The 72,089-nt window shown below is 42.1% G+C and overlaps 1 protein-coding gene and 1 long non-coding RNA gene across 2 annotated transcripts in view; both read right to left on the minus strand.

The window, feature by feature from the left end:
• LOC134486371 (uncharacterized) overlaps positions 1-11,383 on the minus strand; it is a 35,585-nt gene extending 24,202 nt beyond the window's left edge. Inside the window, exon 1 of the long non-coding RNA XR_015683537.1 lies at positions 11,303-11,383. This is a non-coding gene — a long non-coding RNA (uncharacterized LOC134486371). The remainder of the gene's footprint in view (positions 1-11,302) is intronic.
• Positions 11,384-20,942: 9,559 nt separating this feature from the next.
• Positions 20,943-57,836, minus strand: Galnt3 (polypeptide N-acetylgalactosaminyltransferase 3). Its single transcript, NM_001015032.4, is given in 11 exon segments — positions 20,943-21,800; positions 22,675-22,827; positions 28,425-28,526; positions 28,672-28,803; positions 30,885-31,085; positions 32,522-32,639; positions 33,140-33,374; positions 35,106-35,255; positions 39,771-39,943; positions 44,086-44,709; positions 57,601-57,836. Coding segments are annotated over 10 exon segments (1,902 nt in total). The 5' UTR covers positions 44,601-44,709; positions 57,601-57,836; the 3' UTR covers positions 20,943-21,677.
• Positions 57,837-72,089: the final 14,253 nt, after the last annotated feature.

A 72,089-nucleotide genomic window follows, 5' to 3' on the forward strand; every position in this document is an offset into this window, starting at 1 on the left:
GCATAAATTTGTACAAAACCTAGTCTCTTGAAAAGCGAAATTTGAAAGGCTATGTGGTGAAATATGTGTTCTTGGTTCTCTGACTTTCTTAGGAGTGGAACATTCTGAATCTCTCTAGTGTAGAGTTGGTTCTTTGAATTCTCCCAGCATCCTCTGTGCTTATGGGCCACCTGCACACCTCAAAGCAGTTCAGTTCCTGTGTCTTCCACAATCCAGGAGACCCTTACAACAGTAGTGCATAGAAAACAAATGGCAAGTGGAATTTTTCACTTTTAACAAATTCAAATACATTTTTATAATTTCTTCTACTCTTTATCATAAAACTAGAAATTATTTTTACCTTCATAACCAGGAAATGAATAGCCAATAAACTAAGAACTGACAGAAAAAGCTAATATATTTCAATTAAACTTTTCCAGTCTTAACTTTCAAAAAAAAAAACCCCAATCAAACAAACAAAAACCACCTGGGGTTGAAGAGATGGCTCAGTGGTTAAAACTGTAAGTTCAAGTACCAGAAAGGACACAATAACTCACGATCATCTGTAATAGGATCCAATGCCCTCTTCTGGTGTGTCTGAAGACAGTGACAGTGTACTCACATAAATTAAGTAAGTAAATAAATCTTTTTTTTTAAAAAATGCCTTTACTGATTTAAGCAACCTTAAGGTAAGTGCTAATAAAATATATTAAAATATCAGGCATTATCCCACCATACAGATGGATATTACCCTGTCATATGTTTTCTTGCTGATGGATGGAATCATTGTGGATGTGGTGGATTTGGGTGTGGGTTTGGGTTTGGGCTTTGACCCAGGGACTTGGACTCCAGACCTTGAGAATAGCTATGTGTTCTATTGCTGGACAACAGCCCTAGCCTCGTGTTGCTTCTTTTCATCGATTCATATATGTATGTGTTTGGATGTTTTGACTATAGCTTTGTGTGTGTGCCTAGTGTCTGGAGAGGCCAGGAAGAAGGCATTCGATGCCCTGGAAATGGTATTACAGATGATCGTGAGCCACTATGTGGGTGCCAAGAATTAAACCTGGATTCTCTGAGAGAGTAGCCAGTGTCCTTAGCTACTGAGCCATATCTCTACTAAACGCCCCACCCCCCACCCCTCACCCCCCACCGTCGGCCATATTAATTCTTAACAAGATGTTCTCAGGTGTTATTTCCCAAGTCTCTTCCCATCTTGGTAAAACAGAAACAAAAAAGAAAAAATAAGAAAAATCCGACCAAAATTTAGAAGTAGATTTTAATGGAGAGAATTAGGTTTGTCAAGTCTAGCCACACTTTCTAAACTATCACACTTCTCTACATATATATTTTATAAACAAAGAAATTCAGTGCATATTATTTTTATAATATATCAATGCACAGTAAAACAATTCCATTCCAGCAAGCATTTCAGTTATTCTAATTTTTAACTCATAAATATTTTTATTGTTTCATTGTTAGGGCTGGGCACAGTGGTCCTGGCAGAGGCACACAGATCCCTGTGAGGTTGATGTCAGCCTGCACTAGATAATGAGACCCTGTCTCAAAAAAATGTAAGGAAGGTTTTGTTTTCACATGTGATGTATGTGCATCACCTGTGTGCAGTGCCTACAGAGGGCAGAAGACTATTCTCTGGAACTGGAGTTACAGTTGGTTGTGAACTGCCATGGGGGTGTTGGGAATACACTTGTCTCCTGTATTGTCTCTAGTTGGAATATTAATTGATAGACTGAGAAGTCTTTGAAATGCTTTTAGCCATGAGCTGCTCTCTCCTTCATTTACTGGGGATGATCTTTGTCCACTTTTCTGATAAGATGGTGATCTTCACGGATTTGTAAGTTACTCATGCACTCACTCATTCCGTCTTTTGTCTCCGGGAGAAGCAGAATCACTGCTTCTACAGATGTCTGCATCCTACTGCCCTGCCAACCTCTGAACGTGTTTTACTCCACAGCAAGGGAGAGTTAAGGTTGCTAATAAGTTGACCTTTAAAACAGGGAGGTTGTCCTAGAACAGACGTAGGAATGGATGTCATGAGAGCTTTGGAAGCTGAAGAGAGAACAAAATTTAGAATCAGAGAGACATTGGGAAATGCCGCCTTGCTGGTTTTGAAGACAGAAGGGGAGAAGGAACAAAGCGAGAGATGCTGGTGGCTGAAAGCTGGAAAATGCAAAGAAACAGATTTTCCGTTGGCATTTTGAGAAGGAACAGAGCTTTGCCAGAACTTTGCTACTTGCCCAGTGAAAAACATCCAGACCTCTGACCTTCTACAGTGCATTGTAACAGGTATGCATGACTCCAAGCTGGTAGTTACATGATGGTTACAACTGTGATAGAAAACTGGTACGCATGTTGCAAAGGGTTTTTTTTTCCAAATTTATATACATGTAATTCCTTTAAAAATTGGTTTTATTTTTTAATTATTCATTTTACATCACTGACCCCCTTTCTGGCCACCCCCTCCCACAATCCTTCCTGTACCCCCCTCCATTTCTCCTCTGAGCAGGATTTAAAATGCATAGAATCTTTACAAAGCATTTTTGCTCCTAACTACAGAGCTACAGAAAGGTTGATACAAAATAATTTCAAACTTGCTTTCAAGTATCTTTTTTTTGGACATATTTATTTAGGGAGGAACAGAAGGACATTATTTTGTTTTCTACTCTCTGTCTTTTAACTTCTCTTTTCTTGGACATGGCTGGTAGATGCAGCTAAAAAGATGAGAAAAGGGATTTGGAGAGAAACTCAGTGGTTAAGAGCACCTGCAGAGATCGGGGTTTGGTTTGCAGTACACAGGTCAGGAAGGCTCACAACTACCTGTAACTCCAATTCTTGTGGATCTAGTGTCCTTTTCTGGCCTCTGTGAGCACCCGTACTAACGTACACATTGCACACTCAGGCAACTTATGAAAAACAAAATAACATAAAGAACATGGTATGGCTTTCCCTGGGGGAGATGTAAAGAAATGTCTAATTTGTTGAATTGAAAGACCGCTGGAGTGGGGAGACCCTCATTCAAGTCTCGGGATGACTCGACCCCCTAGAACTCACGAGAGATCGTCCTTGCTGCAATCACACGAGGTTTATTGATAGGGATGACAGAAACCAGTGCACTGGGGTCGAGACTTGTATCCCACGAAGGGGTAGAGGAGTTCGGCCTCGAATGGCTGGGAGAAGGGATATTTAAAGGAAAAACCATACCAAATCACAAGGAAGAACCTCCTGTTTCTCATGATTGTTCTTTAAGATTTTAATCTAATTTATGGTTAACCAGTTCCTTCTATTATGGTCAGCTGTTATTATGTTAGCTAGTTCCTGGAACAAAGTGGCTGAACCAGCTGGTGCAATTATTCTTTCTGTGATCAGCTAGTTCCTGGAACAGGCAGTTCCAGGGCCCAACTATTTTTCTTTCTTTTGGCTTCAACTTTTGTCTAGGGGGCAATTTTAAACTTTTACCTTTCAGAACCAATGAGTTAACTGTAGCTATTGACAATAGCATTGGGTGAGTCTTCAACCCAGTCAAAGGTTTGTGGCTAATGGTGTCACGGTTAGACCCTCAGGAAGAGGAGTATCTCATGAGAACCTTGCAAAAGGACTCATCTTGTGAGTCTCCTGATTCTCACAGCCCTCACCTCCCTCCAACAAGAAAGCTAACAGGCCTGATCTCTGGAGGGTCATATGTCATCACAGCCACTCTGATGAAAGATGGGGATAGATATGGCAAAATCCAGAGAAGAGAGAACATCTAGCAGGTCCAAGACTGCTGGTTGGACAGTCAAAAGATTGGCTATATGCAGGATTGTTAATAGAACAAGTCAGTAAACCAAAGATGGGGAGCCAGGTTCCCCCCGCCCCATACAGAAAAGATATTTGTAAATAGAAACATAGAGGTTAAAGCATTCAATTATGAAAGAGGGGGGTATGACAAGAAGTCCGGGTGTGTGTATAGGTCCATAGTTAAAACATGTGTTACTGATAATAACGGTGCCAGCACAGTTCTGTCATACGAGAGGTAGACGTTATGATACCTTTGAGACAAGGAGCATGCTGGGCTTTCTGATCTTGATTCCTAGATGGCTCTACATAAAACAGGCAGGCTCTGAGGACAACCAGATGACTTCAAAGATGGAAAAGAGTCACTAAAAAATGAGCCACGATACAGAATTACCTGAAAAGTGATGGACACGTAGGAAGTAAATCTACATGGGGCTGAGTTGGCCCAAACTGAGTAAGCAATAGTAGTAGCCAGGTTATAACCCATTGAACGGAAGTAGAAATTCATCAGGCCACAGTGAGCTCATGAACGAAAAAATAATACTCTTGAAGTATAATGCCAATGAGTCACCATGGTTGGAATGAGAACACAGGTGACTATGGCAGCTAAACCAGGTAGGAGCCATCTGTTGGTACCAGACTTCTTGGTAGGTATTTGATGATGAAAAAATTTTCATGTTTTTGGAGCATCTCTTCAGAAAATGCTTTCAACTACAAAGGGTAGGTGCAGGAACCTGAGAGGTGTCAAACCCTAGCAAGTTCCTGAAGTTAGCACTTCCACTGGGGGGGGGGGTGTACATTGACGTTGAACTGTTCTGACCTCTGTGACAAGAAAGCATTGCCTGAATCTGAACACAAGGAAAATTAGATAGCCCCACATTTACATTAAACAAGGTCACATTGGCATTATTAACACTCGGAAAACACAAACTTGACTACAGCGAAGGACCACCCAACCACTCCAGGTTGTAAGGAACTGAAGAATCATGACCACCAAGCACAAAGAACAATTCTCAACTGAGTCCTGGACTGAGAGGGAAAACATGCCATCACTGGGACAGGTAAGAGATTTTAGCAATATTTTGGAGTGGTTTCACAAGCCATTATATGGGAATGTAGGTAAGAGGGTAATTTTTAGAAATTGGTTCTCTATTTTTAACACCATGAACCCTGAGGATGGAACTCAGGTCTTTAGACTTGGTGACAGGAGGCTTTACTTTCGGATCCATCTCCTAAGCTACTTAGAGATGTTTTAATGAGGTGGTTGGGATGGATTAGATGCTACTGTTAAAGCAAATTTGACCATCTCATTTTTATGTGGTTGAATCTTTACTATGTGTGTGAGGATGCCTTTGTGTGAGATTTATCACAGATTAGTTAGAACTTATAGGATATCGTGTCTGTAATAGGATCTCAAAGTGATGCAAAAAAATGATTTTAAGACCAATCAATAGGCATTTATTTCTATAGTGCAGTCTTTTGGCATTAGCTGTTTATGGGTAGATAGGATATTCTGGTCTGCAAGTTGTTAGCCAAAAGTAGTTTAAATAGAGATAAGTCATTAGTCAAAAGTTGATTACAGAAGCTTTCAAATAAAACATGTTCCATTAAATAATCTGTCACTTTACAAAGCCGATGTGAGTAACCTGGAAAGATCTTCATACTCAGTCAGCATCTGCAGTAATCAAAGAGAGCGATGTCACAGAAGTTTAAAACTCATGCTGTTTTGAAAAGTGGTAAACAAGCCTGCAGCTTGTACCACAAAACCACTAAGGAATTAATTTGTGCCTTTTATTTGACAGAAGACACAATTTTTTTCCTCAAAGTGCAGTTGTTTCTGACTAGAAGACATTGTCAGAGGAGAATGAATGACAGGAACAGGAAGTGAAGAATTTGATCCAGTTGTTCACAGAAGCAAAATCAGTACTTGGCATTGTCTAACAACTGATAGTGTGTGCTCTAATAGAGAGCAGCTGAGAAATACCCCTCCTATTCTGTGCGGTAGGATGCTTCCCTAAGTACCTTTCAGCAATGTGCTGTACCCACGATTAGAAGTTGGGGCCAAAAGTCTGAATGAGATTCCCCATCAGACAAGTTTGAGTGGAGAAGCTGGAAATGTTCCTTGGAGTACAATAGACTTTCAGTGGCTGCCCACTGAACTCACAAGTAGACCAAAGAGGCATTCTGTGCTTCTAAAATAGGGAATGGGGGTGGGGGGATAAATGCCAGGGAAATAGAACTCTGAAGTAACCCAAGAGTTGGACAGACAGAGTGTGCATCAGAAATAGCTCTGTGGATGATCTGAAAAGCACATATTGATATCATACAACCTGAAGAAACCTCAGTGATGCTTAAACTTGAGGCTCTGCTGAAGAAAAGATACAAGTTCTGCCCTCAGAATGTTTTCAGAAAGTCAATAATTTAATTTCAGTGACACTAGTTATCAACATTCAGGTGCAGCTTGATGACTGACTAGATTGATGCAAGCCTCATCTCTAGCAGCTTGGTAAGAGAGCAAGCATGTTCCCTATGGGAAATACTGAGTGTGCCAATATTCTTATATAATATAGATTCAGTGCTCTGTGGACAAAACATGAAAATAATAAGAAATAGCATAAAAGAAGCAGAACAAATATTATCCATCGGATATGAAAGCAGATGCAGCATGATGGACTCACATTGGAAATGATGGGTGGGGACTCAAAAAGAACAAGAACAAAAATGCGTTGGACAACTGAAATTTTGAGCAGAAAAACAGAAATCTTGTTCAGATACAAGTGGAAACCCTAGACATGAAAACATCACCATCCAAAATGGAGAACTGATTTCACTAACGACAGATGTGCACATGGAAACACACCCACATGCACTGTAAGCGTTCATGACTCACCGAATGATGCCCCAGACTCAAGTAGTGTGCAAAAGCAAGGAGTGTTTTATTCTGCAGAAGTCCGAATGCTGGGGTCTACCATCTACCAACATGGAGGTGCCCTGGTGAGCTCACAGTCCTGATTTAAAGCACATTAGGGGAATTCTGGGGAGGGGTAGGTGACCTCTATCTTAATCTGCTGGCTCAATCTCAAGGAACATTCCAGAATCATTGCTGGGGCACAGCGGGCTGGAAATTGTTGCTGTGAAAGTCTGGAAACTGTTGCATACCCATTGCCCTTGCCTCAGGCCAGGTGGCAGGGGCAACTTCTGATGGCAGGGCAGTTTCTAACGGGTGCCCGAGGCCTGGGTTGGTTTGTTTGTTTCAGTGATTGACTTGCCTGGATGTGCCCAGAGATTTAGGCTTAGTCTCTTTAACTGCTGATTTGAAGCCTGTCATGGAGTCAGCCTAGCCTGACACACACACACACACACACACACACACACACACACACACACACACACACACACACCACAACCTAACTAGCATTGTAGAACTCTGCTCAGTGTCTTCAGGAAACATTGAACAAAACAGATAACATGCTAGGCTGTGAGATGCCATGGTAAATCTCATAATGTTAAAATCATGAGAAATATGGCACTAACTGTTGGCATTTTGTCTAAGTTATGCCCCACAGTTACCTGGCAACAGTCAGGTGTGCCTGACTCTAAAAGCGGCTCCTTGCCCCCTCCTCTCTCTCTTGCTCTCTTGTCCTTGCTCCTGCTCCTTACCTCCCTCTCCATGTGCTCATGGTCAACCTCTTCTCTCTCTCCCTCTCTCTCTCTCTTTCTTTCTCTCTCTCTCTCCCCCTTTCTCTGTCTCTACTCCCTCAACTCCCCTCCCAAATAAACTCTATCCTATACTATATGTCTTTGTAGTGTGGCTGGTCCCTCATGGGGAAGGGATGCCTCAGAATGGGCTGGCAAAGGCACTTCCTCCCCCACTCCTGACTAAACAGCCAATAAACATATTCCTTCTCTCTTTATTTTTGTAAAACAAAACACTAACCACAACGGAGCTGAACTGGAGACTTCAGGTACTGAGGAGTCAGAAATACTTGTTTTTCTGGCAAGCGTAGGAACCAGCAACAACATATTGAAAAGAGACTAGAATAGATCTAACCAAGGAAACTAGGCAAGGAGGAAAATAGCATCCTGTTACAAGAACTAAAGATGTTTCAGTTCAACAAAGCCACGAACTTTTGTAAGAGAAATTCAAAAGCTTCAACTAATAAAGGCTCAGGACTAATAAGTTCAGCAAGGTTGGAGAAGTTTGGTTAGCCAGTAAAAATTTTGACTTCACTATATTGTGGGTAAAAACTCCAAAAATGAAAGTAAGAACATTTCATTTATATTATTGACATAAAGTATTAAAGACAATCATAAAGAACTCAAGAAATTAGACTCCAGAGAATCAAATAACCCTTTAAAAATGGACTACAGAGCTAAACAAAGAATTCTCAACTTAGGAACATCGAATGGCCAAGAAGCACCTAAAGAAATATTCAACATCCTTAGTCATCAGGGAAATGAAAATCAATACAACCCTGAGATTCCACCTCACACCAGTCAGAATGGCTAAGATCAAAAACTCAGTTGACAGCAGGTGCTGGTGAGGATGTAGAGAAAGAGGAACACTCCTCCATTGTTGGTGGGATTGCAAGCTGGTACAACCACTCTGGAAATCAGTCTGGCAGTCCCTCAGAAAATTGAACATTGAACTACCTGAGGACCCTGGGCATATACCTAAAAGATGCTCCAACATGTAACAAGGACACATGCTCCACTATGTTCATAGCAGCCTTATTTAGAGTAGCCAGAAGCTAGAAAGAACCCAGATGTCCTTCAACAGAGGAATGGATACAAAAAAAGTGTGGTACATTTACACAATGGAATACTACTCAGCTATTAAAAACAGTGACTTCATGAAATTCTTAGGCAAATGGACAGAACTAGAAAATATCATCCTCAGTGAGGTAACCCAATCACAGAAAAACACTGGTATGCACTCACTGGTAAGCAGATATTAGCCCAATAGCTTGGAATACCCAAGATACAGTTCACAAACCACATGGAGCTCAAGAAGAAGGAAGACCAAAGTGTGGATGCTTCAGACCTTTTAAGAATGGGGGAACAAAAATACTCACAGGAAATATGAAGACAACGTTTGGAGCAGAGACTGAAAGGCCATCCAGAGACTGCCCCACATGAGGATGCATCCCATATACAGCCACCAAACTCAGACAATATTGTGGATACCAAGAAGTACTTGCTGACAGGAGCCTGATATAGCTGCCTGCTGAGAGGCTCTGCCAGAGCCTTGCAAATACAGAGGCGGATGCTTGCAGCCAACCATTGAACTGAGAACAGGGTCCCCAATGGAGGAGTTAGAGAAAAGACGAGGTTTGCCATCCCATAAGAAGAACACAATATCAACAAACCAGATGCCTCAGAGCTCCCACTGATAACCACCATCCCAAGAGATACAGGGAAGGACCTTTGGCTCCATCCACGTATGTAGCAGAGGATGGCCTTATTGGGCATCAATGGGAGGAGAAGTGCTTGGTCCTGTGAAGGTTTGATGTCTCATTGCAGGGGAATGTCAGGATGGGAAGGTGGGAGGGAGTCGGTGGGTGGGTGAGGGAGGACCCTCATAGAAGCAGGGGGCAGGGTAGGACAGCGGGTTTCTGGAGGGGAAATGGAAAAATGGAATAACATTTAAAATGTAAATTAAAAATGCAATTAAAAAAATAAAGCTTGGGGGTTGGGGATTTAGCTCAGTGGTAGAGCGCTTGCCTAGCAAGCACAAGGCCCCGGGTTCAGTCCTCAGCTCCAGAAAGAAAAAAAAAAAGTACATTGAAAAAAATAAAGCTTTACCACAAATAAAAAAAGAAAAGAAGTGCAAAATGTATGCTCTGTAAACTCTGAACCATTGTTGAAAGGCATCAGATACCACAGTAAGTGGCAGGTATTGTCATGTACCAGAAGCTTTCTTGTGGCACTGTGGAAATCACGACAATGTGACAATGAATAATGAGATCTTCTCAGTGACAGAACAGAGTCCACTGACTCTCAGAGATGACCCTTCTGGGGAAATTCACAAATAGTGTTGTTGGGAAATGAGATACATTTATGAAAAATGAACTAAGGAAATCTCAACACCCTTTGTTGCACCATGTAAATGTCATTTCATCAATGTATGGCTTACCCCAATGAAGGTAAGAAGAGTAAAGCATCTGAAGGCGACAGAGGGGTGGATCTCGAGTGCTACGTAAAGACAAAGGTCCCCTAGGAAGAGCAGGTGAGCACCCAACATTAGAGGAAAGTTATAGCAGTTCAGATGTGGATGGGCCCTGTGACATACAGATTCCAGGCCATCGTGCAAGATCTATACCAACCCACGAGGGATTTGTATTTAGGATATATAAACATCTACAATAATAAAGCAAATTTTCCAATAAGTACTAGCAGAATACTTAGAGACTGATAAAAGAGTTAAAAAATTAATCCAACTTGAACATGAAATAATTTATTCAAAAGCATTCCACACTCACTAGAATGTCTAAAAACAACACCAGAAAACAGGGACTGAGGCACCTTCAAAGTCCTCCCAGCATCTCTTAGTCTTGTAGGTTGATGTCTATATGCAGGTGAGGGCTGGCACAAGTTAAGGGGAGGCCTGCAACTGGACAGTAAAAAGCAAAGCGGGGACAAAGATTTTGTAAGGAGGAGAGAAAAGGAAAAGAAGAGAAGAACCAAGATGGAGGCAGAGAAGGACGACCCAGATCTGTGTGGCCTTAAATCGCCACAAGTAGTTTTGAATATTTCTTAAGGGATGGATTTTTGTAGGTCAATTTATCTTATTCAGGCGGGCAGTTTATATCATCTATTGGCTCTGAGTTTATTGTGTGGGCATATTGTGGACTGAGAATTTAACATACAAGCCTGATTGCTAAATTACAAGCTTTTTGAGTCTTCATTTTTACGGGTTGCTGGGAGTTTATACTATAACTGATTGGGGGCGGACGCTGGGGATGCAAACAGCAGGGCAGAGAGTTCCAAGAGGGTAGCCGCTGCTGGGACAAGGGGGCGGTTGCTGGGAGTGTGGGCAGAGTCAGTGGAAGGCCAGCCACTGCTGGGGCCTCTAGAGTCGTGATTGCTGGGACTGAGATTGCCAGAGTTCCCGGCTGGCAGAGAGACAGCTGGGAAAGGATGGCTAGCAATGGGGGTGGAGAGACCGCCTAGGCCAGAGAATAGCTGGGGGTAGTATGGTGTCCTTGAACTGGTGGCCACTGAGATGAATGTACCCGCTAATGCCATGTGGCCCTAAGGTGCCGGCCCTAGTGTGGGATGTTAGATTCTTTTTTGAATAATTACTGCAACAGTCTGGCATACCCTGCCCCCGCCACCACCCCTGGGCTGGGCTGTTCTTCCCCCAGAGGCTCTTCCAGACATTCTACTCTCTCTCTCTCTCTCTCTCTCTCTCTCTCTCTCTCTCTCTCTCTCTCTCTCTCTCTCTCTCCCTCCCTCCCTCCCTCTCTCCCTCCCTCCCTCCCTCCCTCCCTCTCCTTCCCCCAATCTCCCTGCCATGTTGACTCACCCACAGGGATCGGGTGGTGATCTATAACGTTTAGCCTCCAAAACTATCGAGCTTTTATATTCATCTGGAACCTACTGAGAAAACAAGGAGGCTGGACAGAACACATTCTGGGAGCAGTTTAACCCCAGAATCCAATCACAGCTGAAGTGGGTGGAGAGACAACACCCAGGAGCCAGTGACAACAATGAGGCGGGCACAGAACATTCCTCTGGTATTTGTTTGTTGGCGGGAAGCCTTGTCCTCACCATTTAAGATTGAAAGCTGAATACTCTGCTTTATCTCGCCTGCCCTTTCTTTCTGTTCTTCCCTCCTCCGGGGTTCCTAACTATTCTATGAACAGCTAATATCCTTTCAGCAGACTCCTTTTCCACATAAATCTTCCAGAGTTAATTTTGATGCTGGCGGTAAGAACTCCGATGGAAAAATAAAAATAACAAGTGCTCTAACAGAGAATTAGGCATGGAGTCCGGCCTCGTTAACCAGACTTTAGGAGTAAGTAGAAGGTTCTGGATTTCCTGGACGGGGAAAAAAAGTGATTCTTTCGTAATATCCTGGATTCCATTTGTGCTTTCAGAGAACGATATTTTTGTGATTTAATATCACATTTTAAAGAGAAGGTATTTTTGAAAGCATGGAAAAATTGGACTCAATATTAATTTACATAATAGATGGCAAAGATTTTGAAGGGACACCTTAAACGCATTACTAAGTATAGACATGCATTCACGACTAACCGTCTAAGCGTACCGTGACTGACAAAGTAGTTAAGGAAATGCTCGAAATCACTCGAAAAGTGTGAGGACATGCCTAATGTCCCCTTTTTTCCTCTTGAGAACTATTCTCATTACATGTCTATTTTGTCTGTGGGGGAATGTGCATGACATGATACTGGTGTCAGGGTCAGAAGAAAACTTTGAGTCAGTCTTCTCTTTCTATCATGTGGGTCTCGGGGAGCAAACTCAAGTGTTCAGAGTTGGTGCTAGGTGCCTGCACTGGCTCAGCCGTCTTTCGAGGTGATCCCACATCTTTGCCTACCTCATCTTCATGGAGATGAAAGAAAGGCAAGCCCACACATCAAGTAAGGTGATGGCAGTCAGGTTAACGTAGGCCTAAGCATGGTAGCCAAATGCACCACAGAACGACCTGTCCTGACCTGTGTTGCTTTAGAACTGAAAGATGTAAAGAATGCTGTTATGAAGACAATCTGGGGGAAGGGAGTACAGGTTCAAACACATGATAAAGGTCGTCACAGAGAGCCTGGTGCACCATAAGCTGAGAAACTTGGCTGGAGCAGAAATAGGGGTAGACCTAGCACTGATTGGCCACACACAGACCAGGTAGATTACAGCCCGGGCAGGAAAATGTCTCTTAGAACATGGGGAGCTGTTGGGAGGTTACAACAAACAGCAGGCCAACAAGATCGAATTTAAAAAGTAACTCAAGTTTTTGTGAAAAAAAAAATCAACTAGAGAATGCACAAAAGGCAGGGAATTACACAACCACCAGATTGCATCTCCGTTCATGTTTTGAAGCAGGGTAGCAGGGATACACCGAGAATCTCACGATGCTGTAGACACCCAAAAATGAGTCTCACGGTGAGGTTGTGTCAGTTGTTTTAAGTAAACGAGGGAGGACCTGGGTTTTCAATCTGGCAAGTGGTCATAGAAGAACGAGTGTTTTCATCGAGAATATCAAATTCTTTTACTTCCTTCTGATTTATTCCAACCATTCCCGCCCCCCCCCAAGAAAATAACAGTGAAGATTTATAGAAATCAAATCTGTAGCAAGTAAGAGTAAGGGAGGAGTGCCTAGGGAAACTAGAAGGCAACGCAGGAGCACCAAGGGATCTAGATCAGCCCAGAGCCACTGAAAGACTTCACAAGATGCCAAGTGCCTATGGAAGACATTTGGAGGGGGAGATGATGAACGGCCGGTACAGTTAGAACCCTGGATCTTCAGCCACACCTAAGCACCCACTCAGAGATCTGAGGTAAGCAGAGGGTGTCGGGAAACAGACAGGAGCCATCAGATCTCTTAGGTAAAGGCATGTATATAATCTATAAAATACTGGAAGATTCTTGGGAAATTCACTAGTGAACAAGCTCCATTCACATTGCAGAACTTTCCAGTGCTCTCTATGGAGACTGACAACTCAGACATCAAGGAACCTTTGACAAAAGCCACTACTCTGAAGTGTAGGGAGTAAAACTAACAGGGATAAAGGCAGCACCGAGAACAGAGGTAGGCTAGGTAGATGAAAACGTTAAAAATCTGTCACTGTTAATATCCTTACAAAGGGAAAAATGCCGGGGATGTGACGTTTGCCTAGCATGTCTAAGGAGCTAGGTTTGATCTCCAGTACAAAGAAAATATTGAAGTCACATTCCTAAAGATGGCTGAGTCATAAACAAGCAGCATTCAAAATGGTAAGATGGAAAACAGTAGTCAGTAGAAGGCGTACTGGAAAATAAATGAAAATACTCTATATTCTATTTTGTAATGATGTGGGTTGCCAGTGAACAGGCTATGCAAATAGAATAGTGAATCAGCAAATGAAGGCTCTCAAAAGATGTTTCCAGGAAGAAGCCAGGAGTACAGAGAAGAATATAATTAAGAAATATTTTGAAAAATTTCCAGAAGGTATGTATTTAAAGGGAATAGCAAACTGTATAGTCATATGAGACTTCCTTCAGGACACTGGGGCAATTAAAAAGAAAAATCAGTATGTATTCAAAAAATAAGACCACCAAAAAATGATCACGTATCAAAACACAAATATCTTTAATATCAGAATTTAAAAGATGAAAACATTCAATATGATATAAAAGATTTCCAACCAAGAAATCTAACAAATAAACTATATTTCAAACATCAGGTATCCAACAATATATGTATTCTAGTCTCTTCTCCCAAACTCACTATAAGCTGTGTTCTCCACTCGTAGCAATGGGTATTATGGGGCCTGAACCAGAAATCTTCTGTAACCAGGCAAGGTTTTCAGTAGAAGAATTGGGACACCAAGCCAGCCACAAAACTTTTGTCCTACTATTTGTCCTGGCTACAAAATGTGCTGGAGAAAAGGTGGTACAGAACTTGCAGGAGAGGCCAAACAATGACTGGTTCAACTTGAGATCTACTCCATGAGGGAGCCCAGGGCTGATACTGCCTAGAGGGCCAGGAACCAGAGATTGGATAGCCTAGACTCCTGGAATAGAAACAAATACAACTGGAACAATAACAACAGCAGCAAAGCTAATGAAAAGATCCCTAATGAAATTCTGCTATATTCATAGACCAGAGCAGCCAAAGATAATCATCATCAGAGTGGCCTCATCCAGCAGCTGATAAGAGCAGTTGCTTAGACCTACCTCTAAACATTAGGTGGAGCTTGGGGAATCTTGTGGAAGAGAAGGACGAATTGTAGGAGATAGAGGGGTCAAGGAAACCACAAGAACGGGGCCCACAGAATCAACTAACCAGGACTCCTAGAGACTAACCCAACAATCAGGAAGCCTGTGTGGGTCTGACTTAGATCTTCTGTTTGCTATGGTCATATAGCTTGATGTCCTTGTGGCACTCTTAACAGTGGGGCATGGGCTTTCTCTGACGTTTTGTCTGCTTTTGGAACCCTTTTCCTCCTACTGGGTTGTCTAATCCAGCTTTGATATGAAGGTATGTGCCTAGTCTTATTGAAGCTAACAATGCCATGTTTGATAGCTCTGGAAGGCCTGCTCTTTTCTGAAGGAAAATGGAGGAGTGGATCTCTGAGAAAGAGGAGCAGTGGGCAAGAGGGAAGAGCTGGGGTGGGGGACGAGGGAAGAGAAATTGTGTTCAGCATATATGAGAGAATAAATTAAAAAATGTAATCTCAAATGAGGAAGTAAACCAAAGGGCAAAGAGGTAAAACCCATGAAATAAGAGAGAAAAGGAAACACACAACGCCAAGACCTTTGTAGGTATCACCAAAGGGAAGTGACTGCTTGGGTGCAGGGGCAGGGAGTGCATGTATATTTGATAGGGTTTAGGATTTCTGAATTAAATGTGATGGGAAAACTGGCATGGAAGTTGAGGGAAGAGAATTATTTCAATGAAATACTGAAACTATTCTGTATAAGACTGAAAAAAATCCAGCCAGCCATAATTGTGTGTACATGTTATCCCAGCACTTGGAGGATAAAGAATCAGTATGTCAAGGCTTGCCTCAACCGCATGGCAAGTTCGAAGCTTGACTGTGATAATTGAGACCCTGCCTCATAAAAAATAATAAAGTGAATTAATGTAAATAATCAGACTAAAATGTAGACTGGAGGAGAGATGGGCAGTAGGTTGTAAGATCAATGATGTAGAGGTCTTGACAGAGGAAGGTGTTATGGAAGAACAAATTATGTAAGCGAACTAGGAGAGAGCCTGTGATCAGAATCTATGTTTTTCTACCTCACAGGGCCCCAGACCTCAGGGCACAACTGACTCCATGACGGAGGTGCCATTTTAGTCCATACAACTCAGCACATACACACCACCCACTAAAATAAAATAAGGCCCTAACCATCAAAGCCCATGGTTCTTTGAAAGCCTCTAAATGTATTAACCTTGCTTTTTAGCTTCTGTAGTTCTGCTCTGGCTGTTTTGTTAACTGAAGTATGTCAACCAGAACATGGTTGCATGCTTTAAAAACCCACAAGATAGAGGGGGGGGCTTACTCTTTCACCCCGAGAAAGGTTCGGGGCTACACTAGGATCTTGTACATCCAGTATAGTCACCAGCCAGCTAATGAAGACTTTTACTTGCCTTAAACCCATGTCCAAGCCATCTTCTCTGGTTGATACTCCACAACATCCAAGAGATAGAGAATGGTCACTAGCATTAAGGAAGTGTGTGGCTACGGGAAAGGAATGTGGTAGTCTAGCATTGAGAATTCATGATATTGGAGCCATGAAAATTGGTTATGAAATTGCCTATAGAGAAGAAGAAATAGGGGTGAAGCAAAGTAAAAACAAACAAACAGAAACAAAGCAAACAAACAGGAACCAGAATACTCAGCTAATGGATAGCACAAGTTAAGTGAATGACCACAGATTCATAACTAATAGTAGCCCAAAGACGGAAAAGGATGAAGTATCCAGATGGCATGGATTCAAATAAAGAATGCAGTTATTCCAAAGCCTGTAGGAAAAGCAAAAGGAATGGCAGAAAGCAAGAACAAAATACTCTTTTCTTTCTAGAGGATGGAGCTATACCCTTAGCAGATGTTCAAGGCAAGGAATATAGTTTTCATATAAATTAGTTTCCTGAATAAGAAACAAGAGTAAGAGTTGGCAGAGTAAAGAGTCCCTGGAGGGAATGAGTTTATAAAATCAGTAACAGAAAAAGGAGGTAGTGATTGTCAGGAAACCATGGTGGTAGACAGAGATTAACTTCTGGTAATGTCTTAAGTAATAAGTATGATGAAGCCATGAGGGGAGTCTCAAAGATCCATGGACACAGAGTCCACGAGGAGACATTTATTCAGTGTTGTTTCAGTAGTAGCCCTGACGTCACCTGTGAATGCTGGAAATGCAGAATTACAGGCTCAAACCCAGGTTTTATGAACCACAGACTACATTTAAATGGCAGCCAAGGGGAGAGGGGTTAAATGTAAGTAGTCCTATACCACTTTTCTATTTTATTTCTATTGCTGTGAAAACATACCCTTACAAAAGCAATTTAGGGGAGAGAAGGGTGTACTTTAGTTTATAATCCCAGATTATAGTCCATCATTGTCCATCAAGATAGGAACTTCAAACAGGTAAATCACATCACACCCACAGTCAACAGCCGAGAAATGAAAGCATATATATGCTCACTTGCTCCATTTCTCCAATCTTCTACAGTTCAGGACTCTGTCTAGAGAATGGTGCCACCAATGGTGGGCTATGTTTTTCTACATCAATGAACTTAAGCCGATGCACCAGATATATGCTGTCCTATTTAGCTTCAAGTGTCACTTTGACTCAGCCTACCATCATCTCAGGGAGTCTCAACTGAAGTATTACCCAGATCAGACTGGTCTGAGACCATTACTGTAAGAGATTATCTTCATGGATAATTGACAGGGGAAGGAAGAGTCCACTGAAGGAAGCACATCCCTAGGCAGAGGGCCTGGACTATATCAATACAGTAGCTGAGCAAGGCAGTGAGTGGGCCAGCAAACAGAGTTCCTCTGGGGTTTCTCCCCAAATTCCTGCCCACTCTTCCCTCAATGATGGATTATAATCTGGAAGGATAAGCCAAATAAACCCTTTTCTACCCTTATTGCTTTTGTTCAGAATGATTAATTACGGCAACAAAGAAAAGTTATTAGAGCAAAAGTCTACAGCTCAACCCAGTGTAGACAATCCCTCATTGAGACTCTCCTCCTTGACAACTAAACTAATGCCATTTAATTATCATTAAAATTTGGAGCCTGTTTTCTGTCTTTGGCTGAGGGAGCTACCAGCTTCTCATGGAACTTTGCTCTGAAGCATCATTGCGCTGTGATGCCATTATGATGGGATAGCCACATTATTAAATTATGATCTTCATGAGACAGCGACAATGACTGTACATTACTAGTACCTAATGCCTAACACGGCCAACAAAGCAGAGAAGATATTTCCTAAGTATTGTTGAAACTCAAGAGCAAACTGACGATGTGTTTTCCCTGTGGCAAAATCTTGAGAGGACCAAGGGTGTTGGCTTCATTGCTTTGGGTGTGTAGCAAGCACATGTTGGAACACCGATGCTCACTTCAGGACACAAGGGCTGAGGGAAAGAATAACCCTTCGAAGGGCACACGCAACCCTAGTAAGATCACTTCCTCTCCTCGGACGCCAGCTCTGAACAATTCTCCCACCCTCTTATAATGCCACAGCTCAACACATGACCCTTGAGGGCTTCCAATTTAAACCTAGTACTCTATGTACAAGAGAAGAGAAATCATTTCTTCAGTGCAACGGTGCTGAGGGTGGATTGTAGGTTGATGTCATTATGCAGGTGAAGGCAGACAAGATAAAACAAGGCCTGTCATTGGACGAGAAGGAAGGGAGGCAGGGACAGAGGTTTTAGAAGGGAGTGAGGAGAGAGCGAGCTGGAGCGAGGAGAGGAGCTGGGAGAACATGGCGGCAGATGTTAAGATTCTCCTCTGCACATAGATGCAGGTTGTTATGACTATTTTTAGGGGATGGGTGTGTATAGGATTTTTCACTGTCTAGATTGGCAAATTATGTCTTATCAATTGGATCACAGGTTATTGTGTGGTGTGTTGTTTCAATTGGCAACTTAATTGAGTTCAAGAGAGTGTGTGGTGGTAGGATGCTCTGGGCCTGCCACAGAATTGGGATGTATATGCCTGGCATGGTGGAAACCAGCCAAGAGAGCTGTGAGCGAACGGCTCTTGGGATCATCAGGGTCAGAGTTAGCCCCGTGGAGCAGTACACATGGGAACCGGTCGTAATTCACATCTTTTTTATTATTTACCATAACAGTGGATGACTAGAGAAAAGTAGTCACTACAGAAATTCATCTTAAAAACTATCTGAAATATTTTAATTGAAAACATGCATGCATATATGCATACATATACCTTTCTGTGTTCAGTATACTAATTCCCTCACACATATGCTGCATTTATCACATTATAAGCAAGTTTCCCAAAGCTCTGGGTAACTTTCTTCACACCAGTCACAGTATGATCATTTTTACGGTATTCATGTCTGTTGTCATTAAAATAAATTGTAAGTTCACAGCTTACTTTAAAGACAACAAAATTGAATTTCTCCTAAGAATTCAACATTGTTTTCCCAGAAATAATGTTCTGTTCCCATTCATGTTTCATTTTGTTTTATTGAGGAAGGTCTCCTTTGACACAGGCTGTCTTTAAATTCTCTATGTAAAGCTGAGAATGACTTTGAACTTGCGATTGTCCTACCGTTATCTCCCAAATGCAAGGATTATGGGCAGGTGATCATATTGCGATGCAAAATTCGTCATAATCAACAGATAGTTTTAATGCTAATGCATTGCTAATTTTTTCCCTATGGCTAATTCAAGTAGGCACTTCTTGACTTCTGATGAGCCTGTTCATGGAATTGACGTTGAGCGTTGCAGAATACTGGCCTCAGTTCTGGTAGCCTCTGGAATGGTCCTCTGGAATGAAGGCAGCATGCCAGGTCTCCAGTAGGAACCAGACCGTTTGCCTTGGCAGCTTCAAATTGAGCAAGAGTCCTACAATTTCACACTCAAGTGCAGGCAAATCATGTAGGTGGATGAGAGCCAAGCTCCATGAATTACTGCTAAGTCTGTTCCAAGATAGTTAAGAGGGAATCCCCTGCACACACCCCAAAAAGCCAGTCCTAAACCAAATCTCTGCTATAACAGTTGAGTAACAGCCGATCGCTCTGCATCAGATAAGAACCTTTCTGAAGGATGCGCTTAACATGGTCACAACATACTCAGTCCAACCCGAGACTTTACTCAGCACACAAGGCATCGGTATGACTCTGTGAGGATCTGCAGATTGGTTCCATTTAAAAAAAAAAAAACAAAACATGTTTTACTCGGGTTTGCTTTATAAAAATATCATTGGGGAATTGCTTAGTTTTGTACTGATTTTAGAGGTGAAACAAGCATTGAGGGTAGCTTTTGCTTATAATCATTCACGTCTGGTGGAACAAACTGAGGAGCAGAAATTGCACATCTGAGTGGCCAACTATAGTATGCTTACTGGTACATATCACTGTTAGCTACAATCATAGAGAAACATTTATCATTAATAAAGTGTCAAAGTTAAAATGTTGGAAGTCATCTTAGTCATAAAAATATAACATAGCAGCATACTGTTTCAAAAGGGTGTGCTTTTCTCTCTACCCTAAAGAGACAGATGAACGGAAGCTTTACATCCTCTGTAATCTATGATACGAAGTTAGAAACACGGTTCATGTTCCTTAAACTAGAATAAGAATCCCCAAAGTGACTGGCTAGAGGATGTGGAATTTTCAGTTCAACTTTTAAAATTGAATAGATGCCTTATTTTTTTAATTGAAGCTGTAATACTAGGAAATGCTTTCCTTTGTATAACTGAGAACCACTAGCTTTAAAGGTTCGTGCACGTTCTATTTTGCTTCTGGAATAATACTCTCCATGCAAAATGGTGACCATATCAAATGTTCACATATCCATCGGCATCTTCACTTCTGCTCTGTCCTGTGTAAACTGTCACACTGCTGTCACGGTTTACATTTTCCTTAAAGGAACCTGGGGCTCCATAAACAGCAGAGGAGTGAAACCTAGAATAAAAAAATAAAAAAAGGGCACTTCCCTCCCACCACCACCAATCATACACCTTACTCCAACTGGACAAAACTGAAACAAAGGTTTGTAATAGTGTTTAGGGTTCTTTTTTTTTCCTTTAATTTGCATTTTCCATGTAAATAAAAGGCTCTTTTTTAATTTGATGAGATAACCCTATTGCGAAGACAGTCTGTATAATGAATCAATAATGACATTTAGAGTTCAGCCAAGTTTCTCCATTTGACATCCAGTGTCATAAATATTCAGGATTAGTGAATTTCGCTAAGAAAATAAGACTACTAGAAAGGAAAAAGGAACCATTATTAACAGCTAATAATTTATAAAGTTTATTTATTTTTTAAAAAGTTTACTCTGGGAAAACACACAGTGTAGTCACTTCAGAAAAGCCATTTGGGGAAGACTCGTGTGCATCGAGTGGCATGGGCTTCAGACTAAAAAATATTTGTAAATTTTCCAAAAATTTAAGTGTTAAAAATAGTCCTCTCCTTATTTGACTTCATATTTAAGGAAATATTTGACAGACAAGTAAACAAAAGACAACGAAAGTTTACCTGGATTTTAAAACAATAAATTCTAGATCTATAAAAATTTCCTGGTTTGTACTGAAAGGCCAATGGCTTGACCTTCATTGATCCATTTTTATATAGTTATAAAAATACAGTATCAAATCTTTTCCTATTCTCCCTAAAACCAGGGGAAACATTTTAAGCTGTGAGTGTGTGGATGGAGGTGTGCATGTCCCCAAGGATACAAGCACACATCACTTTACTAGGAAAGTTATTTTCTCCATACTGTAAACATCTCTCTTCTGCATCTGGACATTTCAGAATCGTCTTTGGTATTCTAGATGCTGTGCTTTTAGACGGAAACCCCTAGGGTTTCTGCAGCGGCACCACATAGACATCTTAAGATATAAATAAGGAAAATGCACTTGGAATAAGTTACAATTAGCTGCTTTTGCATAATTTTCAACAACTACAGTGTACGCCTAGTCACAGTTTTATGAGGAAGAGTATGTCCTTTTCAACTCCTTAATTTTAAGGAACACTTAATCATTTTGGCTAAAGATCCATTTTTGGAGTAGATCTGTTGTGTCGCATGGCACTAAGCTCGGATGCTCTCCATTTGATGAAAGGCACATTCTAAATAATGGATTATAGAGAAGTTGGTCCTAGGAAAGAAAGAAAGCACACGTCAAACATTAAGTTTCAAGAGTCACAGTGAAGAGATAAATACAAAAGACCAACCTGATGGTTTCACTAAAGGTGGAGAGAGATTTGCATAACAAATGTATCTGATTCCTAACTTTCAATCTTAGATCAACTGAGGCGGAAACATATTGATGAACTTCGTTTATAATGCTATAATTCATGGTACCGATATTCAGTCCATGTAAGGCATTTCAAAATAAAGAGGGAAACAGAGAGCAAAACCTGAACCACATTCACAAGCAGGAAACATTCTACTCAGACAACTGACTACAAAATCAGAAAAGCCACTCGAGGCAGGCTAGTATCCCACAAAACTAGTTTTAGGTAAGAACTAACATGATCAAGTCAAATAGCAAAGGTGTTTAAGAACAGGCAACCTGTTCTATATTCTTTCAATTCTAGATTAATTAAAAAATGTACTAAAACAGAGGAAGACGTAAAGAGCAATTTTATATGAAAAACACTCTCTTTGGCCCATTAAGGAAATAAACATGATTTTCAAAATCCTTTGTAAAAAACAAAAAACCTCAAGGGCCGGACTGAGGGAGATGAAGACTGGACTGTAAAAAGGGATTAAAGACAATTAAAAAAAAAAGTCAAGAATGAACGGTGTATTAATATATTATAGAAGGTTTCCCCTGTATAAGCCAGGCTTTAGCTTCATGATTAGCTGTTCCCATGGCTACTTAATACCTAGATACGTTCTCTTATCACACAGGGGGACATGCAATAATTGTGGCGTTGGTGAAGGTGAAGAAACTCTGATATAGCATGGTGAAGCAATTAGAGCCCTTCAAAGTAAGCTATCGAATGGATGGATGAACCGCGGCTCACCTTCCGAATCTCCCATATCTGTTCTCCAGGGGCGATTGTCCTGTGACCTTTATAGACACATGCCTTCAGCTGGACAACACCCTGAGTAGCATGAAGACATAACTCCTTCTGGATGTTGTGTCGGATTTCTCGCTGAGCAGAATACTCAAAGTACTGTGGAAAGGAGAGAGTTGTGAGTGATGAAGGAACCCCGTGTGCCCAGTTGCAAAATAAAAACAAGATAAAAAAAAAAAAAAAACCAACCCACTACCCCTTACACAGTAAACTCATGAGTTCTTCAACAAATGCAATAAACATAACAGCAATGTAAGCTGAGGCGTTAATTATGACAGGTGACGTGGAGGTCTTGCCTCTCTCCGTTGCCAGCAGTGGTTACTTTCTACAGTGTTCTTTCCCTTCCCGACTAGAAACTGGAAATTACAAGGTGGGGGGGGGGGGTGTATCAGAAGTGTACTGTAGCAACCAGCCTGGGAAGTTCAGTTCAGTTCAGTTCACTGGCTTCTTCTCTCGTCCTCTTATTCATCTCGGCCAAAGCATTTTCACCAACGTACAAACTGCGATGCATATTCTGAGTCTGTTTTTGCCCCCCCCCAACCCCCGATTCCCCACATCCCAAATGACACGGGTACCAACAATCCCTGCCCACCAAATTACTAAAAGCACCAAATGAATGGGTTGATAAGTGTAAATACTTTCAGCAAAGATCAACACAGGGTACATCATAGCTCCTTGCTAATCTCTCTCGCTCTTTGTGTCCGATTAACAAGTCTCTAAGTTCTGCTGAGTTTCCTCTGTGATGTTATTTCATTCATTCTTACTCTAGCCTCATTTCTGACTCAATTACCTCTTAATTTGTACCAACTTCTGACCCTGGGAAGGAGCAATTCTGGCCCCTTAAAGCTCTGGTTTGATGTGCTAATTGACTGGCTTACTGTGGCTGTCCCCCTGACTTGCAATGCTCAGGACTCAGCCACTGCCTCAGCTGTAGTAGGACCATCGGGTGGTAGATTTATTCGAGTCTACCTCTATGGAGTTTGCTCCATTGCCAGTAGTATTTTACCTGTTTATCTCTCCTCGATTCTCCCCTTTGGTGGAAAACTATAACTTTCAAGGCTTCCACAAGGACAGCAGAGGTAACCTACTCTATACTACCAGAACTGTACGTGTAGCTGATGGATTCTCTGTGAGCTAAAGCTAAGCCCTGTATCAACTAATAATAGTCGTATTCACTGTCATGGCAGGCAATTTACTGACTGAACTATCTCCTCAGTCCCACAGTAACATCCGTTATAAATCAAATATTTAATAATGCTGGCAGTCTGAGGGTAAAATGAGCTAACATGAGTGATTTTCAATAATGCAACAATTCCTGTTCGCACTAATATTTATTGAGCCCTTATTATGTGCCAGAGTAAACACTCCATAACCATGAGCAGAATTCTGAGCCTTGGTCCCTAGAGCCTCAGCGAGGGCTCAGGCTCAATTTCCCTTCCCCTGCAAGTAAAACAATTGGTTCTGTAACCTGATTTTCAGGTGGAAGCGGCTTCAGAAGGAGAAAGAAACAGCATTCTTAACTGTAACTAAGTTATGACTTAGATATATTAACTTTTGCCTTAAGTTAAACTAAAATAAACCTTAAAAGCTAAAAGATGGTGAGAAAGGCTAGCTGGTATTTTACACCACTGTCATTAAGAGGTCACTAAGAAGAAGTGTGGGAGGAAAGAAGAGTAGAAAACACCTTGGGAACTGTGACAGCAGGGTGTATGATTAAGCAGCTGTGGTGTGTGAGAGACGTGTCAGTCAGAACCTGGACACACCTTCTGGAGGAGAATGCATAGACTATTAGCTGTCACGAGGCTGCAGTTGAAGCCACTGCACTGGACCAGAATAGTCTCCAATCCAGCCCCATCCCGGAAAATAGCTACTTTGCTTTGTCTTCGGAAATAGGCTTAGATGCCGTAAATCACCACTAAATAATCCAAAGGGAAGAAAGTGAGAAAATGCTCAAGATGCCCAAGTTTGAGTTCTCACAGAACTAAAAATTTGCAATGTGGTGGAGGGAAAGAATTGATTAGAAAGAATATGACTCCCCTCTCACCTCCTGCAGCGGGCATGAGAGCTGGCCCATGGGTTAGAATAGCTGGTCTAGCCGCTTGTCCTGCAGCACTCAAGACAGCAGGCCCCACACCTTGACTGGGAAACTCAGTAGAGCTGGCCCTGGTGGCATGGGTGCAGATGAGCTGGGGCCCAAGGGAATGAGAGCAGGACAGCGGCCCTGTCAGCTGCTGGTTGCAGCAAGGGGTGAACTAACCAGGGCAGTGCTAGAGATCATACCCTAGCGGTGCAAGGGCAGGAAAGGTGGTGGCCGACCAACTCTGCTACTATTCATGCCCAGGTCCAGGGCTTTGAGTTGGCTCCCCCAACATCTACCCCATCTCCGTGAACCGCTGGAGCCCGTGAAAAGGCCATGCCTGTAGATCCAAAGCTGCAGGACCTCCATGACACAGGGGTTACAACATGATATCCGAGAGGAGTCCCACTGAGGATCCAGTACAGATGATGTAGCCAGAGGCCTCGGACCAGACCCATGACTCATTGCAATGATCATCTGCAAGTAAAGCTGTGTGGACAAAAGGGTGTGCCGTGGGACACACTGTGACATGCTGTAACTTTCACAGCAAGATTTTTTTTTTTAATGATCTGTTTTGCTTTTTTTATTTATTTGTTTTTTTATTTTCTTTCGGGTGGAGAGTGGATACAAAGGATCAGGGAGATGAGTGGGATTGGGGTGCATGATGTGAAATTCACAAAGAATCAATAAAAATAAAATCAATAAAAAGTTAATTTAAAAAAATAATAATTTGGCTGCTCAAATGTTAGTTGAACAAGAATGACACCAACAGACAGGCCAAAGTGGACAAAAGCCCTCCAGGCCTCAACCCTACAGACTGAGAATTACAGAAGGACAGACAACTGCTGGGAGTGGGATAGGCGGTCTATCCCAAGAAAGAGCATACCAATTGTTTGTCAAGCCAAACACTCATACAAGTAACATTATACAGACTAAAAATATTGTATTTAGTTTTGTGTGTGTGTGTGTGTGTGTGTGTGTGTGTGTGTGTACATACATATATACATGCCATAATTAGTGAAAATTGAGGCCATAAATTTGAAGGAAAGTAGGGAGGGGTTTATAGGAGGGAAGAAAGGGAAGGGAAAAATAAAAGTCTAACAATTAACAGATATAATCAGTAACTGTGTTAGACTGACAAAAGCCAGAGTCATCTGAAAATATAAACCAGACATTATTCTCCTGCTTAAAAACCTCTCAGTGGCTTCTGTTGAATTCAGAATTAAATCCATCTTCCTTCACAGGTCTGCAGGGCTCTGTACAACCAGGTTCCTTATCACAATCTCTGACCTCATTTCCTTCGCTCCTTGCCTAGAGCCCTCCGCACTGGCCTTCTGTGTGCTCTGTGGAACTCTGCTGTGCGGTCCTTCCCCGCCCCCATCTTCCTTCTGACGCTCTCCTCCATCTGAGAGGGCTGTGCCCAAAGATCTTCCTTACCCGGTCTCACCTCTGAACCCAACACTCACATTATCTCAGCCCACTCTGTCTTCCCTAGCGTCCAAAAGTCATGCTTGTGTTTGGCTTCTTATGAAAAAGAAAATGCTTCTGTGACTTAAGTTTCCCAAAGTCAGTGACTGTCAATTCCCGTAGCAGCACAGGTTGGGTCACACAGTTAAAATAACTCTTAATGAGTTATTTCCCCCTAAACTTCTTAAAGGTAGCCTAGTCCATTGATAGTTTTAAAATAATTTCTAATTCTCTATGACAGCATCTCCTTGGAAAAAGATACTAAAAGAGCACTAAAATAATACATACACTATATTTTAAGGCAGTATCTACTCTAAATTGTAACAAAAAGAGTAGTGATAATATACTTAAGATAAATGTAATTCTGGAAAGAGCTTGAGACAAATGTCTAAGTATTAACAACTGCTGGTAATTTATTTATAAATGAGGAAATAAGCATATTGTTATTATAAAACAATGTAATATTATATAACCAAAAGGAAAACTAAAAGACTATATATATATATATATATATGTGTGTGTGTGTGTGTGTGTGTGTGTGTGTGTGTGTGTACCCTCTCTCTTTCCCACACACACTAAAACAGGTATATATATGTACATAAATATCTATGTATATGTATGACTATATGCACACCCATCCATTTCAGAATTCCTTGTCTGTTTGAAGATCCTTCACCATATCCGGCTTCGGCTTCTGCTACATATCCCATGCATTCTGATTACTTTATGCAAATACAGACTGAAACTGGATTAAGCTGAGTTTAATGAATAGGTAGATGTGTAGAAGTAGACTGACTGCCCAGGAAATAAATCGACCCTTTCTTCCTGATATAGATACTTACAAAGTCCCATCAAGGTATGTGCAAAGTAGTACAGTGAAAATCCAAAATACAGGCAATTCCTCAACAGGAAAAGGTTCTGAATAAAGTTCTTTGCATATCCTTCCTCACGGTTTCTCATCCCACCAAGCACTCCTCTAGGTCTTAACTCACCTCTCAATGTACAGACTAAAATGCTCTCTCTCTTGGGAGAACCCATGGGCACCTCATCTAATTCTGATGTGGTTTTATATAGCCGTGTAGCACCCCGGACTCCTCACTCCAGCCAGACCTATGCTACTGACTGTAATGCTGATTCTGCAATACTGGTGTTTCCTAAGGGAGCTGGGAGACAGATGGATTGAGCCCATCAGAGCTAGCACCCAGAGGTCCGTCAGGGAACTTGCTGGACTAACTGTGGAGAAAGTTTAATCCTTCTGAGAGCAACTTGCAAATGCTAAGGTAAAGATACGCTAAACCCAAGAAATTTAGTATTTTCTCTGTCTTGTATGCCATGTCGAATTTTCCCCTAATTGGGAAAACAGTGAAAACAAAGATGTCAATAACAAGGGGGGGGTGCACTTGGATGATTCTAGTAATGGGGGGAGGAGTGGAGAAAAGCATTTGGATGATGCCAGTAATGAGGGGGGAAGCATTTGGATGATGTCAGTAATGAGGGGGGAAGCATTTGGATGATGTCAGTAATGGGGGGGGAAGCATTTGGATGATGTCAGTAATGGGTGGGGAGAAGCATTTGGATGATGTCAGTAATGAGGGGGAAAAGAATTTGGATGATGTCAGTAATGGGGGATGGGGAGAAAAGCATTTGGATGATGTCAGTAATGGGGGGAAGAAAAGCATTTGGATGCAGGGTACTGAAATGATCTCTTCCCCAAAAAGAACTTACAATGCAGCTGTGTCAGCATTAACATTAGATGCAACTTGCCATTAGATTTATACGGTCTTCACCTGACAGCTCACAAACCCTCCATACAACAGTCACACAAATATAAAAAAATTTACACTAAACATACACACACACACACACACACACACACACACACACACACACACACAATCCAATGACATTACTCTGGGTTTCTTTATCAACCTTTCTATTGATCAAGTGGGTAACCAGATTATTTTCAGAGCCGAAGTAAAAACTATAGTAAAGTACTCCATGCCTTTAATATTGCCATGCGTCGTAGCTTAAAGGCATCTCCACATCAGTTCACCTGACATCAGTTTCCCTCGGCTGTTACTTTTGAAAACACACAGCACTTGGCTGTGCCTGCAAGCACTGGAGAAAAATGGCCTTCCCACCCGACGCTTACCTGATTTCCCCCTAGGCCGTGGCACGTGTACAGAATCAATGGTTTGTCTCCCTGGTTATTCTCACCGACATCCAGACATAAAGGCTGACCAACACTCTTAATCTGCGTGAAAGATTAAAATCATAAAAAAAAATCAAACTTGATAGTTTAGGGAGGTGGTATTTACAATGGAAAACTTCAAACGCAATAAATTAAGAGGTATGGGAGGGAGTTTGTCAAGGAAGAGGAGGAACATAAAAATACTCACATATCCGGATATAACAGGATTAAGGTCTGGTACATACACTTCTGGGTAAATAGTGTTCAGGTACCATGTAAAATTTTTACACTGAAGGCGTTTCTTTATTTCAAATCTTTTTGAAAGATCACCAAATGATTTCTAGAAACAGACAATAGACGGGGTGGGGGTGAGGGGGTTGCTCAGTCAAACAGGCTCTGAATCACACTTCAAGGGGTGCTACTGGTGTATTTACATTTAGTTATAGAGCAAAGTTCTGGATGCAAATGCAAGATGGGCTTTAAGTGCCTGCCGTTCATCTAAGCAACAGGCAAGCTGCCCGCCTGGTCACTGGTAGTTTAAAGAGAATCAAGTCACACTGCAGTGCTGGCCGGAGGCTGTAATACACTTTATTACTGTAAGCTTTGAGCACTCTGGCTGTTTGTGGGAGCGCGTTCTGAATTCATGCCGGCTCTTTACTTTAAAGTGACCCACAGAGTGACGTGTGAGGAGACACGGTGCAGATAGGCATTGCTTCGACCCAATGAAATCAATATCTCTCTGCAGTCAAATTACCAACCGCACAGTTGGGTGTTTTCCAATTTAAGTGTTTTAATCTTAACAAAATTCCCACCTGGACGCTGGGTTGGAAGAGACAATTTTCAGTTAATTGTATTTTATTTTCCTTTATTCAAAGGGGCAAGAAGACGATTAAAAATAAGCTAAACCGAAAAATACTCGGCTTATAGGAAACATTTAGAGGAAAATTGCATTTGATATTTAAACGGAGAAGAGTGGAAATAAGGGAGCTAATTAGTTCAACCAAGGAAAATACTTTTTTATGCCAATTCCAGTATCTTGAACTTGGGTGTTTTAGCAAAAGAGAATGACTGTTAGGGACACAAGCTTATGTGTCCTGTCATGGGGACAGGTACTGGCTGGCTTGCTTCGCAGCCCTTCTATGGGTGAGAAGCAGAGCAGAAGCTTTATTCAGAGCCTACTTTCTGCTCAGGCATGTAGTACCCATTGAGAAGTGCACCCTAACGATGTGTAGGGAGATACTGTGGACCAAACAAAGGGTAAAAGGGCTCTAATGCATTAAGGTCTCATGATTTTGCCAACTGGAATCTATGAATGGTCACTAGAGAGAGGATCTTATGTTTAGGAGCCGAATATGGTAGCTTAGCCCCCAGAACCCGCATTATAAAAAAGCCACACCTGTCAGTAAGGGCTTTAAACCCCCATGCTGGAGATGCTGAGGCAGCATGAGCCCTGGGTCTCTCCCTGGTCTGACAGCCTGGATTTACTCCCTGAGCAAGAGGAGATCCTGTCTCCAGCACCTGAGGACCTGAGAGCAAGCACTGCACTGGCATGTGCATTTGCACGTTTCACAAGTGCATATGTGCACACGTGTGTGATATGTATGCACAGAGCATCCTGAGCTTGTTAGTCCTTACACACTCATCGTTGCCTGTTTGACAGCTCCTCTGGGAAATGGGCAGAATGCATATGGCCTCTCTCAAGATAGGGAAGGAGAAAGAAAGAACAGGCACCACAGAACCCAGCCCAGACACCAGGCCATCCTGTTATGAAGAACAACCCCCCCCCTTTTGCAATTTTAAAGGGGTGGGGGTTGCCTTATGCATCTCCAGCAGGGAGTTGGGATTTGAGGAATAAGAGCTTTGTTACTTCCAGTTCATTGTTAAGCCACAGTAAGACGCCATCTGCATATCCGACTCAAATGCTACTTTGAATCTCTAGTTAAGAGCTATTGTGTCAATCGAGAATGGTTAAAGGAAGTTCTACTTAATCAAATAGTATTTTGGAGGGAGTCCCAAAAATATCTTTCATATTAAAAGTATCTGAATTTCATAAGGCTGCTTCAATTTTCCTCTTAGAGCAAACTAGTATACTATTATTATTATTATTATTATTATTATTATTATTATTATTGGTAGGTTGTGTGTGTGTGTGTGTGTGTGTGTGTGTGTGTGTGTGTGTGTACACACGAGCCAAGGTATAGGCCCCAGGGATAGACCTTTGGCTTGGTGACAAACACCTTTACCCACTACACCGTCTTGACAGCCCAAAGTTATTTATTTGAAGGCTTAAAATTTAAAAGCTGACTTTCAAAAATACTTTCTAAACTTCTTTTTTTTTTTTAACCTGAGGCGATTCAAGCAGAAAAGGCTTATGAGATTGGAATAGTTTAACTGCCGTTTCGTTAACTAGCCCTCACTTACTTGCTTAACGATTTTTGCTGCATCTGTGTTTCTCCTGTAAAATATTTCCTTGTACTCGTCCATCCAGACTTCTGCGAGGCGAACTTGGTTACGAGCAATCACCTGAGTGCCTTTTGGAAAGGTATGAGGGCTTTTGCTGCGAAAAACATGTCCAACAACAGAGCAAGGCATAATCTCCAACTGCCCACCACATTGCCATACCTGATAATTAATGATATTTGTTTAAATTTACAGTATTTTGGGAAAAAGAAACTGTTGCTTTTAAGTTTACCTTTAAGATATCAATAAGTACAAAATATAGAGATTTACTGGTATGTCAGATACTCTCTATGCCAGTTCAATTTATGCTCTACAAATGCAAACAATACTTTTATTAAATGCACTGAGAAACAGAACAAATACACATCTTCGGAAAGTAGGTTTACAAAACCACGAGTTCTGAGCCCTTCATAAAACCTAATTCCAAGTTTCCTTTCTGGCCAATAATTATGCAAGTGTTCTAATATGCGGAGAAAAACAAAGCCCCAGTGAGGCTGACTTCTACCTTACACACATGGTCGCTTGCTGAAATTACACATTTTTCTTCTAAGGAATGAAGCGGCCATCCTGGTACAAAAGGACCCAGACTCTACTGGTATCAAAGAAAACCATTCAAGCAAGCAATTATCACCAAAATATAACCCATCGTAGGTTCAAAGGAGTGGCTCATCTTACTAGAAAAGTCTGTGCCTATCTAGAATGGGTCTACCAGTTCCAGTAGTTCTACGGCGTTTGCCTTAGCAATTGGTTCTCTGGTCAACGACCAAAGACCCAAAACAAAGCCATGCTTAAGGATAGATGCTACAAGGGAGAGAGGTGGTCGGTCAGACGTCTTCCTTTCCTCATTTAAACACATCAGATGATTCACAAGCTCACCTCGGTCAACTGCACGGAGATGCAGCATTTGCTAGGGGCTGGAAACACCGACACAAGTTTATAAAGGCCCTGTCCCTCCGCAGTTCAGAAGAGGCCACTACTGCCTGTATGTAATGGAGCCAGAGCCAATGCTCAACCCTTCTCATTCCTAGTTCTTTCCCCCACTACATTCCAATCTAAATGACTGCAAGTGAGTGACATGGCTGCCACAGAAACGAACTTATGAAACGGAATATTAAGCATACCTCATGATTACTAAAAGCCTTGTTTTGTTTCTATTAACTTAGAACGTGCACTACGAAAAAAAAAAAAAAAGAGGAGCAGCTCATACGATGCAAAGAATTTCGTCCAGTGTCCTTTACAGTTATAAATAAATGTTTTCCATACGGACTCCCCTGACAATCAGCTCATTTCCTGAAGCACTAGGCTTAATTATATTTATCTTGGCTGGAATTCAGGGGCTACAAGTGCATTAATTGGTGTTATTGCCTGGACACAGGAGTTTAACTGATTCCTCTTGTTACACTGGCAACCATGAAAAAACATATCAAGTTACAACTTAAACGGACATAGCCTCGTTGCCAGTTTTCCAGCAATTACATTATAGAAAGCACTAAATGCATAAAGGCAGCATACATCTGCAGGCGTCTGTATGCGCTGCTCGGAACACAACACTGCACACTGTTTGACATGCATGCGGCGCTTAATCTCCGTAAACTTACTCGGAATGACATTTCTATGTTTTCACCTCCCCAGATTTCCATTTCTTCATCGTAACTTCCAATATGCTCAAAATAGTCTCTAGATATAGAAAAGAGGCCTCCTGCAAAGGTGGGGGTCCTGAAAAGAAATAGATCAACGGAGTTTGTTATAGGGACTCAACAAAATAAAAGAGGCCATTTAAAGAACCACATTGACATTACAGGTGAGTGTAGTTAAAGCCTCATGTAGATAATGAATAACTGGAGAGTCTTCAAAGGTAAGGTTTTGGGGGAAAGTTAGTGCTTTAAAAAATGTTATATTCCATATCATTGTGTCTCTCCTTAACCTGCTTTATTTACTTTAAAACTGTGATTTATGAAGACATGAGAATTCACCTAATTCCACTGGCTGCTCAACAATATCATGCAGAAGAACTTAGTACATATATATATATACATATATATATGTATATTAGAGAGAGAGGGTTTTTTTTCCATTATTAAGACTTATCACATAAGCAGTTGCTGTGAAAATGCATATACATATGGTATATGCTGTGCAAATGCATGTACATAGCATTTGGCGCTATGGCGTGGGTGTTAGGTGTTAAGTCACGGGGCGGGGGGCAAGCGTCTTACTTAATTGGGTAGGTTTCATCTTTCCTTCTTTGCTTCTCATGATCAGGAAGTGACTCCCAGCCAAAGGAAAGGCTCCAGTCAAAATTCCCACGGTTGTGGTTGCTTCCGTACGGAGAAGGCTTGTTGAACTCAAATGTGTTTAGATCTATGGATGCAATGTCTGGACTCACCACGGCAGTGTAGTTCTCAGCTATTCTGGCCAGCAAAGGTTCCAACCAACCATAGAAGCACTCACCTGCACAAAGCAGAAGCTCCTGTCAATTTAATGGAAATGCTCAAAGACTCCCCTCTGTCCCCCTACTTTGGTATTACATGAAAGTTTATGGAGAAACTAGAGGGAAAAGATCATCTGTGTTTTGAATATATATACATGGGTAATTGGCAAAAATGGTGCATTTACAGTACACAGCTTGTTTTGATGACCACGCACACACACAAACTCATGCAAACATTTACTATGATCAAGCTCAATGAAACCTCCAATCATCACCTCGTGTGTGTGTGTGGGGGGGGCAGGGGAGATGAGAGACATGAGATCTATTTCTAGCCATCTTAATGTATACAATACATTATTAACTATAGCCACCATACTGTACAACAGGCCTCTGAGAGAAGGGACAACTGCAGGACTCTTGTGATGAGAGTAGGATTAAAAGGAAATAATAAAATAAGGAAAATTCCTCTAAACGACAGTGACTTTTTTTCTCCTAGAACAGGAGGTGGACACAAATATCCTTGCCATCCTTGAAGTGGAACCCCCTTTCCTTTAAGAGAGGGCTATGCACTTAACCCTAAAATTATTATAAGGTATCTTAATAAGTTTTCCTCCCCACAACTAAGGCACAGTAATTGAAATCTTAATTTCTCTTCCTGAGTCTTGGGAGAGAGGAAGTTGGAAAGTTAGAATATTCTGGATTTAGTGGCTGGAGGAAAATCATCCAAAGCGCTACAGTCCCGTTGGAAGTGGTCCTGGGGCAGTGAGTCCCGAGAAGGTCAGAGTCACGGTCTTGAGACAGACTACACATCACAAAGGTGAGAGCCTCACTGAATTAAACTTGGCAGTCACGGAGCACAACGACCATTGTCCAGCACGGGAAGAATTCCAAACTGGATCTTACTGCAGTGTTGGGTCAGTGAAAAACACCTCCAGATCTCCGTTCATTTTCCTAATACTGGACTAAGAATATCAGATGTGATGGCTCTCAATAACAACAACAGAAAATACAAAAGCCTTTCTGTAGTAATTAGTGTGTGCTTCAACCAGATTTTGGGTGAAGTGTAACCTAAGAGCTGGGCAGGACAAAGTCAAGCATTCATATGAAGATTAAAACTCCCAAAGCTTATAGTTCAGGGGACTAGGGGAACTTTTGTTAATGCCTAGCATATCCATTGCAGGCTGACTCCAAAGGGCTTTCTAAAACTATCAACACTGCCACCGAAAACAATGGAAACACAGGGAAAACACCCGACTGCAACAAAAGTAGCAAAACCACAATACTCATGGAGAGATAGCAAGATACCCCTTACTGGGCAGAACGGACTCAACTCGTCTTTAGCAGGGGGCCAAAAAAAAAAAAAAAAACTGCTAAAGTTAAAAGTGGGAGTATTGAAAAAAGTTGAATGATGGCGCTGATCATACCCAGATAAAAGTTTAACCTCATAGTGTAGGAATGAGAAACAGCAAGGAATCAGTGCTCCAGCTCTTCTGTTTCCTTAGAGAAGAACAAACATCTGGGGCAGGGGGTTCATAAGCAAGAATCGCCCACAGGGAAAGCTGGGCACTGCAAACACTGGGGAGCCAGGAGCTCAGTATGGGAGGCTGATGCTGAGCTGCTTGGCCTGTCATGGCTGTCATCAGTTAAAGATGCTATTCAGGAGGATTGCAATTAGACATTTAAAGAAAAGTAACTTTCAGAGGAAGGGGAGTGGGAGGAAAGTTACAAGCCATCTGTAAACTGGCACTTACAGTGAGCGTCTAAGAACGTGAGCGTCTCGGCAGTTGCTACAGCTGCCCCTAGCAACCGCGCCGTGATCAGGCCTTTCCTCTCTTGCTGCCTGACTATTTTCACGATAGAAAACTGTTTTATGTATTCCTCTAGTTTCTCATGCAAGTAGTCTGTAAAGGAGAAAAAAAATTAGAATTAACTTTAGTGAAATTTGTTTCCACATGTAACACATGAAAGCTCATGGAATCACCAGCCACTGACCCTTCTAAATTCTGCTCAATTCATTTGCTCGTTCAGATAGTGCAAGAGGCATTCCATCACCCTTAATTCTTCCAGAAAGCAAGTGTACAAATTATCACTCCTGCATTACGTAATGCTACAGCTTGGGCTTATTCCGTCCACTGAGTAACATAACATGCAGTATGTTATGTTAGGGGCATATATACAGACACATGCAATATGTCAGGGGCATGCAAAAGCTCACATGGAGTGGACCCCAAGAGTTTAGAAAGCTCTCAGGAGTGACTATGGGAGTCCGATAAATAGATTTTAATTAAAAAAAAAATTCAACAAATGTTGAATTTGAACTGGTACTAGCATTTGAGAACCATGACATGAAGTGACAGGCTGTCAATACATTTCAGTTTCACTAGCTGTTAGGCAGTGATCAAAACAGCTTAATGTCCAAACATCAAGGGAAAGGCAAGTGGGGGATGTTCGGTGTTGTGGTAGGGGGGGCATTTCTACCATCATCAGAAAACTTTAGGCTTCTCTTGATTTCTTTCTCAATACAATACAGAAATAAAAAGGAGCATGTAAATCAGGTAGTTAAATGCACACACAGAGCCATAGTAACATACGGCACTTAGGATACTAAACATCTGAGTTCGGATGAGATAGATAAGCAAAAGTTGAGAATACTGATGAAAGAAAACAGATCAATCAAGTGCTGCTCATAGTTTTAAACATCTTCAGTCTACTCTGTGCCACTAAATTATTTTTGGTGTGGTGGGCATTTTGTTCTGTTGTTTGTTTCAGACACAGTCTTGCTACAAAGCCCAGAACAGAATGTGTGATCCTCATGCCTCATACTTCAGAGCTGCTGGGATTACAGGCTTATACCAATGCACCTAGCTTAGCTTGAATTCTCGTTGCAACATAATTGAGTTTAAGTGGCCTTGTAAGGCCCAGAACTCCCATACATGAAGTATGGAGAAAGTAACACCTTGTGGTGAACGTTGGCTCCTGCCACACTTCAAAGGCAAGTGCAGAGGAGTTTGGCTTTGCCTTGGATGGCATAGGTGTCTTCAGGGATGCCAAGGGGAATGCCGCTGTGGTAAAGGTTAAATATTCATCAGGGGACTGGTACCCCAGGAAGAGCGCCCAGGCAAAGGAAGTCTGAGCACTACCATCTTGCTGCTGCCGCCACTGACTTAGTGTCTAACTCCTTGTATGTATGTCTGGTAGTCTCCTCGACACTCGTGGGGCTGCACTGTACCCACACGCAAAACCACAACGTTCTTTTAGTGACCTGAATATTTCAAAAGTGTCCGAGTGGCTTTATTCACTGCAGCTACTACCTGTCTTTCCAATACACCTTGTCCCCACCTCCTAAAGGGGTGGAGAGATGGCTCAGAGGTTAAAGGAATTGGCTGCTCTTCCAGAGGACCAAAGTTCCATTCCCAGCATCCACATTCTGGTTTATAAGTGTTCATAACTCCAGTCTCTGGGGGAATCTGACACCCTCTCTTGGTGTACAAACATACATTTAGGTAAAACACCCACACTCAAAATATAGGGACATGATTAACAAACAAAGAGACAAACAAAAAATTAAACATCTAAAGTGTGTTCGCATTCTTATCTGTCCCCTGGATTTTATCCAACCTAGATTTTATCATTTTGGGAAGGTTAAGTACAAAAATTACATCAGATCCGAGATCTTGGGTTGGAGCAGCATTCCTTCTAACTGTCTGACCTTAGACAAGTTTTTTAACCTTCCTGTACTTTAGATCCCTTATTTGTAGGAGGACATGACAGAATTAGCTGCACAGGTTGTCGGTTGGGAAAATGAGATGGGACACTCCTGGATGGCAGAACGCAGGGCCTACCAGATGGTACTACTCTTAAAATGTTATCTTCTGTCATAGCATTTAACTAGCTTCTCTCTCTCTCTCTCTCTCTCTCTGTGTGTGTGTGTGTGTGTGTGTGTGTGTGTGTGTGTGTGTGTGTGTGTGTGTGTGTGTGTGTCTGACTTTCTAGACAAGTGTGCGCCCTAGGCTACCTTGGAGCTCCTGAGCAGACCCTTGCCTCAGCCTCTGAGTACTGAGATCACAGGCACACACAGCCACTCGTGGCTTTTCACGGGCTCCTTACAGCCATAGTTCCCAGTAGGTGGGACACGAGACAAATTACACTAACATTCAAGCATGAATTTTGTTAAGAAACTAGTTCAGCTTTGTGGTCAAGTGCTTCTAATGACCGAGAAAGGAGAGCCTGTCATTGCTCTAACCAGGTCTCCTTCTCTACCCTTAGGTAGAGGTGGAAGGGCAGAGTAAATCCAGTGACTCAAGTTCCTGGGCAGCACCCACTGCAACCTGTGTGGCACGGAACGATGTTCTGAGGAGAGACGGGGTAAGTCATTGCGAAAATGTCTAGCTCGTCAAATAAAATATTCTGAGGCCCAAAGGGGGCGCTAATCAGTGTTGGGTGAAAGACGTTAAATTTTAAATGGGTCATGACTCCAACATAATTAGGAAAGCTTTATGCTTACTTTGAAAGCGATTAGGAAAGAAAATAAAAGGAACGGCTGAAACAGGAAGATGAATGGGTATGTCTTCATTCCCATGTCCCCTAGCTCAACAGTTGTTCGAGCCTTTAAATAGAGATGTGGTTTTCGAATGAATGCCCACTAGGAGTAAATTTGCCATGTCTCACTACTTGGGACAATCAAGCCAAGTAAACACAGTGTATGAAGAGACATTTGAGAAATCAAAGAGGAAATAAAGGGAAAACATTCTTAAGACTACATTAGTGGCTTTTTTTCAGGTAAACTTAGAGTTGACACAGATCTTAATCAAGCATGACTTAAAACTTGCTGGCTGCTGTCCAACCAGACAGGAAGAACCGCAAAATCGTATTAAGCAGCAAAATACCAGCTAGCTACAATTAAGTGGTAAAGTAACAGGACAGGGTGTTAGAAACAAAGATCTACATAGTGTGTAACTCCACTTCGCCTTTCTTTTCTTAGCCCGTTCTGGGTTTTGTTTGTTTGTATGTTTTTCTATTGTAGCCCCAGGTATCTGCTGGTGTTGCAGGCACTCAATACCACATCTAAAAAAGTGTGGAGTCTAATTTGAGTCCACAAGACATGAATTATAAAACTGCCTCATTTGGAGACTAGCTCCCATACCCATGCCAAAAATCTCTGGATTGGCAAATGCTTTCTTTCCCACCCAAACGCTTCTCTATGGAGACTACAGCCTGACTTTATTCTCAAGTGGAAGCCATGTTAACACTTAGAGCTGTATGCAGATGCGAGGAGGCTAATAGCTTCATTTTATGCCCACTTACTACCATGTCTGGAGTAGGCACACAAGTAATGGAACCTGATGGGTACGCGTCTTTTTCTTCTCTTGTGCATGTAAGACAACGCACATAACCATGGTTTGGGTTTAATGAGGACACTTTGTACCCATTTTACAAAAATGAAGAAACAACCAAAAGCTGGGAGTAAGCCTCTGGGAACCCAACTGCAAACCTGCGTTTACTCAGGAGCAAAATTCTGTAACCACTGAGATCAATTGTTTTGTACTTAAAATAATTATACTTTTGAAACATTAGAGACCAGAATATTGGTTAGGCTTTTGATTCTGATTCAAAAATATCTAATTCGTATCTGACTTGTGACTTTAGGTAGAAACGAACATTTAAAGAGCATTGCTAATTTTTAAAAACAACACTGGCTGCTTGGTTTTTTAATAGCCCAGGTCTAAGGACACACCTCTGTGGGATAGCAGTTACCTGACATGCACGAGGTCTCGAGATCCTCAGCACTACCATGGGGAGAAATGCCCGGATAAACCAGAATGGAGCGACACCGCACTGTGGTGTCAGGCACTTACTAGTGTCACCTACTGATTGTAGTACTTACATGGATTCCTTCACATTAAAAAACCCAGCAATGCTTCAGTTCTGAATTATACGGTGGGATGTTTCACATGATCAGCAGCGTATTGATTAAACTCGCTGTAGCTTTCCTTTTTGATGGTTTTAGAAGGCAATGACATCCTTTAAATTTGAAACAGCATTGCGTTGTCTCCATTTTACCAATCAAGAGGTGGAGGCTGAAGAGGAGGTAACTTAACAAGTTCACACAGCTGGTTAGGACCAGAGCTGGGGTTCTAGCCCAAGCAGCTTTACCTCATGCTCACATCTGGTGGCTTAGCCGCTGCGCCCCGGAGTAACCGCCAGGCACCCAGACCTACAAGTTATGGCCAATGGTGTTCTGAAAGGGTCACGACCTAAGACGTTCGACTGTGGCATCCTGAAAGTCACACTCCACCATTCACCACATACCATCCGCCCCCGTCGGGTGCTGGGGCAGCACACAGGGCGTACGACACAAACCAGGCAGACGTTGGACAGGACCACAGGGAGTGAGTGATACGCATATGCTTTCTTACCATCTACACTAGCATCGTCCACCAAAATGATCTCCTTCAGCAGTATTGCAGGTGAAGAATAGAGCACACTGTGGACGGTCCTAAGCAGTGTGGACCACGCTTCATTATGAAAGACTATTATGACACTGGTGGTAGGCAGGGGTGGGCAGCGCTTAAATTTTTGTTCAATACATCTAGAAAAAGCCAAAGAAGTGGGAGAACAGTTATGACACTTGATTTGACCTCACCACGGCCACACCTTTTCTACACCACTGCTAAAGCTATCACCGTTTAGTCACCGTCACCCCAAATGGCAGCCACTGGGCTTCGCCCTAGATGAAATTATCTTTGTGGTATATGAATATGTCTAGGTGAAAGCAAAACTCTACAGGCAGCTCTAACCATGTCCAACGTATGACCGTTGAGTTCTCTACACGGTCCGAGTTTAGAAAGGAATACAGCCTCCAAGTGAAGCAACATGCAAAAATCAAACTTCCTAGCTGCTATTCAATAAGAACCAGAATATTTTGTTTCCTTGCCTAAGGTACCCATTTTCCTTATTTTTGATTTAAACTGTCTAACTTCATTAATCGAATACTCAGTTTTGTTGAAATTATTTGACGTTAGACATGTTTGTATGCACAGGATGTGTGTTTCCTAAGCATTTCCCAAGTTAATTTAATCAATTTACTTTGTATAATGACTCAAAAAAGGAAATAATCCTCACCATAAAACCTGGGTTCTTATGATCCTCAAATGCCTGGTGCTACTTACCCATCTGCACTGAAGAACTCCCTCTGATAACGTGATCTGCTGTGTAATTAAGACTTATCGTTTTCAAACTATCCTTTGACGGGATACATTTAGATATGTAAAGACCTACATGTTCATGTTAAAAAGTTTGTACTGGACCAGTCATGATGGTGCATGACTCAGTAGCAGCAATTGGAAGGCAGAGGCAGGTGAATCTCTGGGAGCTTGAGCCAAAATGGTCTACATAGCAAATAAGAGGTCACTCAAGGCTACATACTGAGACCCTGTCTTTAAAAAAACAAATAAACAAAAAGCCTTGTGCATGTAACTGTCCTTTAAGTTGATGTATACACAGAAAGAACTCCTAAGTGGTCTTGATGTGACTAATTAGTGTTATTGTCAGTGACCTAAAAGCATTAGTTACATATCATTATCCAGTTCACAATGTAACATTGTCTTCCTCAAAGCAAACATTATTTATAAAACAATGAAGACAGGAGGGCAACTGTGGCTCAGTACAGCCTGCAGCCCTCGATGATAAGGCAACTGTGTCAACACGGTGTCATAAATGTAGCACGGATGTATCGTTTTAGGCAGGAGACCATATCATCCTCCCTCCCTATAAAAACAGGACGTGGGCGATCAACCCTTGCTGCTCAAACTCAAAGGCAAGGAAGCAAAGCATTTATTTGTTGAGAGAAGACCCAACACATTTCAGCTGCTTTGTGTGGCCAATACAGCCATCTCCAGTGTGGCAGCTGGGCCTCCAGAGAATCAAGTTCTCACAAAAAGCTTTTATATCCATACCTTGGTAGCAATGTGTTTGGGACTCTTTACCAGAAGCAAGTCAGTAGAGTGGAATGGTGATGGAAGAGGAAAGGAATTAGGTCAGAGGGACCTGTCAAAAGGCTGTGTTGGCTAAGCTGAGGGGAAAGGGGAGGGCAATAAAAACGGACCATTGGAGATACAATGCTACACAATTACAGCAAGTAACCTTCTATTAAACTGAAATCTGAATATAATACCAAGTAAGAATAAAACCCAAACACACACACACACACACACACACACACACACACACACACACACACAGGCACACACACACACACACACACAGGCACACGCACACGCACACAAATGAGTTACTAAATATAAGTTCTTACTTTAACACATAATAGTTTATGAACCAACACAAACACTAAATAAGATGTCTGGAAGAACTCTATGGCATGGTATTTTCTTGTGTTATAGGAAGGGAAGAGAATTTTGGGATTAAGGATTTTCACGTACCTTTATTTGCTAGGTGGTCAATACAGTATCAATTAAGAGTTACATAATTTTAAAGATGCAATACACACACACACACACACACACACACACACACAGGCACACACACACGTACCACTAGTAAAATGCTACCAATTTAATCATGCAAGGCTTTCCCTCTGCTTAAGTATGCTAGGATTTATTTGCCTAACAGGTAACTCCTAATGTGAATTAGTAAAATGACGACAGGAGGGTCACAGCAAAGTGTTAGTTATATCATTAATGAAAGCGATAACACTTCTCAGTATGATTTTATAAGGTGCAATCATTCTGAAAAAATGTGCATAGTAAATTTATGCTAAAGGTCAACTCGTGTCTTTTAAAGTGGTGCCATCAAAGGAGCTGCCACAAAGACTATATTTACTGTAAAGAAATTGGTATATTTCAGCACTTAGAAGCCACTTACATTATCAATCAGTTTATCACCTAGCTCTAAGAGAAACTAGGCCCAAGTGACTGATGAGTCTTGAAGAAAAATGATAGTGAGTTTTTCCAAAGAAGGGGTTGTGCTGACACTGGTTACATCCAACGTGGGAAATGACTGGAATATAGCACCCCTGACAAAGTGCTATCCAGAAGGTACTAGAGGAGCAGATCCCCAACTCCTAAAACCTAACTGCTGTCAACATGCTCAGCTGATTGTCTTTCCCTCAGTAATTAAATCACTGAGCATTATTGAAGTCTGCTAATGTTAGAGTTAAAATGCTCATCTTCAGCTGACTGTAGTTGACATCTCAATGAATAAACATTACGCTTAATGAATTTTTATGTGCATTGCTTTTCAGTCGTGAATTCTCCCAGAACTGGTAAAACCTAATACTGCATCAGAATCTACTGATACCAGAAAGGAACTCTGGAACGCTAGGATTCATCAGAGAGTAACATTTCTTCCCACATTTCCCTTGAAGTGATGGGCAACACATCCTTGAACCACACTGATTAGATTAGAACAGTTACATAAATCTATATCTGCAACTTCGACAGGCAGGGAGAGAGCAGGGGCTCACAATGACAAATCTAGCAAAATCAAACCCATCCTCAAACGTCTCAGTTTGTTTGTTTTGATTCGATGGCAAATGTTGTCTGTTAGTTAAGATGATGAGGTAACAAAATATACTGGTTGCCTACTGTGTACCCGTCTTGTGCTCTCAAAAAAAATCATGGATGGCTCAAGAGGGTTGGAATTCATCTCACCTCTTGTAATTCAAATACAACAACTGAATGTCACCTTACAGGTTGCAAAATAGTTTTGTTTTGTTTTTAAGATTTATTTATTATGTGTACAATGTTCTACCTGCATGCCAGAAGAGGGCACCAGATCTCATTATAGATGGCTATGAGCTAGCTACCATGTGGTTTCTGGGAATTGAACTCAGGACTCTGAGAGAAGTTAGTGCTCTTAACCTGTGAGCAGTCTCTTCCAGTCCCAAAGTAGCTACTTAGCAGAGAAAGAATCTGTACAGCCGAGACAAGTATATAAATGACGATAGTCAGTAACAAGGAACACTTGCCTCTCCGTACTCGGGAGCTAATTCTATGGATTCGAGAATGCAGGAGCTGAGCTCTGAGCAAGCAGAGGTTAGCTGCAACAACATCCACCCTTAACACAAAGTGTACAAAACATAGGGCCTTCTGAGATGTAGTCATGTAGCGACAGTGCTCACTGAGTGTGTGACACACTTCACAAACCAGTAACCTACCTAAGAGCTTCAAAATCCTGGCACATCTTAAAAAAAATTTCTAAGGGGCTGGGGATTTAGCTCAGTGGTAGAGCGCTTACCTAGGAAGCGCAAGGCCCCGGGTTCGGTCCCCAGCTCCGAAAAAAAAGAACCAAAAAAAAAAAAAAAAAAAAAGATTTATAAAAAAAAAAAAAAAATTTCTATTCCACAGCAAATCAAGGGCATGGAAACAACCCCATTCACCTCCTACATTTCTAGAAAAACTGTCCAAATGTTCCTAAATAGACAAGGAAATTATGCCACTTGAGAGAAAAAAAAAATTTCCCCAGCGCACAGCGGATCTGGAATTCAGTTTCCTAATTCAGAAGGTACATTTCACGTCTCCACGGCCACACCAGTAAGAGCTACAGATACTCCACCTCAGTAAGTATAAATGAGAACAAAGGCAACAGCAACATCAAAGGAACAGCATTGACTGATATTCTGCTTCGGAGCGCCTAAGGAACCAGCCTGAGTTATCAGCGCCTCTTCCAGGCAAACCCTGCTGACAAACGGTAAGTGAATACTCTCCAACATACTCGGGTGGTCGGGTGTCAGGTCCAAGATCTCGGTGTAAGGAAATTCTGTCACTCGCAAAGGCGTTGAAACAGTGCTTCGTCTCCCCACGCTCTTTCTCCTTCTGCTCCTCTGGGCTGAGGTGGGTGATCTTAAAGGGCTTGCCGGAAGCACCAGGTGCATTAGAATCCTGAGGTGGGCGGTCTAGGACAGGTTTCAACTCTGCTGCGGTGTAGTACCCTTGCAGACAGGGCCTCTCAGGGACGTCGATGTTCTGCTTGATAGGTGCCCCTATCTGCATCTTTGGCATTGCGTCTTTAATATTATTTACGGCTTCGAGCATAAAGTCAAACATTTTGTTTTTGTTTTTCAAGTTTCTCTCCATCTTTGATTCCTCCTTGGAATACTGAACACTTACTTCTCTTTGCATCAAAATCAAAACTACTAAAAAGAAAAAGATGACTGCGCCAAGCTTCCAGAACTTTCTATGGTAATGTCTTTTAATGTGTAATTTTACTAGTCGCTTGAGGTGAGCCATTCTGGCGCTAAATGCTTGTGACTTGACAGATGACGGTTATGGTTTCCTTTGTTACTTATACTCTTTAGCATAGGTTTGCCAGGAAAAGGGTTTCTTTAAATGGTAAGACCTATAAACAGAGATGACAGATGGTATTAGTATTAGGAGCAATTCTTTCCCACAGTCAGAGCACAACCCATTATTTCAACCAACAACTGAACAGAAGCTGCAATGTACTCTTACGGCTTAAAGAATACACAGACATTTAAACCTTAAGAAAATTATACTTCAAGAAGAAACCACTTGTGGTAATTGACTATGATCTACTGGGCCGTTGAAAGAATAAAACTTTCTTGCCAGGAAACACACACACACACACACACACACACACACACACACACGCACACACGCACACATACTTTATTAACTCTGTCAATAACTCCTGCATGATGTACACCAAATACTGTATTGCAGATATATTTTCAGATTTTAAAAAGGACTATCTTAACTTGGTAACCAAGGAGTCCAAAGGACTTCATTAAAGAGACTATGAACAGGACAGAGTCACCGGGAAGTAAAGCTATGCTAGCATGCACTGCCAAACATCCTCAACGGTGACCTTTTCTTGTGCTGGGCATTAATCTGTGAAGCGCCACTCCAGCTAAGGGAGCAGACCAAGCAGCTTTACCAGCAAGTCAGCTGCCATTCTCGCCCAGATGTGACAGTATTGTAGGCCATGGCGGATTCTCTACAAGGCCAGCAAAAGCATTGAAGTCATTTTGGGGGGGGGGGGGCTATGTCCCCAGTTCTCATAAAGGCAAAGCCTCACAACACAGTGCGAAATGCCAAATGGGAAATGTGTTAGCTTTACTTGAGGTGTCTCTGGGCCTGTAGGGCTTAACAGACAGAAGTTGGCTTGATGAAGGGCTGTTTGCAATTGGGCATGAGAAGAGAACACCATGTTCAATAGGTCCTGGGCCAACATGGTGATTTTATGACGAGCCTGAATCAGGCTGGAAGTTGATTTTCTTCACGGTGCTTTAATATATATTATGGAAAAGGGCTCGGTATATGACTCCATGCCATGCACCATTGTAGCCAACAAATAAGTAGGGGTGAGGAAAGGAAAACTGCCTGCTGGCCCCCAGCCTTCAAAACATTTAAAGAAAATGTCATTTGTAACAGTGAAAACAAAGTTGGACACTTCATTCAACTTTTGCTCCAAAGTTATTAAAAAAATTAAAATAAGAAAAACAAGTTAACCTTGGCACCAAAAGATGCCTCAATCATGATGTCTGTTGCCCATAAAAGTGAGATTCCGATAATTCTGGCATTTCTAGCTTTAGGAGCCTCATGTTACAATGAAGTGACCTGTTAGGTTTTCATGTTTCTTTCAAATCTTCACAGAGTTGTGGAATTTCCTATGTGTCAAGTATTGTTCTAGGAGGGCCACCACAATCCAGACGGCCTTTCCCCTCAGGAACTAGAGGCTGAGCCTCCTCCAGGTAATATGAGGCAAGTCAACAGGCAAAACAGGGTCACGTATGCCATGGAGAGTCTGAAAAGGCAGGATGGCTTCTAGAAATCATAGGGGAGAGTGCCTACCAACGACTGACACGGCTGGGCAGAATCTTGAAAGATAATAAACTTTTAGGTAGATTGACAAGACCCAGATGAGAGATTGAATAGTGGGCATTTTTTGTTTTTTGAAGGCTTGGAAGAAAGGCTGTGGCCCGACCCAAGTACGGTAGTGGAAGGGAAGCCCAGGGGGAAATGGAAGATGATTACATAGGGAGGTCAGGTAGAGTCCAGCTCACGGAACGCCTGAGAGTCTTCAGGGGAATCTGGAATTTACCCTTTTTTTCTTATTGTTTTAGGGCTGATGATTTTAAGGGAGGATCACGGTCAACTGTACGTACTAGAAAAGTCAGTCAGTAAAGGGGATCCTCACAGAGGCACTAGAAGGGTAGAGAGGACTATGAAAACTCCAGTAACAGATTCACTCAATCGCATTTGGTAGGAGAACAGGTGCCAGATGCGAACAGTGACAGACTTAACACGGACAGTCAACAGTTCAGAGATGTGTTGGGAACCTGCCTTTGGGAGTCCGGAAAGAGGCTATTCACACAAAGGAATAGGTACCTGGGGTGGGTTAGGTGCTGAGGAACAGGGCTGACTTTGGAAGTCATATACCCTTTCTTCATGTGCAGCAAAGGCCAAGACAGCTCCGGGCTGGCTGGCTGGCTGCCTTGGGGGTAGATAGCTGCCTCCACAAACGACCAATTGTTTCAGACCTCTGTGTGAGTCTGGGAAGGAGTCCCAGAACAGTGATTTAGGCTGGGAGGATATAGTTCTACTGTCCAGGTCAAGCCCTGGAAAGAGGATGCAGTGGGAGAGTCCGGCTCTAGAAAAGCTGTTCCCTCCAGGGGCCTAGTACTGGAGAAGGCCAGGTGTGGAGTTCCACAGCGGCACAACCCTCAAGCCGGGAAGGGAATCTCCTGCCATTCTCAGTGACTTTAAAGCACTTTCGGACAGAGCTGAGCACTGTTTCAGGTGGCACAGGACAAACACTCAGGAGGTTCTGCTCTGATATTGCAGGACGGGCGGATAACTAAAGCATACATACAGTAAACTGGTAAGGTGTAAGGGCTTTCCTTTGGACTACTCAGCCTTCCCCATCCACTACCCGGCTCAAGGCTGGTCTCTGTAGACCTGGAACACAGCAGGAAGCTTGGCCACTTTAGAAAGGGAAGCCCACGGGCACACAGGCGCCATCCCTGTATGCTAGGCTCACTAATCACAGCTATGGAAACAGCATTCGGGGAGCTGATGGCTGACATCCATGGGTGTGACATTTTCTCCACCTGATCACTCAGAGCTTTCTCTTGAAGTCAAAAAATCTCTTGGTGAGAGTCTTCAGACGAGAGAAACCTTTTCGGGGTCTGCTAGAGGGGTTAAATACATATCCTCAATATCCGCATCACTAGTCTTTAAAGCTCAAGTCTTTCAAGGCCGAAACCGCCTAGACTGTTAGTGACTTCCAGGCAGTCAGTAAAGATCTACGCGCTGGCCATCTCTCAAACGCGCTGGGCAAGTACAATTTCTATCTTTAAGTGAAATTTCCTTTTTTTTTTTTTTTTTAAATCTTTCACAACTAACAATGGGAAGGGTTAAAATTCCGCATCGGTCCAAGACCACAGCAGACTTTTCTGTAAATCAGGCTTGGGTTTTCTTTCTCTATCACCTAGACGAAGAAAATCCCCCCTAAGAAGTCAAAAGGAGACAAAGTGCTATGGTCTGGAATGTGTCAGCTGAGGGAGGAGCCCTGTGCTAAAGGCTTGCCTGCCCTCACCCCCACTAGAGGAGGGAGAGCCTTGAAGAAGTGAAGCTGAATGTGAGTGTCCCTCACATCTGTTTCTTGACCACGATATGTTGCTAATTTGGTTATTTTCAGTTTCTAGGAACTGGTGCAAAAATCTGAGTGCTTCCTTTTCTCTAAAGGATACTCTCTAGTAAATGGCTGGAGAAGAGTTCTGCGTCTGAGAACTGCCTTGGGGTTAGAAAATGGTTCAAACTGTAGCCCTCAGCTCTGACAACTGAAAGATACCCATCTGTTTCGTTCATTCCTGACCAGTAAGGAATCTGCCAAAACCATCTCGGTCTCCAGAAATGACCTGGAGGACAATGCTCTCTGATGGCTCTCCACCCTCCCTGCCTTCTACTTGGCCTTTGCTGAGTAATGACTGTTGTCACCTCTCTGCTTCTACTGCTTGCTGGATCCCATTAACGCCACTGAACTTAGGGAGCTGATCTGGGTGACCTAAAAAGAGCAACTGCAGCCTGCTTCCTCACAGGTGCGATGGCTCATGGGCCGTTTCACAATGCCTGGGGAGGAATGTGGACTGACGCTGTGGAATGTAGCTGCAGGGTGAGTGTCCCAGATGCACTTAGTAAGTGGAATCAGCCTTTCCACCTGTGGGGGTAAGCTCCTAAGGAAAAGGTCATTTCTGTCCATCCGTTCATCCTCTGAAGGCCAGAGAGTGTTAGAGGATGGGGATGTGGAGAGCAAAATAGTACGACACGTTGCTCAGCTATGTCCATCTTTCCATCCCCTTACCTTCCGCTCCTCCCCAGATCTCATGCTGTGCTCCCAGCGCCCACCACCTCCTACCACCAGCATGGAGACCGTGACAGCAAACTCTCCATGAAGAGTCAGTCAGTCCCTTCCTTCCCACCTTCCTTTCTTTTGATCTGAAGACCCTATGGTCTCCATTTCAACTACTCAAGGCCAGAAAGAAGTCATGAATAATCGTATCTATGTTCTTACTAAACTGTTTGGTTTGTTTGTTTGGGGCGGGGTGTGTTGATGTTTGGTTTTTGTTTTGTACAAAAACAGGTTGTGTACCAACCTGTTACAGTTAAAGTACCCCGGGGCTGTACTTTGCTAACTCTTGCTCTAGAAATCCTGAAGGGTTTGAATTTCTACGTAGTAAGTTTCCCCATGACTCCTTCCCTAGTTAATCAACCTAGCTGTAACATAATCAAATCTAATACTTCAAATCCTTTACAGCATTTTGAAGGTCAGGTGGCAATTGTGCCGAATATGAAATACAAAATAGCTGTGACTGATCCAGTCATCGCTGGTGTCCCTGTACTGTTCTTTCTGTGACTAGGCAACCAACGGCTTCCTTTGTTACAAGCTTATATTGGACATAAACCAGTGTCAGCCTAAAGCTTAACTGTTCCTTTAACAGCTGACCTCAGATAGGGTCATTTTCCTTAAGGCCAGGAGTAGTCAGTTGTCGCAGACTGAGGCGGAGTGTCCCTGTGCTGAATGCCAAGTTCCAAAGAGGGTAGGGATGGGTCTGTGACCCTGTGGGATTAACTCCATAAGCAATGAGTGAGGTCTTGGGGGATTTTAAGGCGTAGGGTAACGGTTACCCTTGAAAGTTGTACTGGATATAAATTATTTTCAGAGAAAGGGGAGGTCAGATAGGAGGGTAGAGGCTATAGTGGGATTATTTAAAGATAATCTGATCAAGAGGTGAATAAAAGAGATGTGCAGATTTGGAAAAAGAGACTTGGAGTCGGCTGAACTCAGCAAATCAGTTGTTAGGAAGGCTGTGAGATTCAGTCTGAGTTGAGGGTGACTGCTTGGTGAAAGGAACTGACTAGTGAACTCTCTGCTCTAGAAGGAAAATTCTGTCAGACAGCAACAATGAAAAAAAGACTCACTGTGTGCTATTTTTGAAAATGATAACAATCATGGAATGAGTAACAAGAGGGATCGACCATGAGGATAAAATCAGGATCTAGAGTTTCTCAACCCCACAGACCATTGCTCATGAAGGCATAGTACACAAAACAGTAGAGGGAATAAATAAGAAGGGTCACAGCATCTGAAAGGCAACTCAGAGATGTCGTCAAAGGGAAAAAGCAAACAGAAGACCCAAAAGAGGCCCGTACCGTTTTGGTTCAAAGCAGAACAAGAGAACAGTTAGAAGCGACCAGAAATCTGATGGCTAGGATATGTAAAACTGAGGAGATCTTGGAATACAAAGTTGTACCCCAACTAATATATGGAAAAGTTGGGCAAGCCATGCTTCTTAAATTGTTTAACTACTAACTTTATAGTTTAAAGCAATCTCTAAGCTAGCCACAGGACATATGCTGGTAGTCTCAACTACTTGGAGGATGAAGGATAAAGATGAGTTATGTAGAAGCATTTGAGACCAACCTGGTCAATGTAAGCAAACAGACTCTGTATCAAAGAAAAGAAAAATGACATTGAAGACCAATCCATGGCTGAGTGTGAAGGCATACAGAACACCCAGAAGCCTGAGGAAAGAGGATATGGAAAACTTCCTGGACTACACAGTGAGTGCCAGGCCACCCTTGTATAGGAGAATGTGTCTCAGACACCAAAGGAAACATCAACGGGCTTGTTTTGATGTGTAGTGAACAATATCCACATAATCACAACAAATAAATATTAAAATGCAAACAAAGAATGAAACTTCTGTGCTGAGGAAGGAATAGCAGGGATATGTGTAACTGAAGGAGACAGATATTTATCTGCCATAATGAGCAGTCAGCAAGAAGTGATAAATCCCGACATGAGAAAGCACTCTGAGCATATTATTCCATAGGTAAATACTGTTGTTGGAGGCATCTAAGGAAAGGGTAGACAAGTGACTGGAGACTTGTTACAGTTTCTACTCATCGAGTAGCCCACTTATACATAGGTGCATGTACACAGACTTCCATAGCTCTGTCTTCTGAGATAAGAACCTTCTAGATGGAAGTAAAAGAACGAACTGCTTTTTTTTTCCCCTCTAAAAAAAGGGAGAAAAACAGTACACTTGTCGCAGGTTGCTATGAAAATTTAAGGTTACATGCAAATTGGTAAACATGGTTTAACATGTGGGGTAAATATTAAAGTTGGCTACCCTCTTCTGGGAGGAAATTCATGACAAAGGTTGATATACACCTGAATACCAAGTAGATCGTTGTTTCTTTAGGCTAAAGTTGCATTAGCAAGGTCGGGAGTTGGAGGAGTGGAGGAAGTGCTTACGGATTCCAGTTATGGTTAGAGGTAAAACAAAGGAGTTCAGATTGGAACTTGAAGGCTGAGTATTAGCTGACAGGCCCAACGACAGGGAGGTGCTTATTACAGGCGGAGAGAATGACACTTGGCAATGACCTAGAGGCAAGAAGAAGCTGGCAGTAAAAGTGCTTGCCAGAACTCCGGCAGGAGGAGGTGGGGTGGCAGCAGCTGAGTCAGGCCCAGACTTCAGGCCACATTAAAGAGTTGGTCTTACCCTAAGGGCGTGGAAGGGTTTTGGGAAGGGGTCACTGTGGCCAAGTATTTTGAAAAGGCTCATACTGGATGCAGTGTGAAGAACAAACAAGGAAGGAATCAAAAGCAGTTCAGAAAGACTGGCCATCACAAAAGCCCAGGGGAGAGATGATGGGCTTAATGGACTAGGAGAAAAAACAAGCACATTTGGGAGACATCTATTGAAGAGATAAAATACAGAGGGTTTGGGCATGAGCTAGTAAAAAATTTTAAAGGAGAATAGCTAATATCAAGGACACTTTTCCTTTGTCCCCGCTTTCCACTTTTAGTTTAGTCTAACTACATTATGCTTGAGTAAAACCTGCCCTCTCAGGAGTCCTCACCAGGAGCGCATTCTCCACTGAGCAGTATTTACAAACAAAAGCTGCACAAAGTTAACGTTTCACTTCTGAAAACTGAATCTTATGGGAACACGAAAGTCCCAAAATCACAGAACACAAAGGGATGGGAAGGTCATACTAGTCGTCTAAGTTGAACAGGCAAGTTCGGTCAAATGCTCCCCCTATAACACTGCCACTTCCTAATGCTTTCCCTTCCCAGTGACACTTCTTTTTCAACTGTTGCTGGGGATCACACCTATGGCCCCCACGGTGAGTGACAAGTGGACCAGTCACTAAGACACCGTCCCAGCTGCATCTCGCATGCCAAACTCTGGCTTGCAGCTACTGTTTACGGATTTTGTTTGTCTGGAATCAATGCCTCTGGGATTCAGCTGAGAATGGACGGGGGGATGACAAGAGGACACATGAAGAAATCAGACAGGAAGTGAGGATGGGATCCTAGATAATTCTTGTTAACATTCTGACAAAGCAGACATGGGGAGAGGATTCTGTAGTGATGGGGACATGGTAAAACATTAAGCACACCGAGTGGACAAGTGAGCTGATGATTGCTGTGTTGGTCTGTCTGGCATGGCCATAACAGAGTACTCTGTTCTGACTGATTTGTAGAGAAAAATGAAGTGTCCACACTCTGGAGGCTGGGAAGATTAAGGCTGAGGCGCTGACAGGTCCAATGCACAGAGAGGGCCCATTCCCATAACAAACACACTGGTATGTGCACCCCACATTGCTGAATTACAAAAAGTTACCATCTCTCCAACTGTCCTACCCCCAATGAAGGCAGAGCCCTCATGACCCAATCTCTATCTATCTATCTATCTATCTATCTATCTATCTATCTATCTATCTATCTATCTATCTATCATCTATCTATCTGAGATACTTTAAACTATACAGCCTTGGCTAGTCGCCTGTAATTTGCTATGCAAGACAGCCTAGCCCCTAGACTCAAGAGTTCAGCCTGTCTCTGCTTCCAGGATGCTAGGATTACACTTGTTTGTCTCCAGTTCTCATTTCTTGACACTAACACACATGGAATTAGATTTCTGTATATGTATTTTGGAGGGACAGAAATACTCAGATGGTAACTATTGAAGCTGATGAATCAAGGTTAAAAATAACCTCTGCATTTGTGGCCACCATTCTTCCATAGTCTATTCCTCCCTACTCTCCTGAGCCAGATACGTTTCATTCAATATTCAAAGGGTCTTTTGGACATTGGGACAGTGGCATGGTTGATGTACCTAATGCACTGGGGCCTACAGCAGTGCTATATAATAAAAATCAGTACCATTTCTGAATTAAGATACGTTTCTTTTGTTTTTATCCAGTGGTACATAGATGGCAGTTTCCTGACAGTTCAGGTTGACTCCAAATAAACTCGAGTTCCGCTAACAAATGAGTCACACACAATTTTTGTGGGTAAGACATGGTAAAATTTCTAACACCTATAAACAGACTACAGGAAGTGAAACTTCTCCGTTTCTGACTATGGTATGACGAAGGTCCTGATTTGTACAAATATAGTCTCCAGTTATTATGAAAAGTTACCATAACCCAGCAGGCAATCAGAGAGATAAGCAGATGAGTTTTCATGGTTTGAAATCCCAGCAAGAATTTCAAGAGCGAAAAGGTTAAAGAATTACGATCTCAATTCAGAGAGTGGTGAGGAAGGGTTTGCTGAGTTGTCAGTAGCCACTAGTGACCCAGAATTCTGTCTCACTTGCCTCTGTTTTACCATCAGTTAATGTACTCTGGTATCCTGCCATTGTTGGAACGAATTTAACCCCGATGTGGTCACTGACACTACATTAAGCATGTTTAAATTGCTCAGATAATATAATACTGGTTATCCTGTGTTAACCAGATGCACAACTGGGGAGGTAAGAGAAAATTCTCCTTTCTTCTTCATCAGGCTTTACCTGATAATACATGATCTGTTTATTCCTGATGTATTACTATACTTTATGGACCAGAGAACTGAATGTATCTAGATGACTTTTGTATTATCCATTTCCGAATTATAAAGTACAGTAATATTTTCTGAAGGAGAAAAGTTCCTTCCCCCAGGAATGTAAAAGTGGGTTAGAGTTAAAAGTGTCTTTGAAAGTGTTAATTATCCCCAATCAGACTGTCCAAGACTATATCCCTATAAATCACATAGGGATCCAATTTGGGTGGTGGGGGAGGGCATTAAATATGAGATCTCAGCTATGTAGCTTAGGCCAGCCAGGAACTCACTATGTAGACTAGATTAGCCTCAAACATCATTATCTGGCTCTGCCTCACATGTTCTTGGGATAAAGGTGTATACCAATTCCCTTGGTCTTGATCTAATTTGTTAACTTATTTCAATATATTTGTATATATTTAGTAGAGATGTTTTGCCCGCATGTATGTGTGCACCCATTTATGCAGGCACCAAGAGGCCAGAAGAGAACGCCAGATCCCCTGGGATTGCTGCTAAGTTTGTTGTGAGCAACCATGTGGGCGCTAGGACCCGCAGGTTTTCTGGAAGAGCAGCCTATGCTCTTTATCTGTCAAGCCATAAATCAGCACTTTATAATCTAAATTCTGAATCTAGTATTTTATGGAAAAGAGGAAATGATTCCTGTAATTTGTCTCTTATACCTGTTTTATAATAAAAGTTAAAATAGTAACAGAATATATTTACAGATTGTATCTATATAAGTATAGATCAGGATATATATATAAACATATACACACATGCATACACACATACATATAAAATTGAAGTATGCATTTCCTAGTTTTTTTTTCATAATTTCCAACATAACTGTAACTCGGCCATAAACTAAATGTAAATAAAATTAGCACTGGTGTGTGTGTGTGTGTGTGTGTGTGTGTGTGTGTGTGGGTGTGTGTGTGTTATTTTTCTCTCTCCAACTTTGACTTGATAACTGTTACCATCAAAGTGCCCTCACAAAGACATTTCTCATTTTTTGCCTGTCCATAAGTATACTATAGCACAAGGACCCACTTAAAGTCCAGTAATACAGAAGGAGATTTTGTATAGCCCTGATGGAGTAATCTGGTGTTGATATCCCAGAGCCTCCATCAAATGCTTAAGTAGGAGTCATGTGTGATTTTATAGAATTTTTGTTTGTGTGTGTGACAGCAAGCTTTTAGAACAATTAACCATAACACTGTATATATTTACAAGGAAGTACCCTTTAGCATTACAGCTACTAGTCATTAGCAGACATGAAATCAATCTAGTATATGAAGGCAAATTTAAAAAAAAAAAAGGGTATCCATACTCTAAGGTGAGATACTGTTTTCTGAAAATCATATATATAATTTATACACACCCTCACCAACAATATTGTTTTGTGAGACTCATTTCATTTATGTACATGCATGCTTCCTAGTATGTACTAGGTTGAAACAGAATATTTCAAAGTAGAAGATCGTGGGTTTTTTTTTTTTTTTAATGTTTTTACAGCACTGGTATTAAGGAAGTGTGCTTGAAACCAAATGTCTAGATCATTTCAAGTGGATGGAAGACATTGGGTCTATGCCTTATAAAATATGGTTTAAGCCAATATAATAAAAGATCAGAACTGACTCATGTCATCCAACTGGCTCGAAAAAATAACTGGGTCTCTGAAATACCAAAAAGAGATTAAAAAAAATCTCAGTCCACGTGGCACCGTCAATATACATGGGAAGCATGACGGCCCCAGTCTCTGCAGAGCAAGGTGGAAATCGGAGAAAAGTAGAGCTGGGCAGAGAACAATTGACTATCCTATAATTACAAAGCCCTTACAAACTACAGGAGAGAAGATAAGCATCTAGTGCTAAGTGAGAATGAGAGTGGGAGATACAACGATCTGAGAGCCCTCAGTCTGGCCACCAGAATAATGCTATCTCTAACAGCTGCACGGTACACTATAGTTAGAACACCCTTTGGGGCTTCAGCTATTCAATGGGGATGGATTGACTGGATGGCCAGGGCAGGAAGGGGAGTCCAAGAACGTTAGCACTAGAAGGTACTCTAATGTTCTTAAGGCTTCATTATCTTAATGTAGTCATGAAATAAATAAATTAATAGATAAATAAATAAATAAATAAATAAATCTTTAAGAAAAGATGGCTTTTGAAAAACCTTTTCTCCCAATCCTTTACAGATAGAAACCAATGTCCCTTTGTTATTACAATAGGAACATGTTACTTTTTCTCCCTTAATGGTTAGAGTCAGGATGGTCTGATAACACCTGCCCAGTAGTAGTGAAAACAAATATTCAAAATTTAGGGGGTAATACCTGCTTGGTGTTCAAATAGCACTTAGTACATCAGCGTCTTACTATGGAGACATGACTAAGAAGGTAGGTAAGGCTCTGGAAAACCCTTATGTTATAATATAACCCAATTATGTTATGGTATGTGTGGGGGTTGGGGTTCTTTTAAAAATTTTAATTATACCTCATTAAAAAACATGTTCCGGTAAAAGCATTTTATAATCTAAATATATATTTAAAAATATATTTTAAAAATAAATATACATAAAGCATGTGCAATCTAAATATATATTTTAAAACCTTAGTAAAGGCAAAAGTAAACACACATAGGGAGTGTAATTTATTATTAAAATTTTCTATGAAAAATGTCGGTTAAAACTGTATAAAAAATGTTTAGTATGAATACGCTGCCCAGAATGTTTCAACTAGCATGTATGTTAGGCTTCAGTTAATGTTAAAGGTTAAAAAGAATAATTATAGGGTGTGGTTTTGAACTCATATGTCTAAGCATATTGAGTTTGTACTCAAAGTTAGACGATAAAAGTAAAAATTTCTCACAACCAGAAAATCTCAAATTCAAACATAATTTTCTGACTTTTTACAAAAGTATTTGAGTTCAGATGTTCCTTATGCAGTGTAACTTCAATAGCAAGTCATAACTTAGTAACATTTTTTTTATTAAAAAAAAAAAGTCAGAAAGGGGAGAAGTAACTTAATGGGGTTCCCAAAACAGAAGGAAGGAATTAAGTCTATGGTAAGAGTAGTTTCAACCTTAATTCTTAGGCTTTCGAAAATCCTAATTAGGTAGACAGGAATTTGGGCTTGGCACTCCCAGGTTCAGACGTGGCAGGATGCTGAAACAAAGTTGGTTTTTTGTTTTTTTTTTAACCTTTGAGTCATATGCCACAGGCACACCAGATCCGAGATACATTGGTCCTTAAGTCAACAGGTCCTCTAAGAGGAGGGTGTGCAGCTGGTGAACCACGGTTCCATTTCCTCCTGCCACAAAGACCTGGGCTCTGCCACCCTCAACCGGAAAGTGGGCGCAGCTCTGGCTCCAGGAGTGCACCCGGAAAAGTGCAGTGCGCGGGATGCCCATGTCTCGACCACCGAGCGCCTTCCAAACCAGTGGGAAAGCTTCGAAATGGCTCTGGCTGCCGGCGTTTTCCAATCTAGGACTGTCTGGGCTTGGCGGGGAAAGTTGCCCAGCACAGCCACAGCCCTCCCCGTCGCGGGTTTGGCCCACTCGGTACCCGGGAGTGGGCAGGCAACCTGCTAGCTCAAGTTGGCAAGCCTTGAGCAGCGCCTCCGCGGGAGACCCGCCCTCCCGAGGACTACCAGGGAGACCAGGAGGACTTTCTGCCCCGGTGTGGCTCTGGGGCTGCCGAGGGGCACCGGCGACAGGAGTGATCGGTATCCCCGCCGGTCTCTCCCGAGGGGGAGCAACTGAAACCCGCTCTCGAGACCGCGTCCAACCGGCCGCGGGCAGCTCCGGGGCTGTCCCGCACCGTGTCCCTCGCTGGGACCGCGGGAGCCGGGTAGGCTGGACGTCGGCTTACCTGGCAGGTGGGCAGGGCAGGCGGCGGGAAGCGACGGCCGGCCGGGGCTCTGCCCGCGGGGGCCCAGAGCCAAGTGCAGGTGGCGGCGCCGGCGACTCGGGTGGCTGTGGCTCCCGCGGCCGCTCGGCTCAACTCCTCCTCCGCCGCCGCTTCCTGCCTTCCCGCCGGGCCTCCCGCGTTGCCAAGCGAGGCCGCGCCGAAGGCTCCTCTTCCTCTGCGAGTCTCCCAGGTGAGCTCCCGCCGGCGACGTCGGCAGGGGCGAGGCCGGATCCCGCGCCTGCGCGCCAGCCCCGCGCCCCGCCCCGGTCCTACCTGAGCGCTCCAGGTGAGCCACGGGCCGGCCGGGCGCGCGCCGAGCAAACTCCTCCGCAGCCCGCGCGCCGCCCGCCAACCCCGCAGAGCCGAGCCTGCGCTGCCCCGCGCCGCGGCCACCTGGTACCCAGAGCCCACAGGCGGGGACCCTGAGAAATCTGAGCCGTACTTCCCCCTACCCCAACCCCACGCGGCTCCCCTTCCTCTCCGAGTGGTCCAAACCCGGGGATGCGGCGCCCCGCGGGACCACGGTGAGACCGTGTTGCTTTGCTCCCGGGGCTCAGCAGCTTTGTCGCCAGTTAGGTCGGTGAGCTTCCTTCCCCTGTAGCCTTGATTTCATCACTCCTCTCACTTGAGCGCAGCTAGTGGTTTCCGTTTCTGGCCGCGGGCGCTAGGGTAGGGAAGCCTCACGTCCCAAGGAGGCGCCTCCCTTTTTCAAAGTAGAGCTTCTGGTATTTGGTCAAGCTTCATTGATTTGAGGTCCTCAGCCACCCCTTTCTACGTTGCTATCTATTGCAAGGCCAACCGATATCCACAGGAGAGGGATAGCAGAGCCCTCGGGAGAATCCCTCTGCCAGGGTTTGGAAAGAGTTTGTGGTTTCCTGGAAAGGAATTGTTTTGACTGAAGAGTAGATTAAAAGCCAACATCTGTTCTGAAGGTGAGAACCTAACTCTTAAATATGTTAGGTTTTGACAGTTTGTTTAAGACACTTACAGCCTACCCCCGTTTCTTTTTCACCATGCCTTCTGTTCTCGAGACATTGACACCCAAAACCAGAACTTCAAATTGCTTTTCCACATTTCTATGAACTTTTTGTCTGTTCTCAAAAGTGTGCAGGGAAGTGGGAAAATAGCTAAAGACTTTGGGCGACCTGTTGGATCCTGCAGTGATGAAACCCATTTTTTTTCCCCATAAAGAATAATGGATGCCTTCCTCCCACATTCTGACACTCGCAGTGTTTATTTCCTAGCTTGTGAGTTTTATATGTGACCTGGAACTAAGGTTTTAAAATCTTAGTACATTTTCAACAGGTGTTAGTTTTACTTGGCCTGTGTGTAACATTCCTTCTAGCATAGTACCACTTCATATAGTTTGACAACCTAGGTAACTTTTTTTTTTTAGGCGTCCGGAAACTTTCCTATGACATTTTAGCATTATCATTTAAAAGTTCCTTCTTCCTTTTTCCTCCAAAAATAAAGATGTAAGAAGCACGTGTATATTGTGTACACTACCACAATAACTTTCTACTGTGTGTCTGTAGGTTGAAGACTAAAAATATTAATTTCCTAAACTCATTTTATTTTGTTGGTTCTGCATCTTCTTTTGCTGTTTGTATTTAAATGGAGAGCAATTAATGCTCGTCTTTGGGGGAAATTTGGAAGAAATTCTAAGTGTATAAACCACAACATTCCTTGCCCCTTCCTGTGCACTACCCACCCTAAATGAGGCCTGGACCTGTAGATGGTCAGGGTTTTTATTCCTCACCATGAGGCGAAGAGTGACAGTTTCCACTGACAAGAGCAGGGTCAGAGCAGGTGCTGTGGGATGGCAGTATAGAATGGCAGGCAGAGATGTATTGACTAATCAGACCAGAAAACAACTGAGAAGAGCAGCTAGGGCAGGCTGACCAAAAGAGAAAGAGAGTCAATAGGCCCAAAGTTGCCAGATGAGTGGGCAGAAAAGATATGAAAGGTGTTTCCGGGTCATAGAAAAAAGTTCACTGCCAGGTTTATGATAACAGAGATGGTAACCAAGTCATCGATGTCCCTGAATCTAGCGTATTTGTTCTACTTCATACGGTATCTGGACTGTGATTTCCATATCATTCTGAAAGCAAAGTCTTTAAACTAATTAAAATTTTTTCTACTTCATACTAAAATGAAAGTGCTACAGGTCAAGAAAAACTAGTATGGTACTGAAATGTTTAATGGCCTAAGTCTAGTCAGATATAAGAATCCTGACAGCACCATGCTATTCAAATTATGAAATGAAGCATTTATTTCATGAAAGTAAAATTAACATCTCATCATAAAATAAAAGTTCAGGAGACTCAGTCCATGCATGGGTCTCTGAAACAAGCCTGTTTGATTGTACCTATCTGGCATGTGATTACATTTAAGTTGAGGAATGGGGCAGATTTCACTCAGGAAAGAAGTGTCACAAACACCTCTTCTCTCCCCAACACATACATGTGTATTCAAACACTAGTTTGTGACTAGTTAGTGAGAAACTGTTAAGTTATGTAGACTTTGGATCCTCACTGGTTAATCGTGTCTGTTAACGTTTAAACTAGTACCAAGATCATTACCTGATATATAATAGTGTCTCAGGAAATATGTGCTAACTGAATAAGTCCATCAAATGCCATGAAACAAAACAAAACAAGGAATAACAACACAATGTGTAAGGCATCTTGACCACATAGAGAGAAATGATCCTGAGTAAGGAAAAATAGTGGGTTGGTAATCTAAAGGATGTGAATTTGAAAAGATACCTTTCTTTTACAAGACACTGTGTAAAGCACCTTCCCTCCCATGGGACACATTCCCTGCTGAAAAATAAAATATGAGTATGTACAAAACTCTTATACAGTCAAAATCACTTACATGGCATACCATAGAGAATCATCGTGAAAAAAGAAACACATTCTAAAATGAACATGGAAGAAAAATATGGAAATGACTTATGTAAACATTTAAATTAGTAAATATTAATTCTAAAAAATTATATAGCTTAATAAATAAAGTTTGGAACTTATGCCCAGTATTCTGTATTTTTATTTAGCTCGTTAATTATCAATTGCTGATGCAACAGGACTCAAGTTACTGCTGTTTGCAGCATATGCCTTGGCTTAGACTTTACCTCACGGAATCCTCCTCCTGAGCTCAAAGTCTAACTGAGAGTTTTGACTCAAAGGCCAAACTGTTTGAAATAACTTATACCAAAAAGAATGAAAGATTGGAAATGCTGCTGGGTCAAAGAGGAGAAAGGGAGTGTATCATCAAAGCGGCCCAGATGTATGAGCAATTAAAAAATAAATCAACACAATCTAACCCATGCAAAAGAAATCATCAGAAGCACATCACTCATACATTCATGTTCAGACTGTTTTCCAGTTCTTGTTTTTGTTTTATTTGTCTTACAAAATGTCTCAGAATGACCATCCTGGATTTTGAAAAGATAAACACAATTCCATGAAACCACGTTATTGACTTAAATTGCAATAGAACTATTTAGTTAATGTTATTTCCTTGATGATTGGCACATAGTAGGTGCTCAATAAATATTTGATGAAATATATTGAATAGAGAGCAGAGTTTCAGGCTTTTAAGCATTAGCATAAAAGCAGAAAGAAGTGCTATGCTGAGTCAGACTAATATTCGATCTAGCTCACTCTGAGTTCTGATGGGAGCACACAAAGACATTTCACAGAAAAATATGATAACGGTTTCGCATGATGTTAACCTCTAAGGTCTGTCTCTGGCTTGTACCTTTTCTAGACTGACCTTTCTTTTTCTGTACAGTGAGTATTCTTCATTGCAAAAGACCTCATACTCACCGCAGAAAGATTTTTGAAAAGCTACTTTACTCAAAATTGTTCATAGCAAGGTGCATCAGTGTGTGTGTGTGTGTGTGTGTGTGTGTGTGTGTGTGTGCGTGCGCACGCATACACACTGGATATTGAGTTCAGGACTTTTTCATATACCAGGCAACAAACATTCTACAACTTAGCAACACTCAGGCTTCCTCAAATTTTTTCTATTAAATATATTTCCAGATATTTTACTATTAGTGGCATTGTAAAAGCAGAACAACAAATATAGAAAACAACACGTCAAATAAAAAGGCAAGGTAATTTTTGGCCATCTGGTTTGTAGCCTCAATTCTTTTTTTACCATTACTTTCTGAGTCAGTAAATTCATTTTGATATTATTTCAAGTGGCTGCCTCGTGTCTCTCTATTTCTTTTTGTCAATTATTGTTGGACAGTGAAGGCTGCTTCCAAACCTTGCTATTCCGGACAGTTCTGGAACAGCCACAACCTTCTTCTCTTGAAACATTTATAATAATTTTCTTATTTCTATTAGGATATCTAGTGGATACCACAAAAGGAGTGTGGGAGTTGGATGGTACAATGGGGAAGATGCTGTGGACCTTAGATTCTAAGTGAGAAAGAAAAGAGTAAAGCATAAATAAATCAGCCATGTGGTTTATTCCCTGAAGGATGTGGCGGGCTTTGGGGACACTTTCCACAAGGTCTAGTCAAAGGGGCTTCATTGGAGACAGTATACAGAAAAAGAGCTAAACCAGGACTGGCATCAAATGTCTTCAACTCTGCACAGATTTTAAACAATTGCCTCAACTTTGTAGTTAAGATCTTAGGCTTCATTGGAATCTGATGTTATTTGGCTCATGGAAGGCTGGTGTCTGTGGTGATTTGAAAGAGAATGCCTCCCTTAGGCTCATAGGTATGAATACTTGGTCAAGGAATGGCACTATTTGAAAGTATTAATAGGTCTGGTCTTATTGAAGGTAATCTCTGTCATTGGGAGTGGACTTGGAGGTTTCAAAAACTCACCCAAAGCCCAGAGTCTCTTTCTGCTCCCTGAGAGTCTAGATGTAGAACTCTCAGCTACTCCTCTAGCACCATGTCTGCCCGCATGCTGCCGTGCTTCCTGCCTTGATGATAGTGGACTAAACCTCTGAAACTGGAAGCAAACTCCAATTAAAGACTTCTTTTATATAAGAGTTGCCATGGTCATGATATCTCTTAACAGTAACCAAACAATGACTAATACAGTATCCAACAAGGCCTGTGTGGCTTCGATGGTTAATTTAGTTTGCCAATATGAAGATTAGATTGGGGAACACTTCCATTTACCGTGGAAGATTAGATTAATTGAAGTAGAAAGACCTACCCTAAATGTAAGCAGTGTCATTCTTTGGCCTGGGATCCTGAACATTTATGAACAAAGAGAAGAAATGGAGTCAAGCAACAGTACTCATCATTCTTCAGCTCTTCTCTTTCTGTGTCTGCAGCTGTACTGTCCTTGCCAGATTGGACTGCACTCCCTCAAACTGTGAGCCAAAATAAACCTACCCTCCATTCTTTACTTCCTTCCTTCCTTAACTTACCTTTGACAGGAATTTCACCACAGCAACATGACACACAACCAAGGCTATTGGCTGAGTGGTCTCATGTGTGTCTTACAGAGTGTTATCAGTATGTATTATGGAACTCCATCTTCCAAGAAATGATCCAGCCATTACTGTCTTGAAAGCAGAGAGATTGTGATGATCTAATCTAGAACCTCACCTGATCCAACCGAGTTACATTCCTGAGCTCCCCTCCCAGTTGCACATAAGCCTGCATATTGTCTTGAGAAGTGCTAGTACGTATGGACAATGTAATGTTGATTAGACTCTACTGGTGCGGCTTTATGAGGGTTCCCCTATGCTAATTTTGAGCTTTGGCCATGAATCTGACACAGAGTTAGTTACCTATGCTCCTGGAAGTGATTTCTCAATCATGCTTTTATTAGTGACTCCAGCCACTCGTTGGTTTTCCCAAGCTGGACTTCTATGAAGTTGTTTCTTTAGTTTTTTGGAATCCTATCAGAATAAACAGACATATCCATACATTTCCCCCAAGAAAAGCCATGAAGCCGTGTAAAGAACATATGTGGATGCAGGATCTGGCAAGTGAATGAACACATCCCCTTACCAGAAGTGACCTGGTGGGATTTGGCTGGCTGCAGGGAAGCTGGGCTTTCTTTCAGCCCCTGTTTTCCTCTCCTAAGATCCTGTCTTACCACAGACTGTAATATCCCATCCCATCACACGTTTACCATTGCACCACTGTCCTCAGAGAACCACCAAGATGAAAAGTTACCTGAAAGTTTGCCTTTGAACATGGGAAAGACAGTCTTCATACCTTACCTTTGCCATTCCTCCCACCAAGAAGCGCAACTCATTTTCTTGACTATGACCTTTTGGTATCTGTATAATTGACTTCAACCAGTAAAATATGGCAAAAGTACTGTTATGAAGTGCAGAATATAAGAGAAACATTTTGCCTTTTTTGAAGGCTCCTTGGCGTGAATGTACTTCTGAGTCAGCCAGGCCACAAGGCAGTGTGGTGTGAAAAAGCATGTGTATGTGGTGGGAGGGGCATAGCAAAGAGGGAGAGAAGGACATGGAGAGAATGGGAGGTGTGGGAGAGGAACCCCATCCATCCTAGAAGTTCCAGTTGTAATGGAGCCCTCTGCCAAGTGTGAGCTGAATGTAACCTGGGGGTAAACTGGGGGTAACCCTAGGCAATCATTCAGAGAAGGACCATTTGACCAGCTCACAAAGTCATGGGAGACTTTAATTTGTTGCTGTTTTAAGCTAGCATATTTTATGGTTCACTTAAAGTATTTAAGTTTGATATCTCAACAAACACAAGAAGAAAGCTTCTAAGAGGCAGGGGATTGGATTAGAAGCAGAGGAGGCACTAGAAGCATGCCTGTAGCGTCTCATGATTTCAACATGTCATTACTCAACTACCCAGGATGCACATGGCTTGCATAGACCAAGATGATAAAAAATGAATCTGACCTTTGAAACCAGACAGGCAAGAGGATGCTGACAGAAACACAAGGAGAAGTTGGTTTCATTGACTCTACCTTGGCAAGAAGTGAGCCCCTAATGTTACACATGGCCTAATGTTGATTAAGAGCAGAAAGCATCTCAGAGAGCACAACATAATGCGACCCAGAAAGACCCGCCAAGCTCCCCAAATATATACAATTGCTGGAAAATCATCTTTGTAAATTGTGTTTTATTGAACGAGAGGCCTGTCCTTTCATTTATCTGTGGTCTACATCTGCTTTGGTGTAACAGTGGCAGTTTTAAGCAACTGTGACAGAGACCACATGGTGTGCAAAATCTAAGAGATTTACTACTGTGCCTTGAGAAATCTTTGGTTTAGAAGAAACACAGGGAACTGAGAAAACACGTGTCTTGTGTAGTAACAGAAAACAATAAACTATGTAGACTTGATCAAAACCACACTGAGACCAGAGTCAGAATCTGAGAGCATGGATGCCATTGATGGCTTAAAGTCCCCGTCACTCTCATTGTAGAACTCACACTAGGGAGTATTTACAAAACCTGGCTGCGAAAATTCAATGACCACATTATGGAGTAGGGATGGATGTGAGAAAAAAATTCCTTAGGATAGGCACAGATGGCTTTAGAGATGGTTCAGCCAATAATGTACTTGCTGTGCTGTGCAAGAGTGAGGCCTTGAGTTGGATTCCCAACGTCCCCCTTAAAAACAAAGAAACAAACAGAAGCCCAAGCCTAGTGATTCTGTTTGCGCTTGTAATCCCAGCAATAGAAAGGCAGACACAGGAAGACCTCTGGGGCTTGCTAAATCACTTACATGAGACCATCTCATCTAAAATGGAGAGCAACTGAGGAACAGACTTGATATCAGCCTCCGGCTTCCACAAGAATCTGTACGCAGGAACATGTACGCACACACATACAAAACAGACACAGAAATAATGTTACATTAAGTTTCTTACGTCTGGTCCTGTCTTTAGACTCATGCTCCTATTGACTTTCATGGTGAGGGGAAAAAAATGACTCAAAAGAAATGTGTTGTGGTAAATAATATGAAATGGTTTCTTTTATCCCATGTTAAAGCCGTCACCGAAGGGCCATGTAGCATCTGCTGGATATTTTCATCTCAGTCAGCAAAGCGTCTCACCCGCTAATCTCCGTCTCATCTCACACTGCTGACGGCTACTCCCTGGGCCCAGCAGCAATCTCTCTACCCATCTGGTTCCCAGGGCGGGTTGTTACCACGCCAGACATACACATCCCAATTCCATGGCGGGCCCAGTGCGTCCTGCCACCATACACTCTCTTGAACTCAGTGGCCATGTGAAAGAACACACCACACAATAACCTCTGATCCAACTGATAAGATATAATTTGCCCATCTAGACAACACAAAATCCAGTACACAGCCATCCCTTAAAACTATTCATATCAACCTGTATCTGTGCCCAGAGAAGAATCTAACGTCGGCTGCCATGTTCTCCCAGATCCTCTCTCGCTCCTTCTCCTCTCTCTCCTTTCTAAAACGTTTCTCCTGCCCACCCTTACTTCTCCTGTACCTTCCTTCCTGCAGAGTGACATCAACCTACAGAAATGCACGTTGAACATTTAGTGTCCAGCTGCAGGAGAGCATTGGCATTTCACAAAGACAGGATGGTAGACTCAGTTCATGCACATGAGCCTTCCCCAGGGCTACTCTGACACTGATGGTGACAACACACTTGTGTGCTTTCCATCCTTTCTTGATGCAATTATTTCCGCTCTCACTTCTCAAATGCCTAGGGGAAAAGAGGCGGCCGGATGGGAAGACCAGCGTCAGAGTGCCTCCTGAATGCTGAGTTTAACTGCTTAAAATAACACTAAGTTCCTTAAAGGATAAAGAAGTGGCATACAATATTTCGATAGAACCTTATATTCCAAGAAAATTTTACTTCTTCCTTTGAACTAGAGAAAAAAAGAATGTTTGCTGAGAACTGGCAGTTTGTCAAGACTTATTACCGCGCTGTCTTATGTTGTCCTTGGAGTTCTCATATGTAATCTTTCAGATGAGGAGGGGCAGGGCTGTCATAGAGATATACAACTAACAGCATAGGAAAGTGGAAACATTGTGAGTACATCGTCACCTCTAGTTTACACTTAGATCTCTTCTGTGCTTCTGTTGCTAGGATAAAGTCCTGGTCAAAAGCATCTTGGGAAAGAAAGAGTTTATAGTCCATTATTGAGGGAAAGCAAGACAGGAGCTTGACGCAGAAACCACAGAGGAATGCGATTTACTGCCTTGCCTTTCATAGCTTGTTCAGTCCGCTTTCTTTTTTCTCCTCCCCCCCCTCCCCCGGAGCTGAGGACCAAATCCAGGGCCTTGCACTTGCTAGGCAAGCGCTCTACCACTGAGCTAAATCCCCAAACCCTCAGTCTGCTTTCTTATACAACTCCACACCACCGTCTCAGGGATGGCACCACAGTGGGCTAGGCACTCCTCCGTTAGTTACCAGTTAGGTAATACTCCACGGTATGCCCACAAGACAGTCTGATGGAGGCAGGTTTTCATTTGTGACTCCCTCTCCACAGGTGTGTCAAGTTGACAACAAAGCATACTCACCACAACTTTCATTCAAGTTTCTATTTCCTCAATTTCCACTTGATTTATTCAGTAGGAATATAGGGGAAAGGTAAGCCAGATAAGTTTATTTTTACAGACACATTTTACAATACATTCAATTATATTAAACCAAAATTATTAATTTTGCCATAAAAATATCCCTTTAAACATAAGATATGATGAAACATAATAGCATACAAAAAAAAAAAAAAAAAACAACCCAAACTGAAAGTACTAAAGAATATAGGATCCAGACATATAAAAGGAAGTTAAAAAGTATGTCTGTACACTGCTCCACTGGACGGTTTGTTTCTTTCGGTTAATTAATTATACCTGAAGGGCTAGAGGTTTATCTCAGTGGTGGAGTACTTTCTTAGAATATGCACAGACCGGGGTTGGGGATTTAGCTCAGTGGTAGAGCGCTTGCCTAGCAAATGCAAGGCCCTGGGTTCGGTCCCCAGCTCCGAAAAAAAGAAAAGGAAAAAAAAAAGAATATGCACAGACTTGTACTTGACACCTAGATACACACACAAACATACAGGTACACACCTATGGTCACTTGATTTTTGACAAAGGAGCCAAAACCATCCAATGGAAAAAAGATAGCATTTTCAGCAAATGGTGCTGGTTCAACTGGAGGGCAACATGTAGAAGAATGCAGATCGATCCATGCTTATCACCCTGTACAAAGCTTAAGTCCAAGTGGATCAAGGACCTCCACATCAAACCAGATACACTCAAACTAATAGAAGAAAAACTAGGGAAGCATCTGGAACACATGGGCACTGGAAAAAATTTCCTGAACAAAACACCAATGGCTTATGCTCTAAGATCAAGAATCGACAAATGGGATCTCATAAAACTGCAAAGCTTCTGTAAGGCAAAGGACACTGTGGTTAGGACAAAACGGCAACCAACAGATTGGGAAAAGATCTTTACCAATCCTACAACAGATAGAGGCCTTATATCCAAAATATACAAAGAACTCAAGAAGTTAGACCGCAGGGAGACAAATAACCCTATTAAAAAATGGGGTTCAGAGTTAAACAAAGAATTCACAGCTGAGGAATGCCGAATGGCTGAGAAACACCTAAAGAAATGTTCAACATCTTTAGTCATAAGGGAAATGCAAATCAAAACAACCCTGAGATTTCACCTCACACCAGTGAGAATGGCTAAGATCAAAAACTCAGGTGACAGCAGATGCTGGCGAGGATGTGGAGAAAGAGGAACACTCCTCCATTGTTGGTGGGGTTGCAGACTGGTACAACCATTCTGGAAATCAGTCTGGAGGTTCCTCAGAAAATTGGACATTGAACTGCCTGAGGATCCAGCTATACCTCTCTTGGGCATATACCCAAAAGATGCCCCAACATATAAAAAAGACACGTGCTCCGCTATGTTCATAGAAGCCTTATTTATAATAGCCAGAAGCTGGAAAGAACCCAGATGCCCTTCAACAGAGGAATGGATACAGAAAATGTGGTACATCTACACAATGGAATATTACTCAGCTATCAAAAACAACGACTTTATGAAATTCGTAGGCAAATGGTTGGAACTGGAAAATATCATCCTGAGTGAGCTAACCCAATCACAGAAAAACACACATGGTATGCACTCATTGATAAGTGGCTATTAGCCCAAATGCTTGAATTACCCTAGATGCCTAGAACAAATGAAACTCAAGATGGATGATCAAAATGTGAATGCTTCACTCCTTCTTTAAAAGGGGAACAAGAATACTCTTGGCAGGGAATAGAGAGGCAAAGATTAAAACAGACACAGAAGGAACACCCATTCAGAGCCTGCCCCACATGTGGCCCATACAGCCACCCAATTAGACAAGATGGATGAAGCAAAGAAGTGCAGGCCGACAGGAGCCAGATGTAGATCTCTCCTGAGAGACACAGCCAGAATACAGTAAACACAGAGGCGAATGCCAGCAGCAAACCACTGAACTGAGAATAGGACCCCCATTGAAGGAATCAGAGAAAGAACTGGAAGAGCTTGAAGGGGCTCGAGACCCCTTATGAACAACAATGCTAAGCAACCAGAGCTTCCAGGGACTAAGCCACTACCTAAAGACTATACATGGACTGACCCTGGACTCTGACCTCATAGGTAGCAATGAATATCCTAGTAAGAGCACCAGTGGAAGGGGAAGCCCTGGGTCCTGCTAAGACTGAACCCCCAGTGAACTAGACTGTTGGGGGGAAGGCGGCAATGGGGGGAGGGTTGGGAGGGGAACACCCATAAGGAAGGGGAGGGGGGAGGGGGATGTTTGCCCGGATACCGGGAAAGGGAATAACATTCGAAATGTATATAAGAAATATTCAAGTTAATAATAAAAAAAACAAAACAAAACATACAGGTACATACAGAGAGAAAAAGAGAGATAATCAATAGTTTTATATACACACATATATGTATGTATATATAGACACACATATATATGTATAGATACATACATGTATGTATGTAAATATGCATCTGTATATAAACATACAATATAATAAGAATGAGGTCAAACATTTTTATATAATTGTTTGGTAAAATATGTAATTTTTTTAACATACTAAGATGTTACAAAGTAATGCTTTATAACTGGGGGGTGGTTTTGTTTTGTTTTGTTTTATTTGGGTTGTGTTGGGTTGGTTTTTTTGTTTGTTTGTTTGTTTGTTTGTTTATTGGTTGGTTTTTATGTTTTTTGAGCTTGATCTCCCCGTAGACCAGGCTGGCCTTGAACTCACAGAGCTCTGACTGCCTCTGTCTCCTGAATGCTGGCATCAAAGGCATGTAACACCACTTCCCAAGGCTTTATAATGCTTAATGAAATAATTTTGTGCATTTGGTTAAACCTAAAATATATAAACACAAATTTACAACTCATATTTTGATATAAAATAAGTCTCCATGTTTAGTAGTACATAAACTGTGGTTGAGAAAGATGAATTGTTAGACAAAGTATACCTGACAGCAGTCAAATTAAGGTGAGATGGTAAAATTCATCGATATAAAAATGAAACTGCGAGTCTTATAATTTAATTATAACACAAAAAAACGTGTGAAATTTCAGAGGCTCTATTGTATTTGTGGAGTAATTCCACAGGTATGTAGAATAAAAATGGTGATGTGGACTAAGATTTCCAGATCAGCTCTGATGTCTGAAGACTATCAGACACTGAAGACTAGCGACAGCTTGTCAGTTTGCTATGCGGAATGTGATCTCTTACTTATCACAAACCACAACAAACTGGGTCTACTCATTTTCATCTGACTTTTCCCTCCTCCCTCACAGTAATGAAACATCTCCATCATCTCTTAGAAGATAGGACATGATGGCTTAGATTCAATTTCAAAATTTACTTATTTTTATTTCATGTGTGTTGCTTTCTGCCCACATGTGTGTCTGTTTGAGAGTGTCAGATCCCCTAGACCTACAGACAGTTGTGAGCTGCCATGTGGTTGCTGGGAATTGAACCCAAGTCTTCTGGAAGAGCAGCCAGTGTTCTTAAGTGCTGAGCCAACTCTCCAACCCCAGTAGCTTTTTTAAATTCCTTCATGAATATTTTATTGTTTATTGTTATATTTTTTATTTATTATTGGGGATAGATGAGCATATGTGGGTCAGATAACAACTTTGGAGACTCAGCTCTTGCCTTCCACATTTTTTCCTTTTTTTCTCTTTTATTGGATTTTTTAAAATTACAGTTTTTGAAATTTACATTTCAAATGTTATCCCCTTTCCCAGTTTCCCCTCCAGAAAACCATTATCTCATCACCCCTACCCCTGCTTCTATGAGAGTGCTCCCACATCCACCCACCCACTCCTGCCTTCTTGCCCTGACATTCCCCTACACTGGGACATAGAGCCTTGACAGACCAAGGGCTTCTCCTCTCATTGATGCCCAACAAGGCCATCCTCTGCTACATATGTGGATGGAGCCATAGGTCCATCCCTGTGTTCTCTTGGGATGGTGGTTAAGTCCCTGAGAGCTCTGGGGGATGTGGTTAGTTGATATTGTTTTTCTTCTTATGGGGTTGTAAACCCTTCAGTCCTTTCTCTAACTCCTCCATAGGGACTCTGTTCTCAGTTCAATGGTTGGCTGTGAGTATCCTGGGCATATACTCAAAAGATGCTCAAACATTTAACAAGGACACGTGCTCCACTATGTTCATAGAAGCCTTATTTATAATAGCCAGAAGCTGGGAAGAACCCAGATGCCCTTCAACAGAGGAATGGATACAGATAATGTGTACCTTTGCACAATGGGGTACTACTCAGCTATCAAAAACAATGACTTCATGAAATTCTTCGGCAATTGAATGGAACTAGAAAATATCATCCTGAATGAGGTAACCCAGTCACAAAAGAACATACATGGTGTGCACTCATTGATAAGTGGATATTAGCCCAAAAGCTTGGAATACCCAAGATATAATTCATAGACCACATGAAGTTCAAGAAAATGGAAGACCAAAGTGTGGATACTTCAGACCTTAGAAAGGGGAACAAAATACTCACAGGAGGAAATGTCGAGACAAAGTGTAGAACAGAGACTAAAGGAAAGGTCATCCAGAGACTGCCTCACCTGGGGATCCATCCCGTATACAGTCACCAAACCCAGACACTATTGCAGATGCCAAGAAGTGCATGCTGACAGGAGCCTGATATAGCTGTCTCCTGAGAGGCTCTGCCAGAGCATGACAAATACATAGGTGGATGCTCGCAGCCAACCATTGAACCAGCCTCAGTATCTTAGGTGCTACATGCCTTTAAAGGCATTTTGCTTAGATATAAGAGTGGCAATGTTTTCTTTAAATCCTTTTTAAACTTTAACCAAATATGCAACATTTCCTGAGGAATATTCATAAACACACAATACACTGTATGAAGAATTATGGCAAAATGAAAAAGAAAGACCTATGTAGACCAAGAGTTTTGCTCACCCTTATGACTTCT

Source organism: Rattus norvegicus, chromosome 3 (assembly GCF_021556685.1).
Source record: "Rattus norvegicus strain SHRSP/BbbUtx chromosome 3, alternate assembly SHRSP_T2T, whole genome shotgun sequence".
Taxonomy (NCBI): domain Eukaryota; kingdom Metazoa; phylum Chordata; class Mammalia; order Rodentia; family Muridae; genus Rattus; species Rattus norvegicus.